This window comes from Gossypium hirsutum, chromosome A07, assembly GCF_007990345.1.
Source record: "Gossypium hirsutum isolate 1008001.06 chromosome A07, Gossypium_hirsutum_v2.1, whole genome shotgun sequence".
Lineage (NCBI taxonomy): Eukaryota > Viridiplantae > Streptophyta > Magnoliopsida > Malvales > Malvaceae > Gossypium > Gossypium hirsutum.
In genome coordinates, this window is record NC_053430.1 from 98,090,749 (window position 1) to 98,162,837 (window position 72,089).

Consider the following 72,089-nt stretch of genomic DNA (forward strand, 5'->3'; position numbering starts at 1 on the left):
CGATTAAGCTTGTTAATACTACCTTAGGCACATATTGGCTCATTAGGTTATCTAATGTTAAATTATGCGTAAAAACGCTTATTTTGATAATAATTGAATCTAAACTAATAAAACTAAAAACTAAAAAAAACATTAAATGACTTAAAAACAAGCCCACTTAGTACTTGGCAATACCTAACCTCCAAACCCAAAACCATTAACCTATAACCCCAAACATTAAGTGACGAAATCACAAAAACTTAAACTCAACCCCAAACTCCAAAATCAAAACCCAAACCCCAAAATACAACATCCAACCCTCAAACTCATAACCATAAACCTAAAACCCTAAAATCAAAACATGAAATCTAAAACAAAAAACCATCATCTAACACTTAACCTTGACCCTATGGACTTAAACCCTAACTCCAAGCCATAAATCCCAATCATATATCCCCTAAAACGTAAAACCATAATATCTAACCATTTAGCTGATGGATCTAAATTTTTAACCCTAGAAGTTAAACCCTAAAACACAAACGCCAAACTATTAACCATTAAACCCTTAAACTCAAATCATAAATCACTAACCACTATACATATAAACACCAAACCATAAACTACAAACCCTAAACCACCAAATACACAAACCTCAAAACTCAGGCCCATAAACTATAAATTATAAACCATAAAACTAAAATTGGAGACTCAAAATCCTAAACCATAATCCTTAACCACAAAAATCATACCTCTAAGCATTAAACTCAAAAAACAATTCAATAAGCTCTAAACTAAAAACCTCAAACTACAAACCATAACACTCAACCCTCAACCCCCAATCCGTATACCTCAACCTATAAAGCCCAAACCCTTAACCTTAAACCTTATACTTTTAAGGGTTTATATGGTTCAAGGTTTATGATTTATAAAGGTTATGGTTTAAGTTTTTAGAATTGAGGTTATATTGTTTGGGGATTAGTAGTTATGGATTTAAGGCTATTACTTATGTATATGGGTTAATGGTTAGGGTTTAAGGGTTGAGGTTAGGTTTTTAAGGGTTTTAATGTTTAAAGGTTTATAGTTTGGGTTTCAAGTTTAGGGTTTGATATACATAATGCCTATGTTTTGGGTTTTAAGGCATCAAGTTTCGAGGTTCAAAGTTTCAATATGGTAGTATATATAATGATAAATTAATTTATTCGTCAACATATGTGTTATATATACCGAAGATATTATTAGTGTTATCTATATAGGATGTATTTTAAGAAGGTTAAAATATTTCATAGATCTCTCCAATTTTTGTAAATATGAAATTTAAGCCATATACTTTTTTTTTTCTAGGAATGTAGTCCATTTACTTTGCAAAATTTCAAGTTAAATTGTTAACATTATTAAAATTATTTTGTTAAATCTAGGTTAATATAAAGTCTTTTCTTTAGTTAAGTTACATGGCTACCAATTAAAAGTATAAGGACTAAATTTCAAATATGTTAAAGGAAAAAGTAGAAAATAGTTTACGGAAAAAATTACAAGGACTGAAGAGAAATTTCCCCTTTTTTTTGCTTTTTTTCACGTGACGGTCGCATATGGGTTTTCGCTCCTTTTTTATTTTGTATTTTTCTCTCTTTACTCCTCTTCTTCCTTCTCCATCTCCCTCGGCCCAACTGATACCACCGGAGTGCAGCTCTCTTCCTCCTCAATATATTTTCCCGCTTAAAAACCTAAAACAAATTCGGATGTAGGGGAATTTGAAAAGGAGACGTCACAAAAAAAAAAAGACTGTGTGATATTTATCTTCCTTTTTTCATTATTTTGATTTTTTTTTTCACCCAGAAGTCTCTCTCACTCTCACCGCTGCCGCCGACATCGTAACGATTGTTTGTGGCGGTCTTCTCAGTAATTAAATGTATCTACTCTACCGCTTCCGTGGTTTGGATTTGACTCTCATATCCGATTTTTAGTAGAGCTCTCTCTGCTTTTTGTTAGCTTCGTCTTATTGAAAATCATCTCTAAAAAGGTACTAATCGGTCAATCTTTTTCCACTTTCCTTTTCTTTTAGTGATTGATTCAACAACCACTGCAATCAAGATTTCATCTGGCATTTACATTGTTGATAACGACATTTTCTTGGAATGATTTGTTCTTTATCCGTTTTTGTTCTCATTTTCTAGGTTTCATCTGTTTGATTTCTTCAATTTTGTTATTTACTGAAGCTGATAATGTTCGCGTTTCTCTTTTGACAATTTATTCGTTTTTCACTGTTTCTCTTTTGACAATTTTAAATTACGATTGTCTAAGAAGGGGAAACATCTGTTGTCATTCTGTGTCAAGTTTTAATGTTCTAGGTTGTTATTCAGTACTAGGGTTTAGTTGTTCTTCAATCCAATTTTTTTTTGCATTTCGTATTGTGCTGTTTTGGGTTTCATGGTCATAGTGGAGATTGTCTTGATTCGTGTATGCATGGACCTTTTTTTTTTCATACTGCTAGGTGTTTGCATTCATCAGTAAGGATTGGGTAGATATTTTTTAAAATAGTTTTGAATGGAGCTCATCGATGAACTTAGTTAGGATTGTTTGTGTGCTGGTGGGTATGATTTGCAAATGGATTTTGATTGAAAATTTCAGGTAGACCCATCTCTATATATCAGCTGAATGGTAAGTTTTGTGTGATTACTGATATATCCATGAGGTGAAAATACTCAGATTTTGGTTAAAGTTAGAATAATATTCATCTGGCTTACCTAGGTTTATAGCATGTTTACATGAAGGGAAATTGAGTTGTAATCTTTTAAATGAATAGGTTCTAGTCGCAACCCTTAGATTAACATAATTTTGATTTGGTTATTGGTTGTTGTTTCTTATATGAGACTGAAAAAATGACTTGTTGGATATATTCTTTAACAATTGCATTAGTAATTTCTTCTTCATTTGTTGTCTTACTTGATTTCTCAATGCATTCTGGTTTTGAATTAACTTTTTTTTTTTCTTTTGATTGTTTGTTTTGGGTTAGCTTAAAAGAGAATTTAAAAACTTTCTTTGACCAATGGTTTGATAATTATTACCTTATACAAGTGCTGTTTGATTTTCCTTTTTCAAGGAAAAATGCAGTTTGTATGGCATTGTTGTGTGCTTTCTAATAGAATTGAAAGCAAGAGATTTTTGCATCAATTAACCTCAATTTAACTAGAAGAACGTTGTCATATTTGGAATGGAAGATTTGTGAATTTTTTTCAGTCTCGGAATTTACCTGTTGCTAAGGTGGTGAATATTAGTCATTTCATGGACCAATGCATATTTGGGTTTCTTTTCATACCGCTAGGTGCTTGCACTCACCAGTAAGGATTGGGGTGGATTTTCTTTAAAATGGTTGACTGGAGCTTATCGATGAACTTAGTTGGGATTGTTTGTGTGCTGGTGTGTATATGATTCGGAAATGGATTTCGATTGAACTATTTAGGTAATATCTAAATGCATGGCATTGGTTGGAATTAGGGATGTAATTGAACCGAAGAGATTGTTTTATATTACAAAGTAGTTAAGAAGGGTTATTGTGTTGCATTAGAAGATGTTAACTATGTGTTGTTGTTTTCTTCCTTATAAAGAACACAATGTATTTGCCTTTTTGATCTTACTGTGATTGTTTTCTTTCAAAGTTTCATATTTGAATCATATTATTGGTTTATTTAAAAAAAAATCCAACTAAAGCTTGACTAATGTACTTATCTTTCGCTTGGTATTGTTAATTATGTAGCAAAAGGAAGTTTCTCTTTTGAGGACTTCGGCAGTGTTTGAAGGGGGGCTTCAATTGGTCCTTCGATTGGCTTGGCCATTCATATGCACCCAAGGTATCTCTCTACAATCTCATAATTTTGTTTGGAATAACATTGATGTGTGCTGTTTTATTTGATTGTTGTTTCCTGTCTGCAAGTCTGTCAATGTTTATTTGGCACTTTCTATATAAATTTTGCTGCATGCATCTGCAAATGAAATGAGCATGTATATATATTCTTTTGATATATTTCCATATAAATTTGCATGTAAGGATTTTTAGGTTCTGTTTATTTGGTCACCTTTATTCCTTATATTCCTTGCGCACACAACGCCTTTTGAGAACGCATTACTACACATTCCATGTCTTAAAAACCCTAACTCATTTTGTTCCTCCGATCTTTCAGGCTGCAGCCCCCTTTTTCATTATTCCATTTTTTCATTATTTTGTCTTTGTTCTTTTTCTTTTATTATTCTCCCTTTCCTTTTCATTGCTTAGTTCCTGAAAAGTTACTTTTTTTTTTTCTAAAGAATTACCCTGGTTACTTAGTACTTTTATCCGTATGTAATCCTGGGTGCTTTGCATTCCAGCTTAGAGCCAAGGCATTCTTTTTTTCTTTTCAAAATTCGATAATTTTGCTATTTGGTTTGTGTTTAGATTTGTTTTTTTTCCTGCAAAATTGTACGGGCAAAAGGTTAAGATTGTGTGTGTTTAATTTTGAGAAGTTTGATTTTAGTGTAGTTTGTAGATTTCATTTTGGGGGTTAGGTTATCTGAGTTATCGTGGTATTTTGGTTGACTTGGTGTAAGAAATTGAACTGGCACAGATCGGAATTTGTTTGTAAATGGAATAAAAAAGTGGTCTTGTATGATGATTAATGGTTTGTGATTATTGATGAGAGAAGATATGTGATTTTCGGTGTGAAAAAATGAGAAGAAGTTTGTACCAGCTTTTCCAATCCTGGGTATCTCTTTTTACTTTATTTATTTATTTATTATTCTATAGTGTTTATGAGGTTTCTATTAACTGCTTTGTAATAGTTATTGATGTTTAACTTCTCTTATATGTGTTTTGTGTTGGCTACCTCTTAATCTCTTTGGTTATTAATAGAAGTTAGAATTGGTTCATCATAGGCCTATAACTAAGTAGTTGGAATTGAAAATTTGATGGCTGTGTATAATTCATGGCTGTAAATGTATTCAGTCCAGGAGTTCATTAGCGTGATGTTGTCATCTTTGTTTCTAATTTGACTTATGCGTTTCTGGGGAAAGAATAGTATTATATTGACTTAGTTTCATATTTGAATCATATTACTGGTTTATTTTAAAAAAAATCCAACTAAAGCTTGACTAATGTATGTATCTTTTGCTTTGGTATTGCTAATTATGTAGAAAAAGAAGGTTTCTCTTTTGAGGACATCAGCTGTGTTTGAAGGGGGGCTTCAATTGGTCCCATTTCGCTGCTAACCCTTTTCTCTACCCACTTCGCTGCTAACCTCCGTTTAACTAAAGGCCAAAACACACTGTTTAATTCACCTTGTTTTATTTATTTTTTCCAGTTTTAATTTTGTCCCATAACACTCTCACTGATATTTATCCCTCACTTTCTTGGCAACCAACCACTCAAATCCAAACCCAGAAAATGTCGTCTTTCGATTACCCTATACTCTCACGTAGTGACATAATTTCAATCCTGGCGGAGTCACAGATCGCTGCCGTCACTGACAACGATTTCAAGAATATCAAACCCGATTTCGTCTCTAATCTTTACACATGCCTCCTTATCTACCTTGATGCTCTCAACGAGTCCGCTCCTTTCCCTCCTCCTAAAACCAATTTCCTTTCTTCTTCTTTGTTTGATATTTCTTAATAATATTATTTGCTTTTTGCAGGGAAGACCAAGGGCAAGTTGAGTTTTCAGCATTGGAGCAAATTGAGAACCCAGATCTTCTAATTGGGTCATTCCAGGTTATGAATTTGTATAGCAGACTAAGAGATGTGATGGCTTCTCTTAATTGTCCGATGCAATTTAACCTTAGGGATTTGATCAAACCTGATCCACGTCGGACCGAGCATTTCCTCAGCGGAATCCTCAATTTTTGTCTTTATAAGTACGCATTGCCTGACTTGAAAAGTTTTGGTTTTGATTTACTTCAATTTTAGTTGCCTCATTTAGTGGTTTAGGCTTAGAAACAAGAAATTGTTATATAGCCCTCTTTAATCAGTTCAGTTGTAGGTTCAAGTAGTTTGGATGTGAAATGTTTATTTAAATTTACTATGTCAGCATAGAGCATAAATGGTTTCATAATTTTCAATAATTTGAAATGTTTTAGTAAGTTCTTAATCCTTGTAATTGGCATGGAAAAGCCTATATGATGTGTCACGTTGTGGTTTTCTGGGATGATATTGATATACCCTTCTGCTGTAAGTGGAAGTCAGTCTAATGACCATTATAGCAGTTTTTCATGGTATACAGATATTTTTAATCCCAATTTTCTCAGATTAGTCTTCTTTTCTGATGGCCTTTTATTAGAAATTCTGGTTCCCAACCAACAGTGTATCACAGTAAATTTCCTTTAATCAGTTTTCCAATTGTTTCCAGCCTTGCATGCATTGAAGTATTTTGTTTGTTGATTTCCATCTCAGAGAAACAAAATTGAATCTTCTAAGACCGATTGTAGAGGAACTGGCCCTTCTAGATGATCAGCGGAAGGAGTGGGAGGCTAAGATTTCTCAGGTATTTGCAGAATGACATGTGATACTTTAGCATAAAGATCAATTTTCACCATATTTCTTCCATGCAGTTGAATGCAGAGATTGCAGGTTACAGTGAAGCAAGAGAAAGGGAGTTGCCACTAATTCAAGAGGTAGAATCAAAAGTTAAAGAATTGCGAGAGATGATTGCTGGCCTCAACAGTAACCAGATGTCACTGAGAACTTCTTTTCGGAATTTGAAGGAGAAGACTGGGCAAATGGATGAGAAGGTTAGAATGTTAGCACTCCTTACAAAAGCTTTATTTCACTGATGTAGACATGGCGACAAGTGTTCAACTTTGAGAGGAGAGTTAACCTATATATGTAGACACGGTGACAATACGTGAGATGATCTTTCTTTCCTTTTTTTTTTTAATGATTAGACCACCATTTGATCCTAATGTAGATTCCCTTTTTTCAGCAACTGTTTTATAATTTTAGGTTCAATGTGATTTTGGCTTTATACGTGCGTTATAGTTTCCCCTCTTTAAGCATTAGTGCTATTTATTATTGCCTTTTATGACAAGCCTCTTCTTTACAGATTTCGAAGGCTGAGTTTGACCTGGTTCAAAGTGTTCAAGAAAATGCAAATCTGCGTTCAAAAATAGTTCAGTCACCAGATAAACTACAGGTGCATATTCCTTCTTATTAAGTTAAACTTAGGTGATTATGACTCAGATAAGTAAAGCATTGCTGTTACCGATTCTCATAAACCAAGTATATATGCTAATGATGCTACTCCTAATGGGATTCTCGTATGAGTTTATTTTTTTGTGGTTTGTGTTTTTATATATGGTTATTTATTTTTCTACCAGTGGTATTGTGTAATTACACTTTTAGTCTCAGGATTTGGGAAATTCTAGCTTACACCAAGACACATTATACATAGCTGTCCTAATTTTTGTGACCAAAAATTGTCTCTGGCATGCATGACTAGGGCATCTAACTTGGATAGAAAGCATAAAATAGAATATGTTCCACTGAGGACCTAATTATCCTGCTAGCATATGTACCCTGATTTATGTGTTTGCTATCAAGCCTGAAACCACCTTTATATTATTATAGCATTGTTGTCATCAAACCTTACATGCACATCTAAAACTTTATATGATTTTCTTTTCCTTTTGTGGTTGTAGGAGGCTTTTTCTCATGCCCTGTTATTGCTTATTACTTTCATCCCCCACTTTTTAATTTAATCATTATTTTCATCCTTGTTAGAACCATGGAGTAGTTGCATATCCGATTTGGGACCTTTCAATTCTTATCACATCCTTTCAAGTAGAGGTGTTTATACTTGTACATTTTTCTAGTATCTAAAGTTTCAGCTTTGATTCAACTTTGTTTTTAGATCTTACAGGCATATGGCAAGTGCCGTGATCATCTTGCAGTATTTAAAGTTGTTTTCCCTTAGCATTTATATGAAAAGTAAATATAGTGCTAATTACTTTTCTTTGGTAAATTAACATGTTGATTGAAGTTTTTGATGTAGGTTGGTTAGTTTGATATTCACTCCTTTGTGGATGGTATGGCTGCCCTTTTGCACTAAAACATTATTCTCTGTGTTTCTTTCTTTACTTTTATTTTGCCAAAAAGAGAGCTTTAGAGGAGAAGAAATTAGCTCGAGATGAGGCAAAGAATGCTGAAAGGTCAGCTATTCAGTCATTTCAGGAGAAAACTGCCACGGTTGAGGTCTACAGCAAGGTATGCTCATTGTCATAAACCATGGTATCAGGTGTCATTGTCAGACTTATCATCATTAATCATATGAGAGAATGCACCACGAGAATGTTCATAATTTATTAATCTTAATATTAGAAGAAAGCACATTTATCTGTTTCATATAAGAGTTAAAAAATTGCTTACCTCACCTTTTGTTCAAGATCCTGTTGTCTTTCTCTCACCTTTTGTTCAAGATCCTGTTGTCTTTCTCTTTGTATCCCATCCTCAATGTGTTCAATCATATGTTATCGATGAACTTCTTGCTTCACTCTCTCTTTTGTATCCTGTTCTGTTTGTAAAATCCAGAATCATGTATTGCTCCTATAAGATTGGATTCTGTTGGGAGCTTTAGACAAATAACATGAGCAGAGCGAAAGCATGTTCACATGCATGCATTTGAGTTATGAACAGATTGATCTATCATTGGGCTATCAAACTTTAGATTTTCCCTTAGGAAGCTTGCTTCTATATTTTTTCATACTGTTAAATCTGAACTTTTGTGTATCTATTAGCAATCAAAGTAAGCACTTTTTTCCTTCTCACTTTTCAACAATAATTTTATCAAACAAAGGTGACAAAATATCTCAAATAGGAGAAAGATATGAAACATTACTAGTTAATTATACATCAGAAGAGCCAACTAGAAAGATTATTCAGAAAGCTAAATATCTGGAAAAGCATTAAAGTGCATGGGCATCTAGTCGACATGAACGCCTTACAAACTTCATATGGTAGAAAGCGACGGATAACTTATTCTTAATATTGGGTGTTGCTACAGGCTCTAAAGAAAATGTCGAAGCACTTTGCCATGATGCAAGCTATACATGAACAGGTACACAGACTGTGGGCCAGTCCCTTTTTGTGCCTTTTCTCTAAAACTGAGTAGCAAATTCTTTGGCTTCCACTATTAAGTTTTCTATGGCTTGTCTTTTGGAACAAAATCCTCTCCCACCCCCTTCTCATTAAAAGAAAAAAGGAGGGGGGGGGGAACAAAAATAAACCTACTTGGGATTTTCAAATAAATATCAGTTTTAGCTTTTAATAAAGTTGCAACTCTTATTGCTCCTTTACCTTAAATTAGTGAATAACTTGTTTCCTAAAAGGAAAAGTTTTGATTTTTGAATGCTAGCCTTTTTACTTTGGTTGAGAACCACTTAATAAGCTAAATACCTTGTTTATAGCATTGTTCATTTTAATAGGTGAACTCTGCAAAATCAGTTGAAAAAGAATGCAAGGGTTTGAAAGCTAAGTTAAGTGATGATGTTGTGTTAGACAAGTCACTTGAAGCTAAACTAATTGAACGGGAAGGAAAAGGCAGGTTCTTATTCCAGCTATGTTGTATTATTGTCTATTTTTAAATTTAAACCACTATGTAGGTGCTTAAACCTTTTATCTTTATTATTTTACCAGTTGGACAATTGGAAGAACACAAAAGGCAGTTACAAAAAGAAAGAGATCTCAAGTTTGAGGAATCTACCAAACATTTGAACAGTGTGAAGTCGGAGGTGTTGTCTAAGCGGTGTGAGCTGGAAGCAAGGCAGAAGAAGGTTGAAGATGTGGTAGCAGAGGTAATCGACATGTCTTTTTATTCCATGGTACCAAGTTGTCTCTACTTTCTACCAGAAGTTGCTCAACAACTTCCCATTTGTATTTCTTTAACTTATTAGGTGGACTCCATAACGATAAAGACCAGTATGGTAAGAGAATCTGGAGCTGCTAAAGTTCAGCAATTGATTAGTAAGTGTGAAGAGATTGTAAAACAGGTACTGTTTCGCTTATGTTAACCTTGAATCTGTCTTTACATGTGTGCTTATCAAAAAAATTGAATATTTGTTCTTTGATTCATTCAACCGGTAAAAATCTTGTTGAACTAGGACTATTGGAAGAGCTCAGTTTAGTTAGAATAGAATTATTATTTGATAATTATCAGAAAAAATAAAGAACTATTAGTAAATATTCTTTCAAGCTATGGAGGATGCGAGATTGCAATATCTGGCCGTCAAGAATAATAATACGTTGTTGTTGTTACTACTACTTCTGCTGCTATTGTTGAGCTGTGTTTGTCTGTGTTGTCTTATGCTGAGTTCATTGTATATTTGAAACTTCATTTGTTTTAGTTGATATAAGAAGGCTTGAATCTAATCTCATGAGCTGAAAATGTTAATTTGAGTGCAGTTTCAACAATCTTCATCCTCTATTGGGCTCCTCTTGCCAGTGGATGGGAATGGAACAAAGACAACATTTGATTGAGTTGCTATAACCAGGCTTCAACTTTAATTTCAGGAAGCCACTCGATTGTAAGTTGTTATTAGTGCGTAGCAGTAATATATATTGATTTGATCGCCTATTGCTACTAATTTCATATGGACTTCCTATTACTGTATGATGAGGCCTGTAAGCAAGTTGAATTTATAGTGTGTACCCAAAAAACAATTCTAATATCAACTTGTTATGGTGTTCCGTAGAAGATATGTAAGGTAGTGTTACCCTTTAGCTTGTATGTTGCTTGCTTGATTTACAGTTCGAAGTTGTAACAATTAACCTTCTATGTTGTGTAGGCATAAAGGTGATGAATGGAACCATAATATAATGTTAATATTTCTAGTGAGATCAGCAAATCCAGATTAGTAGAATTGCTTTTATAGTTAACTCTTGAGATAGTTCTTGTCTTCACCTAATGAGAATACCTAAACAGTCGGTCTTTTGGACACATGGGTAAGGTGAATTTGCCATCATATTTTTCTGGGTATTGAAAGTTATATATATATATATTATTTTAATTTATATTTTTCATTGCATTTTAAACTTAGGGGTCAATGTGTTATTTTATTGTTATTTAGTTGACATTTGCAAATAAAATTGTGTCAATTCTTGTTTTATTATTATTATTATTATTATTATTATTATTTTGAAGATAAAATTTAATAAAAAATTCCTTATACTATTTCATTTTGCTACTATAAATGAAATTATAAAGAATTAAATGACTTGAAAACTTTATTCTATGAAAGGAAGATTGAAAGAATAAAAGATGACAAAATAAGATAAAGTTTTATATATACGTTAGGATTTAATTTACTGAACAAATTTACCTTTAACATTAGAAAGAATATTACCCATACATCTGGTTAGTGGTTTGTAGAGCAGCAGAGCTGACACAAAGCCAATTATGCAATGAATCTATTTTGTGGGTCTGAATGATTTTGATAGTTTAAGAGCGGTCAAAGGGTTTTCAATATCATCTTCTTCATATTTAAACATAATAATATTATTTTTACCTGTTTCCACCATGTGAAGCTATCTTCAGCCTCTCAAATTTGTTTCTTTTTCTTAAACCAATCTTGGGTTTTGATTTTTCATATATAAAGTTAATGTCTAAATTAAACATGGGTAATTTATATAAGTAGTTATTCAATTATTAGGCTCAGTTTTAAAATTTTTTATTTTAGTTACTAATGTCATTAAAATTATTAACAAAATGTTGACGTGGTATTTTTATCAACGGACTAACAAATTTAGCCCTCTTATGTTTACATATTCTAACAAATTTAACTCATAATTTTACACATCTTGTCAATTTAATCTTTGACTCTTAAAAGTTTAAAAATACAAATATATTTAAAAGTTTAGTTTTCTATGAAAATACATAAGATTATATAAAAAATACAAAATTATACTTTTTTTTCTCTAACATGAATTTTATTAATTAAAATAATAATTTTATAAATAAAATATTTATAATAAAAAATACCTTTGCAAACAAAACGAAAACTTGATCCGTTATCTTGTCCTCACTAATATATTCCAATCATGCACACCCTCAAATACAACATTAAATGCAACAAACTTTTCAATCCTATCTTATAGTTTTTGACCAAACCTAACCATAATGATCGTTAATGTTGAAAAAAGAAAAGAAAAGAAAAGGGAAGGACTGAATTTGTTTAAGTCTTCTTTATGATTCCCCCCTTTAAATGGCTTCATTTATGAATTTATTATTTTGATAAATATATGTCATGTTAGAAAATGAAAAAAAAGTAGATATTTATAAATATATTTTTGTAGATATATCATTTCCTATTTCTCCTTCCACACTTTTACTTAACCTGATTTTTAAATTTTTAATTACTATTTTAACATCATATTATCAAATAAAATTTAAGAATTTATTTGCGTAGCTCAAGTTTAAAAGTCAAGTTTATTTACGAAACTGTTTAGGCTAAAAGATTATCTAGCCTAATTAACAACAGCTTTCGTAGACAGCGTGTGATGTATATTTACTTTCAAAATTCATCACACAAAAATAGATGAGTCAAAATAAGTAATCAATTGATTCAATTTCCCTAAATCAAATCCTCCATTCTTCTTCATCAATTCATCGGACTTTCTGAGGTTAGGCAAATCCCTCAATCTATGAAGTTAGCAATGATATCCTGAGCTCTATTCTTCACATCATTTCGGAGATGGCATAGGTCAATACTGCTCTGGAAGTGCCCTATGTTGTTGGCGCTATCAACTAGGTGAGTAGCTTTTCCGAAAAAGGTGTGCACGTTGGTGGCAATAACAACAACCTCAATCTCACATTGCTTCTCAGTAGAACCAAAGAATACCTTATCCCCTGCAGTCATTAATGAACTAAAATTGCACTATTATTATTCCAAAACATCATAGGATAATGTCCCTTCCATATACTTCTTAAGGGAATACCCATTAGTGTAATAAATAAAACACATTCAGAAACATTATTAAAAAAAAATCACAAATCTTAAAGGATTTTCATAAACCCAAAACTTTAAATTTAATATAACCTCATTTCATATAATCTAATTGGTCTTTTTGCAATCAAGCCTTATCTCTCCATTGGTACCAATCAAAGGGTTTATGTTCCCCATCTTTATCATGGCCTTTGCAAATCTACTAAAGAACTGACTTTGGCTTCTTGCAAACCTGTTGACAATGGCCACAGTTTCTGCCCCATTAGTGGAGAACAATTCTTGGTCAGTTTGAAGTAGTCCCCTACGGTTTTGAAGATTCAAAAAGTAATTGTTGTCGAAGGTTAGGGAAGTTTGTTCGTCGAGATCGATCAAACTCGTGACATTATCCGCCTTTGGGACATAGTTGTTTAAGTGGGTTCGCGTAAGTCGCGTTGAGGGTCGGGTCAGTTTTGCCTGATACATTATTGAAATTGTAGAGTCGGTCCATGAATGCAGCACATCGTGCCCTTCCAAATGTGTGAACGCCTGATAACCAACCGACATTTCATGAGAAAAAAAAAACTCATTAAATGTTTGTTTATCTGAGTATATTCCATGTGCTTGGGTTTGGTTTAATATTTGTTTATTGAGTGTGTTGAATTCTTTGTAGTCATTACAACAAATTTATGGGTTAAATCACTTTTTAGCATTTGAATTTGGTAATTATTTTCATATTAGGGTTTAAATTTTATTTTTTTGTTAAAGTATAAGGCTCTGAACTTGACAAATGTTCTCATTTTGAGACCTAAACTTTTTAAGGTTGAAGTTTTTTTTAGAATAATTACTAAGTTCAAGTCCCAATGCTGAAATAATTTTCAAATTTAGGGCCTAATTTAGATCTAGAAAAAATTCAGACCCTAATATAAGAATAGTTATCAAGTTCAATCCTTGAGTAATGATTTAAGCGGTGAATTTATTAATAAGTGCTTGTGCATACCAGACAATGCGACTAGATCAGTGGAATCAAATCCCATGCTCCTGAACAGGGTGGCAATATTGGCAAGACTCTCATGGCCGGTCGGGATGGTTCCGGTTCCTTCTCGGTGCGTGGTCCTACTATCCCTTCTTCCTAATGGAACTTTCCATCTTGGACCTCCACCCTGCAAACCAAACTTACTCTTTAAATATAATAAAACTGTTAATTGGATCAAATTAACAATAAAAAAACATACCAAGGAAACAGAAATTTGAGCAGCAAGGGCCAAAATATCAGCACACGAGACGACGCAAGGGCAAGCTTTCTCCAACGCTGTTTTGATATCATCGATAACGGCATATCCGTCTGTGGAAAGGTTCGGTGTCGCAGTTTTCTCACTGTCCGTTCCGTTCAACAGTAACGAGGCATCGCAACCCTGCACGTATACCGTTAGTGCATGCATGCTTGCATATATAGTATATATGTATATAATGGAGCAAAAACTGTGTAGTTACATGGACGAAACAATCATGAAAATGAAGGCGAATTAGCTTGGGAAATATCCAAATGTCATTTTGTTGAGCTTGTTGCAGCACATTACGAACAATGGTGGAGACATTGGGGCAGGTTTTGGCGTAGAACGTGGCACTGAGTTGAGCATTAGATGCACCCACCGTCATTGCTACCACAAAAAGGGTAGTAATCATTTGAAACCAAGACATTTTTTTTTTTGAAAGGAAATAGAGATTGGAGATACTTTGAGAGACGCCATAGAAGCAGGTTTGTATAGAGGTATGTCCATGGCTGGGGGTTGCAAGTTGCACATTTTGAGCATTATCTGCCATAGGGATTGACTTGCAGTGTGAATGATTATTATTAATACTTTGATTCTTTGATCAGTTTTATCAATAATGCAAACGCGTGATTGTGATCTCTTTTTCTATTCTTGGCTTTGAAATCCAGGATCCAAAGTTCATGCATTTTTTCAAAATAATATTTTTACACGTTTTTTAGATTCAAGAGATAAATGAGGTTATGAATAAATAAGTTAATTAAGGTCAAAATATGTTACTAGTCCCTTATATATTTAAAAAATAAAAAAATTAAATTATTTTATTTTTTTTCAAATTAAAGTTTTCAATCTAATCATAATGCTTACTTCCTCATTTGACGTGTTATATAAGTAACGGAAGATAAACATGTTGATAAAAATTATTAACAGTGTCATAGTTGAGTGATTAAATTCTTAAAAATAAAAGTATTTTAACATCACCAGATATTCCAAATGCCACACCAGATAATTTTAAATTATTTTTTTATGGATTTGGAAATTTTATGAATAATATTTAATTTGGATTTGGATTTGTAGTAAAACTTAAATAATTTGCAAATAATAAGCAGATTCAAATTCTTATGCAAATTCACAGATTCATATAATTAAAAAAATAAAAATATTCTACCCGTTATCATTACTAGATATGTGTAGCAGGCTTTGGTGAGATCCAAGTGATGATACCTAATTACAAGAACGTAGTTAAAGGAGGGCAAGCCCTTAGGTAAGCGGTATAATATCTTTTTTAGTCCCTTTTAATTATGAGGTATTCAATATTTTTTGAACAAAATTTTTTGACTTTGGGCCCTAAACTTTTAAAATTTTATTTTGGTCCCTAATGAATTGTTGGCTTCACCCTTACCTAATTATGTATAGCATGGCTTATAGGGTATGGAAGATTTGATACATGGAACTTATATATTAGGGCAAATGCCCCATCTATCACATCCTCCATACCTTAGAAAATACCATGTACATGGTACGACATCATTGTGTACCGAATGATCAAAGAGAGAGGACTTTGACCTACTTTTTACTAGAGAACCCTCATTTTCAAGACCTCATGAACACCATGGAAAACTCATCTTCTTGAAGAAGTTACAAGCTTCTCCCCTTATTTCACCATAGTTCCGACTTAAATGTTTAAGACTTAAATTTTAGTTTAAGACTTAAATGTTTAATATTATTGTCAAAAAGTATTTTTGACAAATAAAATGTTCATTTTAGACATTGTGTTATAAAATAATAAATATGTATTTAAATAATGTTCAAATTAGTTAATATTATGATATCTTAGTAAGAATATAAAAAATAATTTATTATAATTTGTTGTTAATATTTAAATATATGAAATATAAATTTTAAATGTTTTTAAGTAATTAATATTAATTATTCATAAAATTTAATTCGAATATATAAACTATATTTTAAATAATAAAATATGATCAATAAAAAATTAAATATATAATATTATATATATAAAATAAATTTTAATAAGAAAATAATTACATACACCATATAAATATTATATAAAATACATTAAAGGATTAAAATTGTCATTTATTCTTTTCATTAGATCATATTTACTTATCGAAATTTAAATTTATAATTTTGAAATTTAAGACAATGCATGTTCAATAAAATCTCAATATTGAGTGTCCCATCCCAATAATACTAAAACTTTCCTCAACGAGTAATGATCCGAAACCCAAATTTTTCATTGGATTATAACAATTACCAATAAGACCTTGACTTGATATATTTAAATTCTAAGTCCAGATTTATTATAAATCTCAGTTCACGTGTACACTATAATAATTTGTTTGTGTTGTAATTTTTCATATGCATTGATTGTAATTTCCAAAAAATGAGTATTTAGAATATATTGGGGATCGACCCGTATAAACAACGAAATAGAAAAGTAGAGAAGATCGAACAAAAAAATTTTTTTCGTGGAAAACCCATAGTTAAGAGGATAAAAAATTACGGGCAAATGGAGGCTTCGAATTTTCTCTAAACAAGCAAACAGACAAGAGTACAAGATGGAGAAATAACCTTAAAAGAGCAAAACCTAAAACTCGAATACAAAGCTCTCTAAAAAACTCTTCCCAAAACTCTTCATCAAATCTCACATAAGAGATATTCTATAAACTCTTTAAAATAGGGTTACAAAGACCCTTTAAATAGGCTAATATTAAAGTCCTAATATGATTAAAATATTCCTAGAGTAATCGGAGTTTAACTGGGAAAAAGAAGTCCGATTGAACTATCAAAACACGGCTACATAAGTTGGGAAAACGTTGTGACGTTCATGCTCTCCTCGTCACGTCACGACATCGATGCCACGTTCATCTTGGGGTTTCATCGTGTCGTCTCGACGCTCCTCGTCGTGACGTTGGGCCTGTTTTGGCCTTCTTCGATTGCTCATTGATTGTCTTTCTAAGTGCCTACAAAGAGTTTGATAAATGCGAGGTACACCCCACAGAATATGTTGAAGTAACTTAAGAGTGTCATACTTATTTGTTTAAATTAAGATTAATACACTATTTGGGACTTGAACTGTACAATTGTTTTCACATTTAGAATTGCTTTTTTTTTTGAGTCTTTGATATTTAAATATATTTTTTCAAGTTCAAGCTTGGTATTAGAAATTTTTTGAAACCAACTCTACTCATGGATAATTCTTAGGTATCGATAACTTTAAAATTATCATTGACTAATTATTGTTGAGAGGAGGATGGTCTCACTCCGAGAAACATTTTTTTGGAGTGTTATTTGGAGAGTCAATAAACCTCTCAACGATAGGTATTATCTTTATGTTATTTATCTCCTATACTCCAAAAAAAATTCAAAAAAATTCACGGAATTTAATGAGAATATTACACTACGCCTAAAGAGGTTTGAACTACCAACCGAGGCATATAAGCTTTTACATTTGCTGGTACTACTTAATGGCTTATATGCCTACCGTTAAAAGGTTTGCCGATTCCCGAGACAACACAACAAGAAAATGTGTCTCAAACTCCCGTCGAGAATTATATAATAATAATCGTGAAAAATATAGTCCAATATTTTTCTCTACGATTATTGATCAATATTCAGAAGAGATTATACATATTGTGAATTTGAGAGGCTTAAACGCATCCAGACAAAGACATTGGAGATAGTAGGTTTCAGCCTTGTCTTGGGAAAGAAATATCTATAGACAAGTGAAATATTCACACAACTTATCATTTTTTTTTCCTTGGCATCATCAACCAAAGGCATAGGCAACTTTGATGGTTCCCCTTATTCCACATTTGCTTCTTTTGGAATTTGGAATTTTCTTGCTAATTGGACCCCTCCACCATCCCATATCTTCTTTCCACTTTTACTAGTTTTATTATTATATGCCCAATCAAACCCAGAAAATGGATTGGTTAAAAAAAATCTAAAAAAATATTATTTGTAAGTTATTTTCTGTGAAATAAATACATCTTAAGTTAATTATTTGAAAATTATGCTAACGGTTGTGTTAATAATTATATTTTAAATTTAGTTAAAATTCGATATAAGTCTTTATCCTTTTTGAATATTAGAAATTTAGTCCTTGTATTTTATTTTATGGAATTTAGTCTCTATACTTTTCAAATTTCAAAATTTAGGTCCAATTATTAATACAAGTAATTTTTTTTATTAAATTTGTTGCTATGACATTTTTGAAATAAAAAAATATTTACTTGGTAACCATGTAATTAAAACAAATGACTTTGTAATTAACTTGAATTTAATAGAAAAATTTAATAATATTAATAGTTAGACATAAATTTTGAAATCTAAAAAGTAAAGAGACTAAATTTTGGTACATTTCAACCTTTAAATTTCTTATACATAGTAATATTTTTACTCATTAATGAATGAAATTATTGTTTGATGTATAATGTTATTTAAGTGTGTTCTACATCGGTGATCACCAACCCAAATCCTAGGTACTCATGACCCAAATAAGTCCTATTAGACAATTGAGTGCGAGGTGGGTTTGCGGACATAGCTCTCAAGGCAAGCTTGCAGATCCAGCTCGCAAGAGCCAACAGAAGGCCATGGTCCCAGTTCGCATACACCCAAGGAGCTCACAGAAAGGACCACATGCTCCGCAGACAATCTAGACACGTGTCCAGTAGGCTCAGGGCCTGCTTGGAATGTTAATTCCAGGAACAGAAAGGACCGCTTACTCCACGAGCCACCCAGGCACGTGTCCAGCAGACCTAAAGCCCACTCAAAATGTCAATACCAGGAATAGTGGAGTTGAGACAAAATAATAGAGGTCATATTATGAGCTGTAATAACATGTATAAATACCTAAATACTCTCAGTAATAACACAAGATATAAGGATTACTCAATTTGAAATAAAATTTTAAAAGTTTGGAGTGATGAAAGTAAAAATTTTGTTTAAAAACAGATGTAGATTGAATATTTGATAATTGAGAAGGACTAAAATTGAAATTATTTTACTTTATAAAGGGCGCAAGGTCTCTACCTGCCTTCTGTTTAATATTATTACAAAAGAAAATTCAAAAGCAATTAAAAGACAAAATTTGTATATACTTTAATAAAATAATAATTTTGTTAAAGTGAAGTGATATGAAATAATTAATTAATTGGAACTCTTGTGAACTAATTACACAAAAAGTTCTGGGAAAAGGTTTAATGATGATAAATAGATCATGCAATCTTTACTTTTCACTGGTGGGGCTTTGTCCACTTTGATATAGATTTTTAAAAAGAAAAAATCAAAATCCATTTTACGGGACGTATTTTTTGTCACGTCAACTAAAAACGCGTTATACATAATACACTTTTATTAAAAATTAAAAATTTAATATTTTTTGTTAAATAGTTAAATGTCAGTGTTTTTGTTTTTGAGTCTCGAGTTTAATTTCTTTCCTACTCACATTTTTTTTTCATTTGTAATTCACTTATAATTTACTATCTTTTTCTATTTAATTTTTTTTTCATTTCCAATTTCTCACATATAGTGTTTTATAAGCATTTTATTTTTTAAAATAATTTTTTATATTTATTAATTAAGTGGTTGATTAGATTAATTCAATCATTTATTTAACTCAATCGATATTTATTATATTAATTTTAAATCTATTAAATAAGTCATGTTTATCTTATCTATTCAACCCAAGATGAAAACATCAAAGGGACAAATAATCCAAAAGTCATAATTAGTAGGTAAATTGAAAAAAAAAGAGTAGGTAACAACAAGGGCAAATTTAAGAAGGTGGTTTTTACTTTTCAGAATGGTAAAATTTTCTTTTAAATCCCTTAAAAATAATAAAATTATAAACCAATACAAACTTGGCTGCCGGTAAGAACCACATTGTGGCTAAAAAGATCATATTTATAGGTTCTAAGTTAAGATAAAATAAGTCATATATCATATTCTATATTTAAGGTTACACATTGTTTATACCCACAAAGCTTTTTCTCATGCAAACGTACATGAAAAGAAAAAAGCAATAAAGAGGAACACATGTACACCTTCCTTTTACTTTAAAGCCATTTTGCTAATATTTTTGTTAGAAATTTTAATACTAAATTATCATACGTAGTTCTTTTCGCACTTAGTCGGCATTTATAATTATAAAAATATTTTTTATTTAGTAAGCTCTAAGCAATAATTTGATAATTATTATGATAAATTAATACTCATTAATGAGAAGAAAAATATCTTAAATCCAAGTTGATCTGATGGTGAGTGTTAGAGATTAGAGAAGAAAGCTGTTTGAATTTTAATACGCAGATATATGAGGTACATAGTTGTTTGATGAAAAAAATTGAACTATAAAAGAAAAGTGGAATGAGAGCTTTCGATTGGTGCTGGTAGTGCGAATAGAGAAGGTAATATTTATCAATAAATATTAAGTGTTTAACCAAATTGTTTAACCAAAACGTAAATTTAAGTGTTTGATTGAGTTAGTGTTATTTATCAATAATGTCCTAATTTAATTTAAAAATTTTTAAAAAAATTATTCTTTTTACAAAATAAAAAAAATATTACCATAAGGGTATTTATGTCTTTTATATTATGTATAAAATCTAAAAAAATAAACCTATAATGAGATTTGGATCTAAGACAACATTAACATCTCAATTTTATAATATTAATCATGCGATGTTTTTGTTTTCATCAATTTTTATAAATATATTTGTTATATAAATTTTTTTCACTTTCATTGTGAGTGTTCCATTGTCATAGTTTTTATTTTTTACAATCAAGCCTTAAATTACAATTTAAGGAACGAGATGTCAACACCAGAGCTCAAACCTTAGACCTCAAATGACAATATTGAGCTTTAACCTTTTACCTTTTTGGGTTGTCAACTGTCATAATCTAGTTAATTATGACATCTTTAATTGAATTTAATGTCACGAGTTAAATGACACCAACTTGGTTTATGGAATTATAAATGAGGACAAATATAATTAGATTATTAAAAATAAAATAGGGATACTTATATCTTTTAAAATTTTACTTAATTTTAAGGTAAATCTCAAAATTACACATGAATTTTGCTCTAATGCACAATATGGTATATGAACTTTGATTTTATACAACTATATACATGAAACTTTGATTTGATTCAAATTATATAAATTACTAACACCATTGTTGATGTAATATTATTTTACATTTGCATATTTCATATGCAAACATTTATATTTATCAAATATGAAAATAAGTTGATGAATTTATTTTTATAAATGTACACAATAAACCTAAAATCAAAGTTTTATGTGTAAAATTAAATCAAAATTAAAGTTTCATATGTATAATTCATCAAACCAAAATACATGTATTACATTCCACATTTTTCGTGTATCACATTGCACTTTTGATTTTATTTTGATTCACCAAACCAAAAATTAAAATTAATTTTTTTGTTTTTTTTTGAAAAATCTCTTAAATTTATAAGTATTTTTGTTAAAATTTGTCAACTTGAAATTTTGATGAAGTTGTCCTCATATGACATAATATATGATTAACACAAAATAAATATGATAGGTTGATAAATTTTGATAGAAACTATGTACCAACAATAATAATAATAATGAGACTAAAATTTTTAAATTGAAAAAAATATTAAAATTAAATCTCGAGTTTTATACAAGTACAAGAACTAATAATATATTTTAACTGCAATATATATATATACCAAACTCAAACCTAATTCCAACAAATAACATGGAAGCAAATGTGTTGTTACTAGGAAATGAAATACAAAATTTAAATTGCATATAGGTTTTTTTTAGATTCTTCTTTCTACATGCACAAGAGACAACATGAATTAGCATCTTAGGATGTAGACAAAAAGGTGAGAGATGCTTATGCTCTCTATATTGATATGAAATCAGTAGGAAACTTGTTTAACACGTAACTTGCATACAATAAAAAGCATTTTGATATGCTTACAACTTGGTTAGAAATGAGATTATGTGAGGTAACCAAATACTACTTGCTTGCACATCAGTCAATCATCATGCAGATTAAGAAAGCTTTAAGAAACAAAACATGGCCTGGAAATAGAATATATGTATGACTCAGCTTCAAAGCCATGACCAACAGAATATGACAAGGGAACATATATATACTCCCACTTATTAGGGAGAGGGCAAAATCTTCCACTTAGCTCTTAGCACAACCCTAAAACAAAATATTAATAAATATTAATCAGTATCTTTCATGTATTTTAGTTTCCATTTATGGCTGAAGTTATAGCTGCTCGGGAGGCATTCTCATGGCTTTCTTCTTAGCATGTGGAGGGCATCATTTTGAAGACTGAAAATCCACGACTTTGGGCTGCACTTTCCCATGGCATCTCTGCTTTTTTAGAAATCAGGATTGTTGATTTAAGACGGTAAGCATCTTACTTCTTTGTTTAATTTCTTATCCTTTCGTCGGATCTTACCAATGCTAATAAAATTGTTCATCTTTTGGCAAGGGTGGCTTTAATTCAAGTGGATTAGTCTGAATTTGTTTTTTTTTTTCTCCTTTTATTGCGAAAATTTTAATGTCGAATTGCAGTCATGATATAAGCAAAAATGAGGGAAGATAGGATCGGGTGTATTGGATAAGCCTATTGACTTAGGTTTAGGTTCTCTATTTTCTCCTTTTTATCCCAATTTTAGATTATTGAAATGATTTTTCTTTCAAAAAAAGATTTTATCAATTAAAATTCCATTTCTCAATTAATTTCAAGTAAAAATTTTAAAATTTTGAAGATTTCAAGTCATGGTTCAAATTTTTTTATAAGTTTTAAAGTTCTTTATTATTTCTATTAATGCTACTTACTGTTGTTGTTTACTGAATAAGAAAATAGTTAATGGAAATGTTTGATTGTAGTGGCCATTATAGCTTGACACTATAAAAATTAAGCAAACAATATCAACAATAACACCAAGGTTTGTCTATGCAGTTCGGTTTTCCGACGTCTTAACCACAAATAAATAAGTGGTTTGCATTCTATCACTCTCTAAGTATAGAGTTTTCACTTTTGTACCTAGAGACTAGAACACTTTTCTCCAAATCCTCTCTTAAGAACTTGAGCAGTAAACATTCAATGTTTACAAATCAGTTTGCACTTACTCACAAAAGAGTTCCCCAATGAACAGGTTCAAATGCTCTTGATATACTCTCATAGACAACCTAAACAAGTCTCTTAGCATCTATCAAATTCGGGTTAGAAACATAGAATCTAAGTGAATATAAAATAACTCCTTACAAATGATAATTATAACATAAACATTCAAAGCATAATCAATCAAAGATATCTTGATCAAATTTCCACATTCCCAAGGTTGAATTGATTTACTCAAATCCAATCCAATCTTCAATAATCACAAAGTGGCTCTCATAGATCGATCATAGTATCTTCAAAATATCAGCATACTCTTTAGTCCTTCATACAGTAAAGAAATCAGTCCCAAATGGTCTAAAGTGGCGGGTTAAAATCGACAAAAAAATTGAACATTCACCAAATTAGAGAGGACGACGATAAAACCATTCTTAAAATCACTTGCAAAGTAAGACCAAAAAATTTACTATAAGAGTAGATAAAAACTTCTAAAAGTAAAGATTTAAGACAACACAGGTCCAAATCGACTCATGAAATTATTTATTATTTTAAAATACACTTAAAATAGATTCAGATTAAGAAGTCCACGAATAGCTACTTACTTTTCAAGATTGAAACTGTTAATGGTTAGTGGAGTTTTTGAAGACAATAAATATGATGTATAAACTTTTTAATTTGTAATTAAATAAAAAATTACTTAAATAAAAAAAAGTAAAAAGATTTTATTCACGACAAACTCTCACCATATGGCTAATTAAGAAACGAACAAAAGTTTATTTTAAAAAAGGATTATTGGATTTTTTAAGATTTAAAAAAAAACGATATTGTTAACAGCTTCATAAAAAAACAAATTGTTAAAATATATTTTTAAAATTCTTAAGTGGTTAAATAACTTAAATTGACATAATGAATTTATTTTTTTATATTTTAGTCCAACAAGGTCTAATTAAGCTATTAGTAGTTGGTTTTTTTATGAAAGTTCCCTATACTTTAATTTAAACAAACTTAATCTTTATATTTTTCGAAGTATTTAATTTTAGTCCTTATACTTTTCAAAATTTTAAATATTAGTTCTGACCCAAATAGTAATGGTTAAATTTAATTACTAGTTTTGTACGACGTATATAATTATAGATTTAGCCCATATGCTCCAATTTAATCATTTTAAATCCTTATACTTTTTGAGTTTTCAAATTTCAGTTTTGACGTAAATGACAGACATTAATCCATAACTTGATGTTTAGTGAATAATATATGGAAATAACAAGTTGATATTAACATTACACATATGATAATATGTTTGTTGTATTATATTTTGGAAATAGAAAAATTTAATTTAATGAATTTAACTATTATCTTTGCTGATGATTGAAATTTGAAAAGTAAAAAACTAAAAAATGGTCAAATAAAAGTATAGAGACTAAATTCATAATTTTAGTAAAGTATAGGGACTAATTGTAGAATATAACCACAAAAGAAAAAGAATTTAATAAAGAAAAAGCAACTCTTTTCATGCATTGCAATGGTTTATTGCTATGCTCCATTCCCATTGTCTACTCCGTTGGCATAACGCCAATAAAGGGTTATATTCTCTTTCTCTCTCTCATTTATACCTTTTGGGGTTGTTGCAGTCTCATAGCCAAGAAGAAGAAGAAAAGTTTCATCTTTTATGTTGGGATTCTAAAGGGTTGGAGATACCCAAAATTTAAAGGGGAAAGAGAGAGATGGGTTCATGTGCATCAGTACATAAAAGCTCTCAAGAGTCAGCCATGAAAGTTGGACTTTCTTTAGGGTCTAAAACAGACAATATCATCATCCCACCTTCACCTGTTAAAGAGAAATCTGATGCTGTCAATGGTGATTTTACTCACAATTCTCATTCTTTCTCTACTTTTAAAGATTTAGATAACTGGGTTTTTCTTTTTTGGTTTTTATTTCAAACCATTTTTGAAGTTAGTCTTCTTGGTTATGAGGCAAAGGGAACCTTTTTAGTCTTTTTTTGTCCCTTCAATTGAGTTCCCTTCATTTGTGTCTATTGATGATGCTTTGCTTTGATGATATGATTGATTTTTATTAATGTTTTGCCATGAACTTATACCTAATGAAATTGGTTTTTGACTCTGTTGATTATGATATAAATATGATTTTTATTTATCAAATTTCTGGGTTTTTTTTCCCTCATTTTTTTAGCTTTTTGGCTTAATCAAGTATCGCTATTTTTAGTGCAAGCTCTTATATCACTCTTAGCTTAAATTTTAGGAAACCCTTCTCTTTCATAGATGATTTAGACCCTTTCTTAGCTTAAATTTTAGCAGTAGCTTTAATTTGTTCATTAATTAATCACTCAGGATTAAACTTCAGTAATTGACAAATTGTCTGGTTTTTGGAAATATGCATGTTGATGAGGGCCCATTTTCTCTTTATTTTTCCACATTTTGAGCAATACATCATGTGGTAGATTTAGCAGCCCTTGGTGTAAGGAAAGCTAGTCAATGGATGGACCACTCTTTAAGGCTATTCTTCTGGATATTTTACTGTTAATAAATTGACATTAAGATGGATATAAAAAAAAAAAAAAACTCACAAGATAAACATATTTTGGGTTATGTTGTTGTGGTCCTTTCAATATGTAGAAAATCTATATTCAGTCCAATACAGTTGGCTATGTATCAAAGGACTACTTGTATTTGATTGTTATGTTTGTACAATATTAAAGAGATTACATCCTTTCAACCGCAAATCATTTTTCCGTGATTGTCTGGTTGTTTCATATATCATATACGGTCGCTGTCGAGCTTTAGAATTGAACCATTTTTATGTGGTATGTTTTTAAACATCAAATTGAGGACTTGACTGCTTTCCCCTGCTTTAGTGTTGTATCTTTTCTTTTTCGAGATTGAAATCTAATATGTTGAATCTATGATTGTATATAGTGATGCTCTAAATCATGTTGATGTAGTAGTTCATCTTATTCCTAGATGTGTTGTATGATTAGTATGTTTTCGTTTTGCAGGTAGTAAAGATGAAACTTTTTTTGATTCCAGAGCATATTTGGATTCGGATTGTGATGACGATTTCTTAAGTGTCAGTGGTGGTAAGGATATTAGTACCATTTGAGTTATTTCGTCTAGAAAGCTTATATAATTTCCATATCTGTTCATTTCTTTTATCCTATTTCTTAATGGACTTAAGTTTTATGCCTATATAGTTCTTCTTTTGGTAATAGAAGTGTCATGGGCTGAGACTCAAGCTCTGAACTGCAGACTATGGACGTTTATAAAGAATAATGATTTTAGATTAGGTTGTTAAGTTAGAGTTAATTGGATGTTTTACAAGTTAATTTCGACATATCTGTTTAGTCCTGCTGTAATAAGACTATTCTGTTTTTCAGCTGTCATTTTCTGTGGTTATGTTTATTGTTGTCGATCCAAATGTTGTACATCTGTGTGCAGATTTCACTCCATCTCGAGGTAATACCCCTGTTCACCATAATAGCATCTCTATTGGGGTACCTAAAATTCACAAGGCCATTGATGAAGGATCTCCTGGCTCATGTTCGGAAGCGTCCCCAGGAAAGAAAAAGAAGCTAGTCGAACTATTCCGTGACAGTGTTAAAGAAGACCAAGATGTTAATGAGCTAAATACCTCGATCAACCAGCACACTGCCAACGGAAAGCTTGAATGCAAACCAACAATCCAAGACATACTACCTCCAAAATCTGCCAACGGTACCCCTTATGTCACTCAAGCTAATTCTCAGTGCAGTAGTGAAAGGACGGCAAATGGAGATAACCTTATGTTCAAGGAGAAGTCTGTTAGGTCTGCACAACGTTGCCTTCCTAGCTTGGTTTTATGCAGTAGTTCTAGTGAGAGGAGGAAGAAGATGAGCCCTGCAACAGATGTAAAATATAAGCCTTAATTTCCATCAATCTACCAGTAAGTAGGTTGAAGAAGCCCGGAACTTGAGTCCCGGAGATCTTGCTCACAAAGATAATCGGATCTAATGAAGTCCTGGGAGGAGATCATACAGTTATATACAGGATTTTCGGATTCTAGTCAATGTAAAAAGCATTACAGTATATTACACTATATCTATGTTAGTCAAATGCTGTTTAAATCTTAATTGTTCTTTACATTTTCAGCTGAAATAATAAGAATAATCGTAAGAGCTGATTTGTTAATATTTTGTGTATTCGTATTACGGTCGTTTTAAGCCGAAAAACAAGGAGAATAGCAAGCTATGCCTCCATAAAGCTGATGAGAAGTTGAAATAGGTGTATAACCAAGCTGAGATATTCCTCATGACCTTATTTTCATCAGCTATGGCGGTGCCAGACATGATGCTTTCTCTGGTCTAGTTTGGGGTGTTCAGGCTATTGCTTGATAGTCTCAAGTCCATTCTATAGACCAGCTCGCGAAAACCTGCACCCATGCTGCAAGGTACTGCCCATTTTGAACTGAATGTTTTACGGTTCTGTTCCATAAAATTCACCTCGGCTTAAATCTCTACAAATAAATTCCTAATGTCAAACTGTATCCACTACTTTATCCTATATCACCCGAACTCAGAACTAATTGTCAGATATGAATGTGTCTAACACGATTATATATTTCGAAACTTTTAAAATTTTGACAAGTTTTAAGACTAATTAGAAGGGATTTATTTGCTTTAAAGAAAAAGTTGTTTGTTATCAACCAAATTAATGAATGTTATCCAAATATACCAACCTAAAGTGGTAATGATAAGAAACCTTTTGCTTAAAAATAAATATCTGCCATTCTTAATATGAAATAATCTATGTTTAGAATAATTTTGCTTCCAGGAAAAGATCCCATTGTTGAAAATGATCACCATCATAGCTTTGTTTAAACTCCAAGTCTCTATGACTTTTAACCAACTTGATTTTGCTTTGCAGGCAATCCAGGAAAAATAAATAAAGTTTACGCTTATTTGCCTTTTATAACTACAGGCATCCCTAATCAGCATTGTTGTTGGAACTGGAAGGGATCGGTCAATCGAACAAGGAATTAGCCAATACATGATCTGAATAAAGGATTGCTTTGAATCGAGATAGAAAATCAATTGAGCTATTAAACTGGGTTTTATATTTTATTTAATTGAAATAATACTGGTGGTTGAATCGATAATCAATAGCCTAATCTATTGAACCATTAGTAACTAGCATTCTATAATTATGTATGCTTCCAAGGGTAATACGGTATATTTACATATCTTATGAAACTATGTTATTTCAACTCTTCATTTTTCTTGAAGTACTCACATCCAGTTTCATCATTTATTATATAATTTTAAGAATATGATTCTCGAAAAACCTTTAAATATATGAAAAAAAATACATACTAGTATATGATACAAATAGTTAATATGGATAGAGTGTGATAGAGACAACCAACAACATTTAAAGGTTTCTTTTTCTTTATATAAGTATATATATAGCAATCATTGGAAGATGTAAACAAGGCAAAGAGGGTAAGTGCTTAAGAAAATGAGATTAATGGAGGGTGTGTGTAAAATTTTCTTTGTATTAATTATTGTGCTGCCATTGATAGCAAAACAAGTCTCTGCAACTCAACATGTAGTTGGAGGTAGCCAAGGTTGGGAAGAATCAGTGGACCTTAATTCATGGGCTTCGGCTCAAACATTCAAAGTCGGAGACCAACTTGGTACGTCAATTTCTTTCTCTGTTTTAACATCATCCGCATTTACCGTTATATGTGATGATCCGAGAATGAGCAAAGCATAACTGTATGTTTGTGCAACAGTTTTCAAGTACTCATCAGGGTTACACAGTGTAGTTGAGCTTGGAAGCGAGACAGCTTACAAAAACTGCGACCTGGGAACATCATTGGATTCTAAAAATACAGGCAACGATGTGGTGAAACTCAACAAAGTGGGCACTCGTTATTTCGCTTGTGGAACATTAGGCCATTGCGATCAGGGCATGAAGATGAAGATCACTACGGTCGCCGGCAATGCTCCTTCCACGCCGGCTTCCGATTCTGATACTTCGGCGGCGGCTTTTTTTCCACGATCTTTTCCTACATTTCTTCTCTTTTCTCCATTGTTAATCCTTTATTTTCTGCTTTAAAACTGTATTGCAAGCTTTGGCCATATTTTATTTTATTATTTTGTTTTGGGGATTTGGCAGTGTATGTTATAGCTATTGTTGAATAAATAATATATACTATTATTTTTGTTTTTTTTAATGTTTATTTTTAATGAAATTATTACTGTAAAAAATTAAATTAAATTGAAATATAGTTTTAAGTCTTTATATTTTTCATATGTTCGAAATTTAGTCTCTTTATTTTTATTTTTAGTCTATTTACTTTTAAGATTTACATCATTAAAATTTTCTTTTAAATTAAGGTTTATTGTGTCATTTTTTGTTTTATGCAGGCCCGTTTTTGATATTTTTAGGTTTTAGGCGAAACAATAAATTAGTACTCTTTTTAAAAAAAATTATAAAATGTAATATAATAAAATAAAAACATATATCAGTAATAAAATAAAAAAATTGGGGTTTTTTTTTTCTATGAAGTATTGATCAGAATTTTCACATTCACAACTGAAAATGTTTTTAGATCATTTCTGGGCCTTGAGCGGCCACAATCTCAAACTACCTTTAGAGTTTGGGCCAGGTTTTATGACTATCAAATGAATTTTTAAATTTTAAAATGTTATACTGGTGAATTTAATAAAAGAATTATAATAATGTCGAACTTTGAAATATAAAAAGTAAAAAAATTAAATTCTTGAAAATAAAAGTAGAGTGACTAAATTAAAGGTAAAAACTTAAATTTTGTTAATATCAATACTAGAGTTTTGTCTCCAATTGCTTGAGATAATTTAGAATTTAAAAGGTACGGATTGAATTTTAATTTAATTGGTATTATCGTGATTATAATAATAAAAAGAACGAGGGTTTAGGTGTAATTTAAATACATATTTTCTTCTTATTTATAAGTTTAAAGTTTTAGGCCTTGAAGTAGGTATCGTATAAAAAAATATTAATTATTTTAGAATTAGGACCAAATTGATAAAATATATAAATATTGGAGTATTAAATTTATTATTATGCCAGTAAAAAAATTACATAAAAATAACTAAAATATAAAAAGAAATAAGGTTGACTTGGTTGACCAAAACAAAGCAAGCTAATGGTAAATAATGAAGGAAAGAAAAAGATAAAACATATAAGTTAAAAAAATTTTAAAAACTTTTCTTACTACTCATCGAAGCCATAGGTAATTGATTTGTCAGTTTAAACAGTTTAACCAATTTAATTAAATAATTTATTGTATTTAATATTAATAGATAAGAAAAATAATAACACTTCTGAAAAGTAAAAAATTTCAATAAAAAACAACTGGTTTAGTAGAATCTTTGTTTCAAAAGTCTTTTTGGAGCTAGAAATTATTTTTTTTAAGTGCTGCACAACCCTAAAACTCAATATTTGCACTCCATCGTAATCTGCTTTACCCATATGGCATAGAAAGGTAATCAACCATGATTTTGCAGTATTAATTTACCATATCTGGCCTATACTATCACATAAAAGGCTAATCTACAAATGGTGTACAAGTGTGGGCTCATGTGAGGTAAAATGTAATACTTTGCACAATTTCCAGAATAATTCCTTGCATTGTCTCGGCACGATGCTGCCGTTCTCCTGCAACACTAATCTAAGCACTCTCTCCTCCTTTCCTCGATTAAAATTTTCATTTCTTGGTTTACATGATCTGAATTGGTACCATGAATTATGTTCAAAGATACCCGTGTTTTTGGTCCGAAGAGAAGCATACCTTAAAGCATATGGTTGCAGCTGCAGAAAAGTGACAGTATGCTAGTTTCTGCCTGGAAAACTTCAGTTTGTCCAATCGTTTTCCTCGACCCCACCTGTTTCACACAAGGGAATGTTACTCCTACGAGTCAGGAACTCCATAAGAATTCTTGTCACTGCATCATGGTTTCTATCTTTGTAAACAAATTTACCTCTCCAGTTGTTTGAGTTCTTCACGATACATAGATTGACAGGCATTGTAGTCTTCCACTGCTAGTCTGAGGAAATCTTTGTTGCCAATACTCGAAGAACTAGCATGCAAAGAATGCAAATCAGGTATACACTATTATTTATTTAAAGGCATCCGTATATCATCAACAGCATAGTTCACTATGTTTCTCCTGTATACGAACCTCTGCAAACTTGGTAATGGGGAAACTCAAGGGCATCATTCACCTGAAAATTATAGAAGGCAACCATTCTCCAGTACGTACATGAATCAAATACGGGAAAGAAAGAAAGAACTTGACAATTTCCTTCGAAACTAACTGATTATCAATTAAAAAAAGAAAATCTTCTGCATAATATTTTGTTTATGTTTATATGCAAATTTAGTAGCGTTGGATAATTCCCCTTTTCAAGAAATGACTTGTCCATGAGATATGTTTCTCCAGAGATTTTTCATTTTGATGTATGATAAATTGTGAAGCCCTAAATAGCTCAACGACAGCATCCAAATCCTTCAAATATCCTCCAAGCGAATTGAAGAAATGCCCTTCAGCAAATCCACCTAAAGGTTCTACACCACAAGATAGCGCAGAAAAAAGGCTCTAACAATAAGGATCCTATCCCTTACCATGTGAACACCAAAAATCATCAACATACCTGAGGAAACATTATAACCATTTACATGTAGTATTCGGAAAGCCAGTGCACGTGAGTGGATCCAAGAATATCTCTTCCTACCCCTGCAGCCAGCATCTGTTTAAGGCGTGATCGATGAAGTTAAAGAGAAGTTTTCTTAATACATTTGTTTTTTTATTGATTGAACATAAGGTCCTGTCAACCTATTACAATAAAACAGCCTTCCAAATACATTTTATGTCTATATTCCTGGACTTAGGATGAATGTTGGATAAAAGTACTTGTCTGACATGGCTATATTCATTTTTCTTTCAAATGTCTAAAAATGATAAAGGTAAGAGTCCGGGTAACATAGACTATATAAGTTAACTTTGTTTGTAAAAGAAGATTACCGATATGTTTTATCCAATACACTTGTAATTTCTTCCCTGAAATGCTGAATAATTCCCAAACTTTCAATTGTCTCCGGGGATAAATATGAAAAGGATGAAGTGTGGGAACTGAAGTGAACATGATCATTAGTAATGTAGAAATAGATAATGTTACAAAATACATTGGAAATTGTGAAGTAGCATTTACATACTAACCTGCATTCTCAAACTTGTCTAAGAGTGCAGTGAGATAATGAAAACCTGCATTTGGAAGGTGAGAAAGAGCGGCTGCTGTTGCAGATGGTGAATTGAACAATGACCTATTCTTCCGCTGATACTTCATGACCATTTCCCAGTCTTGGCGTTTGCTGATTCCTTCTGAAATGTATGCTAAGTAGGCTTCCCTTCCTTTAGAATTTCTCTATGGCAATTAAATCAAGACATTCTAGGCATTCAACATTTACTAATGAAGCAATAGTTAGACAAAGACAAAGGCTGGTCAAAATGATGAGCCCAACAATCTGGTTTGTCTAATGCTATGCTTATTATAAGCTTAATTGTTGGCATCACATTTACACTAAAAATAACAGGAAAAAAACTTTACAAAAACATGGAAAAAAAAAAGAGACCAAAAAGTATACCTTCTGAGCTCTAAATCTCTTTTATGAAATAAAGCATCTATATCTGTTGATCTCAATTTTTTCCCATTTATGAGTTTTGAAGGTTTTTGTCTTGAACTAGGCATTGTATAAAAAGTTTTTGTTAATTTTTAAAATTATGATGAAATTGATAAAATATATAAATATTGGAGGACTAAATTTATTATTATATTAATAAAAAAACTACATAAAAATAACTAAAATGTCAAATGATGATATTGTTAAGGACTAAACTAAAATTTTTTGGAGTTAGCTTACTTGACCATCTCAGGAACATGCTGACACAAAATAACGAATGAAAGAAAAGAGGAAAACAAATAGGCTAAAACTTTTTAAAGAGCTTCTTTTTCTTTACTTACGGTTGGCCGAAGATATTAGACCATTGGATTAGATTAAATAAATCATTAAGAATTCGTAAAAAAATAAAAATAAAAAAACTATTCAACTGCTGATACTAGTTTTCGGGTCGACTGGTCAATGTCCTTCACTAGATTAGTACTCCGATTGATTCATGATCCAACTTGTCAATCTAAATTAATTCAAACTACGGTTTACCCCAATTGACCAAATTTTGTGGTGCAAACAACCTTGTTATTTACTCAAGTATAATACTTTTCTTCATTATTTTATTTGGTTAAAATATACTATAAGTCCTTATACTTTTCACAAATATAAAGTTTAGTCCCTAAACTTTTATTTTTAAGAATTTAAGCTTATTTAACGGTAGTAACAATTGAAAAGTAGAGGAACTAAATTCATAAAAATAAAAGTTTAAGGACTAAAATCCAAATTTATGAAGAATACAGGGGCTTATAACATATTTTAACCAAATAAAATAATGAAGGAAAGAATTATATACTCCGCTAAATAATGAAGAACAGAAGGAGAACATGCTTAAAAAGTTTTAGCTTATATATTGCGAGCGAGAGAATGGAATAAGCTGAGAGCGCAGCCACTTTACTGTATTTCTGTTCTAAGTTTCAACTGTTGAGTTGAAATCTTAAATTTCTTTTTAATAAACAAATTATTTTTAAAGATGTCGGAGGGGTCGATCTCTATAGAGTACGCTATGGAGAAGGCATCGGGACCTCACTTCTCCGGCTTCCGTACTCCGACCGCCACCTCTGTCTCCTCCACCACCTTTTCCGACGCCAATGTTCCTCGTCAGCCCTTCGTCATTGGTATTCCTCACTTCACTTCACTTCACTTTAAAAAAGAGTGTTTTTTTGGAGAAACTGAGTAAATCTGCTATAATTTTGCTTCATATCTTAAAATTAAATGAAAAATTTCTATTGATATTCATAAAAATATGCAAAATTTGACATTTCTTGTGTAAATAAGCAGGGGTTTCAGGAGGTACGGCTTCTGGTAAAACGACAGTCTGTGACATGATTATCCAACGGCTTCACGATCACCGCGTTGTTCTTGTAAATCAGGTTTAAACTCAAGTTTTTTTTTCCCCAAGTTACCTGAAATTTATTGAACTATTGGCTCACATTTGTTTCTTTTCTATAAATGTAGGATTCCTTTTACCGTGGTTTAAACTCAGAAGAGTTAAAACGAGTTCACGAGTATAATTTTGATCATCCTGGTACATTAATTTGATGTTGTTTGCTGATTTTGTTGTCTTTTTATTATTTTGAATGGCATTGTTTTTGATTGTGCATGTCTTTTTCTTTTTTGTATAGATGCTTTTGATACTGAACAGCTTTTGGAGTGTATTAAGAAGCTTAAAATTGGGCACTCGGTTCAAGTCCCAGTTTATGATTTTAAGCTTCATCGTCGGTCTTCTGATAGTTTTCGGCAGGTAATTAGTTCGGTTTTTGTTTAACTTTCTTTAATAATTCTGGAAGGAGCTCCGTTGGTTCAGTTAAGAACTAATAACCATTGTTTTGGGCACGTGGATTATATTTTTTCTTTTTCCTTTTACAAAATATCTATATGAATTCATTGATGGTAATCCAATAGTTGTCATTTGGCAAGGTTTTTATAATTTGTCTGTATTCAATACATTGTTAGGTGAATGCTTCTGATGTCATAATTTTGGAAGGAATTCTTGTTTTCCATGACCAGCGTGTGAGGAACCTAATGAATATGAAGATTTTTGTCGATGCAGGTTTGTCTTCTTTTATCTAGTTGCTTACCATCATGGCATCTTTGATGATTGATTTAGACATTGGTACTTTTGCACACCTTTTCTTTACTTAAAATGTATTATCATGCACAGCTGTCAAGGTTAAACAACCCGTAGCCATTACCAACCACCAAAAACAAAATTCATGGCTGAGTTTCAATAACATGAAATGTAAGATTGATAGAAACTAAATTATGATTAAATGCATATCTAGAAAAAGGTACTGATCTGGAAAGCCATTTATAACAGGCTTAAAGTCAACCTGTGTAATGACTACTCACTACAGACTGCTTTAAGTTTTAAATAGCCTATGGTCAGCCAGCCAGCAGAAGAGGAATTATTAACAATGGTTGTTTTCTGAAAACCAGCTGAATCAATTTTACAAATTTTACTTTTGGGTTCTCCGATCCCCAGGGATTGTCACCACAAATTACTCTTAAGAACATTATGGCCGGCTGCACTTAGTTGAATGAGTTTGAATGCGTTTGTGTGTCGGTTGAGCTTGTATTTTCGATGATGCATATGTTTTTGTTTTCCTTTTACCCCCCCCTCTAAGCTGGTATTCTTCATTCTTGCTTTCTTGGGTTGTAATGGTCACTATTTTATTTGGCAATGTATTGTAGATGCTGATGTGAGGCTTGCTCGTAGAATAAGACGAGATACAGTTGAGAGGGGTAGGGATGTAAATTCTGTTCTTGAACAAGTAAGCCTATCTATAGCATAATTTGCTTTGTAAGTTAATACTTTGAAAAGTATTCCTGAACGAGAATAGATCCGTGGGGTTAGATTCATACTTGCCAAGACATGCAACATAGTTTAATTTTACTTGTCTTGTAATTGGTGTCATGCTATAACCAGACAACCTTACATTTAGTTCTTTCAAACTTCAATAATTATGTCGCAACATTGTGTTGTTTCTGCAGTATGCAAAGTTTGTCAAGCCTGCATTTGATGATTTTGTGTTGCCATCGAAGAAGTATGCTGATGTCATTATCCCTCGAGGAGGCGAAAATCATGTTGCCATTGATTTGATTGTGCAACATATCCGCACTAAGCTCGGTCAGCATGATCTCTGCAAAATATATCCCAATGTATATGTAATTCAGTCAACATTTCAGGTATGTATCAGGGAGTCGTGGTTTATCTCTATCTTATTTCTTTTATAAATTGTTTCATCATGTAGGGTAACTCATATCTGTCATTAACTACCATTGCTCATTACTAGCAAGCATGGAACTCTTCATCTGTGTTTTATTCATGTCCAGCTCTTTCATATTACCCTTAAATATTTATGTCAATTGTGAGTTCGCCTTGATGATGGAAAGTTGCCACATTATTTTGTAGCTAGGTATTGAAGATTGGCATAACTGGGTGGTTTTTATTTTCTTAGACAAACTAAAAGATTAAAATAAGAAATTTCTGTGTAGAACATATTAAATGCATCTCCCTCAAGTATAGTTTCTTTCCTCATTAGACATACGATATCACTTGTACTCTTAGATTTATTCCTAGTTTAATACGTAATTTATTTCTAGCTTTTATGTCTATTTTTTTTCTTTGTTATTTCATATGTAATATTTATGGTGCAGATTAGAGGAATGCATACTCTGATTAGAGACCGGGACATTTCTAAACATGATTTTGTCTTCTATTCTGATCGGCTTATTCGTCTGGTACTTTTATATCCCATGTGTAAACTTTTTTTTTTTCCCTGTGTGTTTAATATGAAAATTTTAATTGTTTGTTGAATTTGATTTAGGTGGTAGAGCATGGTCTTGGACATCTGCCGTTCACTGAGAAGCAAGTAGTAACACCGACAGGTATTTTTAATCATATATCAACGTCGGTTTTTCTCATTTATGGAAACTTCTAGTTCTTTCTGAGCATGTACAATTGGGAGATTTCCAACAAGAATGATGGAATTCTGTTCATCTTAAGATGTCTGATCATGGAAACAATTAATACTTTACTTACCTTTGAAACTTGTTGCTATTTCTTTTCAGCAACGGTATATACTGGGGTTGATTTTTGCAAAAAGTTGTGCGGCGTTTCCATTGTCCGAAGGTGAGCTTTCAATCAGGTATTGGGTTGGTCCGTTTGTTATTTTACATTGGTGAAAGCATGTTGAATATTCTTAAACAGTGGTGAAAGCATGGAAAACGCATTACGTGCATGTTGCAAAGGAATAAAAATTGGAAAAATTTTGATTCATCGTGAGGGAGATGATGGGAAACAGGTTAGTAGTGTTTTTGGGATCTTCAAGCCATTAGGTTTTACATATAATTAACTCTTAGCCATAATCTGCTTTCTTGAATATTCTTAGCTTATATATGAGAAGCTTCCGACGGATATTTCAGAACGCCATGTTCTTCTTCTCGATCCAGTTCTTGCTACAGGTAAGCTTGTTACTCGATCCATTCCTCACATCTGTTGCCACTGTACTGTTGCAAGACTAGGCTAAAGAAAATAAAAGCTGTTTTATAAGCTTTTCCACATCTTTTTTCTCCTTTGGTTAATGAATCGGTTTGAGTGGAAAGAATTAGTCGAGAGAAATTATAAATTAGCAAATTCTTCTGGCTGTCAAATTTTGGAATATTGTCATCGGTTTCGATATATTTAAAATATTTCCTAGAACACATTTGATGTCAGTTCAGGTTCCGGTCCTCAGAAATGCATAGATTTATTCTACTTATTCATTTAATTGACTGATTAATGCTTTCCAATGGGAAACCATTTCAATGACTCTTCTTGCAGGGAACTCGGCTAACCAAGCCATCGAACTACTCATACAAAAAGGAGTTCCACAATCTCACATTATATTCCTAAACCTCATCTCCGTGAGTTTATGTTGTTGGCTGCAGATTCATCAGCCACCAGATTGCAACCTTTCCTTTCGTATTTCTTTTACCTCTTTTCCTACATACTGATCCCAATCCTAAAACCGCAGGCACCTGAAGGAATCCATTGTGTTTGCAAACGTTACCCCTCACTGAAAATCGTTACTTCAGAAATTGATGTTGCACTAAATGAGGAATTTCGTGTCATACCAGGCATGGGTGAGTTTGGTGATCGTTACTTCGGCACCGATGACTGATTCACCATGGTAAATTGCAACCGGTTACCAGACAACAGGTTGCTTGAACAAGTAATATTCTAAAACATATACATGTGAGATTAGCTTACCCTTTATATACAAGCTACCGACTAGGATCATCAGACTTCATCAAAAGGCGATTCTGAGATCTTTTATTTTGTTTTCATGTTACCCTAATTGCTCCATTTTTGAGCTTACGGATGGAAGAATACTTGAACAAAGTCGAGTCACTAGGAGTTTGTTTAAAAACTGTAAAACCACATAAGTACATATCATATGCAGCAACTTTAAGACAATTAATTCCTGCTAATTGTTGTTATTTTGAGTGATAAATTTGATGGGGGCATTAGTTTCAGATCTCCTTCATATTTCTACCATAAAAAAATGGTCTCGACCCGAAATATTTTAAATTAGGCCGAGTTTTTTTTTTTTTTGTTATAAGCAAGCAATTATATTAAAACGAGAGATGCTTACGAATGCAAGTTTAATATGAAAGAATGCATGATTTTCTTGCATCGGTGTAAAAAGATTATACTACAAAACTGAGAAGAAAAGTGAACAAAAATAAATGGAGATGTGTGGCTCAAATTCCATAAAATCTGCTATTACTAATTTTTTTCTGTTTCATAATAATATCATTTATTAATTATTTATGTTTTTGCTGCACTTTGTGGGTTGCCAAATGAGGAAACACAGTCAAAATGTTGTATGCCCTTAAGTCTTGCCTTGTCAAGATCCCAACTACAGCAGGCACCTGTATATGAACCATATAGCAAATTTGTTACAAAAATGGCGCAATAAGCTGATTTTTATAAGGTTGGTAAACGTAAACTCACCCCTGCTCCTTGATATTTCGGCACGATAAGCATATGCCGGAGTCCGACTTGCCTGAATAAAACCATGGCTTTAGCCACTGACATGCTTTCCACTACTGTGTAAGGTGTCGTGTTGGTGAGGGGATGCAAATCCATATACATTTCCATTTCGTCATGTGCCACGGCGACCTGTTCGATTTTTAGTTCCCTTTCGGATAATTCGACCCAGTTGAATTTCTTTTGAACTTCCCAATCATCGGTTCGTCGTTTCTCGGCTAGGAACCATTTTTTCTTCAAGGCTTGAACCAAGTGAGCTCTAAGGATCAGTCCATGCAATTCTGTTGCACCAGTGATCACAGTGCCTGGCACCGGCACATCTTGATCAACAATGGGGAATGCGTTATGCGTAGTGTTTTTCAGTACATCAACGATCCGAGAGACTTTCTCGACCCCGGAAAGAGTGACCGCAGGTGACTTGGCATTTGCGAGTTCACCAACGGTGAGATTTCTCATCCACGGTTCAGGATTTGCATCCAAGAAAGGAAGACCTTTAAGTTCAAGTATAATCTCGTAGATGCTAGGATTAAAACTGTCACCGACGGTTTTCGCAATGAGAAGGACTATCATTGTTATCGGTAACAAAAGAAGGTTATTTGTAAGCTCAAGGAAGATCACACAAACCGATACGGTCATTCTCATCGAGCCAGCCATCAAAGAGGCTGCACCGAGGACAGCATAAAGCCCTTGATCTAAGTTCGTATATGATCCTAAAAGCATACTAAGAAGTCGACCGTAACCCGAGCCCATTAGGATGATAGGGAGGAAGAGACCCGAAGGAACTGCAATGCCGAAAGTAATGAGTCCCAAGATACAATAAAGTGCGAAAAAGATCAAGATTGAGGTATATTGGAATTCAGAAGGAGTGTTGCTCGAGAAAATGTTTCGAACGGCATCGTCATTCGTTGTTAAGAGAAGGGTAGCTAGATCATTGTAGTAGCCATCCGGACAGTTGAACTGCTTGAAGTTCCCAGACCGATCATTCGTAGGACAAACCTCCGGAAAAGAGGGATCACAAGCTTTGCATTGGGCTAAAAACGGGAGACAATATTGGCAAACCGAAGTAAAGAGAGACACACTGAGGGCTAGAAGTAGTTTATGCAACTTCCCTTTCCTACAACAAACAAAAAGAAAATGTCATTACGAACCGAGAAGCAAGTTAGGATTATCGATTTCGGATTTACGTGCGAACTTACTGGTTAATGAGATTGTAAATCCGAAGGATCTTATGCAAAAGATGATTATACAAGCTTCCTAAAAGCCCACCAATGATTCCAATGATTATCACAGGGATTATATCCATAGCTTGGTAGCTGACTTTAACATCACTAACATCGAATATGATTAACCCTCCGGTCCCGAAGAGGCCGCAGTTCCCGGAGTTGCAGATTTCAATGAATGTTCTAAGCACCACCACTACAACTGCTGTACTAAAGAAAGTTCTCCACAAAAGGGCACTCCTCCACCATGTCGCAACCTCTTCGAGAGCAAATAAAACACCTCCCACTGGAGAACGGAAAGCTGCACAAACACCCGAGGAACAACCGGCGGTGATAATATCTCTACGGTCACGATCGTTGTTGAAGTAACGAAGCCAACGCCACTTAAGACGGTAATTATCAGGCCCTCCTTGTCCCAATAATGAAGCAATGCAACTCCCAATGTGTACCAAAGGCCCTTCTTTCCCAAGATCTAGACCAGCAGAAACTGCTCCAATGCTACCAACAATCTACAAGTTTGGAAAAAAGAAAATCACCATGCAAATCTTTTTATCATTCATTCAGGGACTCTTTAGGATTTATGTTCGGGGTTGTGGATGCATCTCCTAATAATGTTCTGTTGAAAGTTCAAAAATTTAATAATAAGCTAAACAAAATGAAAATTAATAACCCTGTCAATCTTGAAAGTGTGCATCAATTGTATATAATTTTGATTGGTATAATAACAAATTTAGCCATTGATATTTACATTTTTTGTTAATTTGATCTTGGTTCTAAAAAAATAACAAATTTTGCCTCAACATTTACATATTTATAGACTAAATTTGTTAAATCATGACCAAATTAATAGAATGTGTAAATTATGCAATCGAAATTAATTATTATACCAATCAAAATAAAAAAAATTAACTTTTAAAATTGATAGAGATTAAATTATTTTAATTTTTTTAGAAGAACCAATTTACTCAGATATTAAAATTGAGAACAACAAAGAGTTATTTTTAACTATGATTAAACCTATTACTTTTCAAAGCAAATTCTTGGTGGAGTACAAAAAAATGAAGAGCCCAAAAATCAGACCTTGACAAGCAATGTTGTAGCACCAAACATGTCAGGAGTGTCAACTCCATTAAGATAAGCCTTGATTTCAGGGATACCAGGACCAGCTGCAGTTGGGGCAAAACACACACACAAAACTGCAGCAACCAAGGTCAACACAAAATTCACACCAGTGAAAAACACCAACCCTGATAAATACCTGCAAATCATCTATCCGTTTCAGGTTCTCTTCAAATACAATCCAATTGATGTGGGTTAATTACGGTGGAAGTCCTTACCTTTCCTCTTTGATGAAACCAACAATGGCAAGAAACTTGTAACCAGCAATGTTTTCAATAGCAAGATTGATAAGAGTGGCAATTAATCCTGTTAACAATCCAACAAGGAAAGCTAGAGTCCATTTCAAGAATATGTATTGAAGGACTTGAACTTTGGATCTGCTTCTCCAATCATGCTTGAAAAGATCATTCTCGTTTATCCTGCATGCATCAATAACACATGGATAAACTATATCATATGCAAACAAAGATCAAATGGAGATGATTACTTACTCATAATCCAAGCTTTCAATATGGGAGACAGTGGCTCCAACCAAGGCTAATGGATTGCTAGAAAGGGTTCTGTTTCTCTTCAAAAGTGGTTCACTTAGAGAAGAATTACTTTCAGGGTCTCTTTCTTCTACTTCAGCTTCAGCTTTCATGGTGTTGGGAGTTTCTGGTTTTGAGAAATGATTTGAATCATCCTCCATTGTTAACAACTTGGAAAAGCAATGAAATTAATGGAGAATTTGTATTTTTTCTTTTGGTATGGACAATTGGAAATGGATGGAGTAAGGCTTCTTAATCTTCAAGTACACTTGTTGGGATTTTAAAATAATGGAAGAAATGGCTATTACTTCATCATGCACCTCTACATCTGTCTTTCTTTTAACTATTATCTAACAGTATTTGGGATAAAAAATTAGATAAATTACATCAAAGAATAAATTGGTCTTTTCTGTTAAGGTATGTTAGTATTTTTTTCGGTGGGATCAAATTATATAATTTGTTTGAATAATCTTGATCATATTTGCTCTGTTTGACACAATGCCTAAAATTATATATAGTCCCTCCCAACCCATAAATAGGAGAATAATGTGCTTCAGCGCATTCGAATCTATGTCCTCTTACATTGACAATAATATCCATGACAATCGAGTTAAGTCTTTTAAATCTCAAATCTTATAACAAATCTAGGAAAACCATTAAACTATGAATTCATAATATTTTTATATTTGTAGTAAATATCAAAGGTAAAAAAAAAAAAGGAAAAGGAAAAAGAAAGGGTTGTTTTTGTATTAGCATGTGGTCCAAATGAAATAAATGTGTGGAAAATAATTAGAATACTTGGACTTTAGGCCATAAATGATTGAACCACTCTCCAAGGGACCAGTAGGGGATAATTACAAATAATATAAAATAAAAAGGGATATGGATCAAGTTTTAATCCTCTCATTTTCATTGCTTTCACATCTTTCTCAATGGTTGCTTTTATAAATTGAATCCACATACTTTTTATTTTTATTATTATTTATTTAGTGATTTTTATTTTCTGAAATATATATTTTTATTAATAATTCAATCAATTTATTTTTTTAAAAATATATTACGTGATATATACACCTTTAATTTTTTTAAATAGAAAAAAATAAAAAATAGAAAAATGTATAAATAATCATAATTTTTGAAAAATAAATCATGATAAAAAAATTGCCAGGAATCTTTGTCCAAAATAGAAATCAAAAGTAGACAATTGGGGTATTAGAATCAAACTTGCAATCATTTTTTAGTGTTGCCACTTGGTTTTTCTTAAGATTTGAGGACTAATTATTATGTTAATATTTATTCTCATTTAAATTTTGGTATTTGGGGTATCCAATTAAATTATCTCAAAATAGATTCCGATTATATCTATTTTTTGACATAATGTCTAAAATTACTTATAATTCCTTCTCATTCTATAAATAAGAGGATAATGCACTTCAACGTACTCAAACCTGTATTCTTCTACGTTGGCTCAATCTACTAGAATCAAATTATTATTCAACATGTAGAAAAATTGAAATATTATTGAAAAGAAACTCGAACTTTGTCGTATTTCTCGTAATTCATCGATTTATATTAAATTAAAATTTGAGATGGTGCATGTGAGGTCTTCCTAATGAAACTTTATGAGTTATGCAAAAGGCAAATGACATAGTTAAATGGTGTTTTTAAACGCCTTTCATTTTCAACAAATATTATGTAAATTTCATTCTTATCTCAAATTTATGATTGGATTAAATAAAATGAAATTATAGGTAAAATGGTTGCATATTACATAAAATTTGGCCCTACATTTCATCAACTTGGACCCATATTTGGATCCACCATACACAAAAAGGTACACTTTTATGTATTAGAAAATTGTTAAAAGGGTAATTAGTGATGTTGATTAACCTTATTTAATTCAACAAGAATAATATTTTATTAAAATAATCATCAATTTAAGAACTACTTGCAGATATTTCTATCAACTCGGATATTTGTTGTAATCTATTTTATAAAAAAAAATGTTTTACTTAATTAATATATTTAAATTTATTTTAATGTCTTTTATCCAATTGGGCTTTATGGGCTTTCTAAATTAATCGTGGGCAATAATTTAACTGAGTTTATAAATTAAAAAAAAAAAATCCCCATTTGGATTCTTTCACCCATTTGTGTTTTTATTTAAAAAAAAAAATTAGGTTCTTCGATGGCAGATAAGCACCAACCTCAAAGACCAGTTGCTATTCGAAACGTGTAATGATCTAAATGGAAAGATTATAAAAATCAACGATGGATGAACATCCGACCCTTAAGGCAATGGGAAGGCCCTTCTTTTTTCTTATCCAAATCATTAGAATTTTCAAGTTCAAATTTCGAATTTATTTTATTTTTCTATAAAATATTTTTAATAAAATTATATATATTTGCGTTCTATAATTGCTTTGTGTATTTTTATAAAATTTATATTATATATTCATAATTAAAAATAATAAAAAAAATATATTCATTAAAACAAAATACGAGGCTTTACAGGGTTAGAGATGGGTTATTTATGGTTATTTCAATCATGGGATCTAAATAATTAAAAGAGAGAGGAGGAATTATTGAGGTTTGATGAATCATAAAACATAGGAACTTTTTGTCATGTTGGACCACTTCATGATCTGTCCAACACAAAAATACAAGATTCAAATCATTTATTTTTAATTCTATTCAATTACTGTAATTAATCTAGTTTATTTTTTGTGTCTTAATAATTTTATTTTAGTTTTATGATTACATTAAAAATATAATTTAATTATTAAATTAAGATATTTAATAATTTCAAATTTTACCTGTGTTTATATTTATATTTATATTTTACATGTATATCAATAAATGTTTACTAAAAAATATCAAGTTCAAGTATTAAATTGGGCTTAAAAAAAATTTAAGTATCAAATTAGGAAAAAAGTATCATGTTCAAGTACCAAATGTTATATTAAACCTAAATTTTTTAACGAAAAGACCGATTTGTTCTTTAATCTAATATAAATAGATTAATTTATATTTTTTTATTACTAAATACGATAAAATATAATTTAACTCTTACGTGATACTTTTACTTATATTGGTATTAAATTGGTATTAAAAGAAAAAAGAAAGAAGAAAATTGAGTGGGGAATAATGAAAGGGGTTGTAGGGTGATCCACAGACAGGGGAAACCCACATCGGGCTAAGTGGAGCATGTTTTGTCTTTTTGAACGTATCTATTGTATTAACCAAATAAATTTATATTTTATTGTTAATTTCATACTTAATATCATGTAAAAAAAAGTATGAGATATTTATTGAATTGAATTAAACTTAAATTAAATATTTTTCATGTCTTAATCTGCCAACACTACCCAAGTCGGCTACTATCAACCGTCAGATTTGAGGACTTAAAAAAAAAAACTGATTCATATTATTATTATTGACTGAGTCAACAAGTTATTTTCTTATAAATGGAAATACATATTCGAGACGCCACTTTTTTAATTGTGGGAAAGTAATAAATGAACCAATCAACCAAACAACACAATTATTGTGAAGTGATAAATGAGAATATTATATAAAAAATAAATCAGCACATATATTTATAATATTTATAATATATATATATATAAACACCAATCTAAAAAAAATGGTTAATATAACCATATTAAATATATTTTATTAAAATATTTGATTAAATAAATTTACTTTATAAAAATTCTAAGTACATTAAAAGAATTTTATTAAATGAATTTATATACAAATAATCTTTTTAGTATGTCTTTTTTTATACACTTGTAATAGCATGCGAGGCACTATAACAATATTTGAGATTCAGATCATATTTGAATTTTTTAAAATTTTTAAATTAAGTAACTATAATATATTAATCGTATATTAACTAATGAGATTTAGGTCATATCTTTGATAAAATTTATAAATGTAATTTCATTTATTAAATATTATTTTTATTTAATAAAATATAATTAATATACTTTTAGTTAAAATTGAGAGAAGAGGTTATTATAAAAAACTAATTTAGTAAAAAAATTTATTTAATTGTTTTTATATATTCAAAGTTGATATAAAGGGTAAAAATAAAATATAAAAAATTGGTTATACAATAAACTTGACTATTGCATTCAACCCTTACTATAACAGTCTTATTTGTTTGCTGAAATTTTGGATGCTATAGAAAGATGACTGTTACACACCTATAACGACATACAAGACACTTATGACACCATTTGAAATTCAAATCATATTTGATTTTTTAAAAAAAATTAAATTAAAAGCTATAATATATTAATCAAATTATTCCAAATATACGCATAATAGAAGTTATGAACAAAGCAGAGACTGAACAAAGCAGATACTAAATCAAGCATACAACAAAGTTTAATAGATTCAAGCTTGAAAAAAGGACCATTTTGAAAAATTTTAAAACTTTGGAACTAAGTTTCGATACTAAAGGAACAAGTACTGATACTTTTATGGTAGATATACCATTTTGACATTCTGCCATTATCAAAACACTGCTCATTTCGTAATATACCGATACATTGGTCCCTAGTATCAATACTTTTACCAAGATAGTCAAAATCATAAGTTTTATGTACCATTCATGCTCAAATCTACAACCCAATACAATAGTGCTTATAGGCATACAACCAAACTGTATAAATATTAGTCAAAACTTTCCAAAATACCATAGTTCTACTAAGATCAACTAACCTTCTAAAGTACCATAATTGATTCTCAAATTGCAATCATATCTATACATTTCATACTAAGGTAACAATGCATAATCTTAATACAAATTCATTATATCAAACTAATTTTCAAGGCATTCAAAGCATCAACATCCTTATTTGCACATTTACCTTTCAAAATCAAGACATGTATCATTTAATTTATTTAACTATATCCAAGCATCAAAACATGACATTTCATATATACATTCCATCATCATATACAATACCTTTACTTGCAAAGCACATACCATTCAACTTTTAAATTTGACCATTTATACAAACACATTTAATCATTCAAATACTTTAACCATAACTTGCTATATTACCTTCATACTCATTCATAATATACCAATTGAGCATTCAATTCGAATTTCTTCAAAGGACCAAAGTCATCATCATTCCAAGTAAACTTTCATTCACATCAAAACTATATACATATCATATGCACATTCAAGACAAACATTGTATATCTGGATCATTTCACTATCATATTATAATAATCACTTATTCACGTTAAAACCTAGATACATGCCTCATAACCGAGTCAAGGACAATTCAAAAGTTTACTGAGACTAAAGTTGGATAGTGTGAGTTCTAAAGTGATCCAACAGACAGGTTTTGCAAAATGTCAACTATAGAAACAGGAAATGAAATAGAGTAAGCATTAAAAATGCTTAGTAAGTTTATAGGAATTAAAATATTAAGTTCACCTCAAATACAATTATTATAATAATTTAGCTACTATATGATTTTTCTGTTTCCACATTTAACAACAATAAGATGAGATCATCAGATGCAGTTTTAAAGCAATTCCATTTAGATAGTACCATTCAACTTAATTCAATGTCGTTTAATCAGTTTCATCAAATATTTATATACTTCAATACATCATTCAATCATCATATAACACATCAATTTTGGAACACATATAATTATTTTAGTCATATAACATTTCTAATTTATACAATTCAATTCAAATCAATACTATTCCATCGAACTTAATAAGAAACATTTACATAATTCCAATTTCATTTAACCATTTTTATTCACAATATACAATATCAATTAGTCAATTTCTTTTAACCTTAATTGTTTAGCCTAATGAACAATAGTAAATAGGTTCAGATACTTAGGTATCTACACCACACTTGTAACATCCCAAAAATTAGGGGTTAGTAGAATCAGGTTTGTGAATCGAGAGAGAGTGGTCACGCTCTGATTTTTGAGATTATCTATGCATTTCTAGAAAATAAATGAGTTATTGATTTTTTGGTTAAGTGTTAGTGAAATGGCGGCCATTTTTATGAATTTTGTCTCAATATCTAGTTTGGCATGTCAAGTTTTTCTTTAATTGTTATACATTTGTTAGTAAGAATGAGACTGTTGGTTCAATAGTTAAGCATTCTCCTTTTCCTTTAGTCCTAAATTTGAATCATGTTATGTGCAACAGTAGTAAATATTTTTTTGTTAGGATATTGTTTAATATTTTTTTTAAAAAAAATTGAGAATTATTCCCCAAAACTCTTTCTCATTTTCCATCCCACTTCCCATTCTTTCTCCACTTTGTTTTGCGTATTGTTTCCTTTTGTTGTTGTAGTTCTCTTTTGCTGAAATTTTTGGTGTTTCTTCTTCTGGTTATCTCTTCTTTTCCTTTCTTTCTGTTTGTTTCCATTAAATCAAAAATAGCACTATGTTGTTCACTTCATTGTCGCCCTATCTTTTGTATCGACAATCATCGCATTTTGTCACACACAATCGACAACTATTGCATTCTGTTGCACACAATCAACAACCATCGCAATCTGTCACTTCCTATGTGCCACTAGTCAATAGCATTAGTAGCCTTTTGGTAGTCGTTGTTGATTCCCTCAACGTTTGGCAACCTTTATTTTCCACCTTTAGCCATTCTCTACATAGATAGGTGTGGGTCCTAACCTTTTGTAATGTGTGTTTGTGTGTGTTATTCATAAGTGAATCATGTGATTTGATGATAATCATATGCAATTGTGCCTTATTTGAAATCATTCAATTGTGAACAGTATTTTTTACTGGTGGTGGCTAAAAGTAAGTATTCCCCTAACTATTAAGTTGGTGTTAGTCGATGGACTGTGAGTGTATTTCAATTATGGCCTAATACGAGTAAATGAGTAGGGTGACATGATCGAAGGTGAGTATGCCCTAATTTGAGTCAGCTAAATACATATACATCCCTACTGTGTTGCTGAAAATGTTACTTGCCTATTTTTGTGATGGTTGAATATGCCAATAACATGTTTTTAATATATTAAATTTTATGTACAACTAGTATGTTTTGATATGTTTTATCTCCATATGGGCACGTCTAATTCGAGTGAGCTCATTTATGTTATGCCATTCGCATGTGCATTAGGGTTGGGTTATGTATGATTTGGAGGAAGTTCTAGTAGATTACGATATGTAATTCTGGCGGTTTACCCGCAAATTCTAATTTGGCAGTTAAACTGTATTATCTGTTTCTAGCGGTATTTTCGCAATAAATCTGACAGCTTGTCTGCATAATTTTTGGTGGCTAAAGATGCTCAAACAAAGAGAAGCAAAAGAATAAGGAAAACAAGGAGGGGTTGATTGATTAGGGCGGCACAATGTGGAGGAGAGGGAGGAGAAAAAGAGAAAAATGAAAGAAAAATTCAAAGTAAAAAATGAATATGGCTAGGTAGGGACAACATTCATACTACAACCAAAAAATAAGGCATTTATAAAGGGACAAAGGAGTTAGAAAGAATTAACAAGAAAATAATAAGGGAGTTACAAATAAATTTTGATTAAGGAGTTACATAAGCTATATGCATGGACGATTTCACTAAAGATGTTGACCAAATTTATTCAAAAATTAACAAAATTTTAAGAAAGTGAATACTTAAACTTGGTTCATAATGGAGTTACATAACTGACTTAACCACTATGTCGTAATACTTTTTTGTTAAAAAACTAACATCAACAGCCTAAGATTTGGGGTGTGACACATTTCATGAATTTTTTGGGCATAAGTCTCAAGACATACTAGGCAAGTCTCGCGACATAAAACATTGAAGCTAAATTAGAGGTCCTTCAGTCTAATGTCTCGAGACATAAGGGTTAGTGTCTTGAGACATGATCCTATTGTCTCGAGACATCAAATTTTAAAGCAAAAATATAGATTTAGAGGAGGCATATCTCGCGACATTGCCTTGCATTTTGTTAGTTTGACCTAGGATTCGTAACTTGGCCCCATTTTTTATTTCCTTTGACCCTAGTTTGTTTTATAAGGGCTCGTTTAAGTTTATTTTATATGCATAACATGTTTCAATTGCGACACTTACTATGTTTTAGCTTTAATTGATATTTGATGTGTTTGTTTGAGTTACTTCGGCAACGAATGTGGCATTTTGCATACAGATCTTCTGATTGGGTCTGGTGTAGGGTGTTACATAAATAATGGAAGAAACTTTTTGTAGATGTTATGAGAATTTAATCAACTTTATTATTTAAACCTGACGGTAATTCTATGTTGGGTAATTTGAAAAGCTCGTACATAGCCATGAGATCTTTGTGGATAGAAAATCTAAACCTTTTAATATTCGTTTATTTGCATAGCTCACCCATAAGGAATATTCAAGGATTGGGGAGGCTTTAGCACCAAAAGAGCTCATTCTAAGCCCATTGAGGCTTGGCAACACTCGGTTAGGGAGAGCATCAAAGGTAACAAAGGGTGTAACAATAATTAGAAAATTGCTAGAATTACAATAGTGGTTAAAGATCACATAAGCAATTTGATTGATAAGTTAATGATCGTATCAACACTTCTTTTGCTCTCTCAGATGAAGCCGACACAATGAGACTAGGGGTGGAACTAGAAATGAGAAATGGATAGATCAAAGTTATCTTTTAATTGGATTACTTTGAGCTCATAAATAATGTTTGAATATTGACTCGGGTTTAATGAGAATTGGATGCTATTGTCCAAGACATTCCTGATCTATTTGCCTTCTATATGTTTCTTACGTTTCAAAATTGTTATATGACAACTAATATGATCACTAATTAGGTGGAAAAATCCACTAAGAATTGGTGATGTTTGGTGGATTGGGTGACTTGCGTTCTACTTATATTATCCTTTTTTGCCGTAACCAATCCATTGATGGAATAAAATGTTTTATTGGCTATATATATTTACATTGATGGTATATAATTTTATGCACCATCAATGACTCAGATGATATATTGGAAAAATCAATTTGAAAACAATGTTTTAGGGCACATCAAAAGTTAAAAAATTTTCTTTCAATTCGACTAATTGTGATGTTTATAGCAACAAGCCCTTTATCGATATTATACATGTGTTTTCAGATAAGGTGTATTCTTCTCTATACTCGATCTAAGTTTGCTAGAGTGCGGGATCTATTTGTAAATTGATGAAAAACAACGTGAAGCTTTCAAGAGCTAGAAAACAAAAGACGATTTTTTTCAAAAGGTAGAATTTACTTTGAAAATTACTTGGTAATATTTCGACAGAATATCGATGTAGATAAGTCTATATTTTAAGTTAACCTTTAGTCTCTATTTATAGAGAAAATAACAAGAGTTTTGGTAGAATAACATTAACTGAATAATGATATTTTAATAGGAAAAGTCGAATCCTACTAGGAGAGCATGTAGGGGGTGACGGAAAACCCTCTTAAGAATTAGGGTTTGTCGCCTCTCTATTAAACCAGACCTAGTTGGGCCTCGTCATTTATCAGGTCAATTATATAAGTTATTTGGCCTTTAAACCAATTCATAATTTTTTCTAGCCCAGTAACTATTTTTCTTATACCTAAAAAATATTATTTATTCATTTAATTAATTAAAATAATTAAACTAATTAAATTATTTTCTCAATTCAATTTTAATTTTGTTAAAGTCTAGATGATTTTACTATACTAGATTCCATGAGAAAATTAATGTAATTAACTTGTTCTTATGATGACTTAATTAATTTAATTTCACTTCGAACTTCAATCATTTAATTACCAATTAGTTAAATAATAATATGAAGAAATTAATTAATTTCCAAATAATATCTTATTCATAGCGAAAAAATGAGTTCACTGTGGATAGTGATACATGTGATATATTTCTCTAGTTTGTAATTTCACATTTTTTTCATATCATCGATTAATGCAAACAATCAAGCTTATACTGAGCTAGCGGAGGAACCGATTAGACATATAATTAGGCTTCAAATAGTTTTCAATTAAGTTCTGACTCTTCGTCTATTAATTACAACATTATTTAGTTATGGAGTCATTCCACTAAAATATCATGACTGAGCTCTCCCTATTATATACCATTATGAAAACTACTTACCAAAGTATTTATCCAATGATCTTTTCATATGTGTGTTACCTTTATAAGACATCCTAATCTCTTCGGGATAAATCCGTTTTCTCTATATGATCCTATTTTATCTCATGGTAATCATTACATCTTCCTTCATGAAAAGTCAATTACTAATAAATAATAATTAAATCATTCGCCTTAGGACAAATGATTTGTGACCACGTTACTTTTCATCTATCATGTAATGCTAATGAGCGGATTTAATTTACCATTTTCTTAGGCAATGAATTACACTATTGTAAATGAAGCTATGTCATGCAGAAGTCGTATACCCAACATACTAGCTTTTGGCTCTATTACCAATTGAATTTAAGATTTCAATACAACAAAGCATATGAGTCATGCACATTTAGTCTATCACTTACTCAAGATTGGGGTAAGTCAAACTATGAATGTTAAAAGTGAATAATCCCATAAACGAATCTAAGACTTATTCTACTTATGTCATGTTCGATGTGCTGCTAGTCCAAGCAGTTACACCTATTTTTCTATCTTCTAAGAGTCATTCATTTCAATACCCGAGATAAGGTATCTCTTCATTTGAACTTGATAGACGACATATTAGTCTTTTAATTGATTTTCTCACTTTTGATTAGACTAAGGACTTATTTAGATTATCTACTAATAAAAATTGTATTTTCACATTATGATCCAATCACATAATACAACTTAATATTAGTTAAACGTTAGATAATTAATGAACTAATTTTTTTTTTTGTTTGACATGCACAAACTGTTGAGGACAATATATATAAAAGATATCAACGATAATGATAGAGTTTTATTAAACTAATTTATTCGAAAAATTACAAATATATAAATCTAAATATAATCGTTGCACTAAATACACTAAATCTCAACATATAAGACATTAAAAAAAAACTATTGATGCATAAAATTATAATTATATTCATGTTTCACATGATTATCTAAAGTCCAAACATATGAAATATTGGGCAGAATTGATATGAAATTATTAATTTATCAACATTTATAGTTTATAATTAGATTTAAAGAGATTTTGTTTTAATTAATAAATGAAAATTCCAAGTGCAATGGTAGTTGAGAGAATGTATAGTCCTGCAAGCTGGGAGGGGGATTGAACTTTGAATAATTAAACTACAATTAATGATTAAAATAAGTGATATGTTTTTCTTCTTCATTATTTTTAAAATGGAAAAAAAATATATTATTTATGTTAAATGTGAATCACTTGCTCAATAGATTACTATTAGTTTGGTTCATACTTCAAACTTAAAAAAAAAAAAAAGACAAAAAGAGGTGTTCAAAATTCTCTATGATTTCAAGTTATTATTAAAAGAAATAGTCATAGATTTGGTCGGAACATATCAATAATATTATTTTATATTATTTTCAAAATTTCAATCTATTATTATATGTATTTGATGATTTCTATTTTACTTTTTTTATTACAAGAGACATCTAGTTGCTTATATTGTAAGAGATGTCGTGTCATTTGTCTCAAATCTTAAACGTGTAGTAAGAGTAAGTTGTTGGCCTAACACCTTGATTTTCTAAACCTTCAAACAGCTTGTACTGTATTAATAATTTAAAAAAAAAAACATAAAATAAATGAGTTGAAATGGAGGGTAAAATATTTTATATTTTTATAAATTTTAATGACTTAGAATTTTTTTATATTTTTTTGAATTTTCATTTATAATTTTTTGAATTTTTAGAATTAATATTAAATTGATAAAATATATAAATATTGAGGGTTAAATTTATTAATTTTTTTTAAAAAAATTAAAATTAAATTAATAAAATATGTAAATATTAATGACTAAATTTATTATTATAATCATAATTTTGTTTATTGGCCAATAATATTTTAACATAGAGTGACTAAAAATTTTACTACATCTCCCATTGAACTCTTCATAATTCTTGAAAATATTTGTATCCTAAGTCTACTTAGACATGACATGAATTTGTAACCTGATCCTTTCAAATATAAGAATATCTTAGAAAAAAATATAATCATATCAAATACATATTTGTTTTGAACAATCACATTTGAATCCGAATAACCTTGCTTGAAAATTAAATTAACTTTGGTTTAATTGCATAAAACATATATGAAATAGCATGTAAGCCTTTGGAATCGAAGGAGATGGAGGATTGTTTGCATGTCCAAGTAGGTGTAGAAACCTGCTGAGTTTATCAAAGACTGTAATATCTAGATTTTGAACATCATTTTCTCTCCAAAAATTTTGGAATTATATTTTCTTTTTGGTATAATTACACAAGTCATTATTCATTTTACGGTCTGAACTTAATCTTATTTGAATCAAGATGATATTTAAGTAAAATCCTTCAATAATGTTGATTCTAAAATTCAATTTTAATCCAAATACTTAAGAATAAGTCTACTTACACTTTTTCACTTCCGACCACTTATTGTCAATTGTCCAAAAATGTTTTTCCCATTTCACTTGACATAAAAAGAGAAAGGAAAAAAATGTGAAACCAATGGCAATGGAAATCTTTCCTTGATATACGTAAAAAGTTAAGACGGCAATTGAAGTGTTGGAGGTTCATTGTAATGCAACAAAAAGACAATGGCCTCCCCTCCCCCAAATGAATCAAAGATGGAGATTAGTAAATAAAAAGGGCATGGCAAAATGTGACCAATAGGGAATGTCTTCATCTGGCATGTCCCAAGTATCTTGTTCATCCTCATCCCAGTTTCTTTCTGTGTGAGTATCATGCTTCATAAAAGCTACATAAGCTTCAAGTTTTTGAGGCTAAAGACACTAATATACAACAGCATCAATGTCTAACCAGGACCAGCAGCTCAAAAACCAAACAAATTTAGCTAAACATAATACATAGTACGCAAAGAAGGAAATGGGTAACAGCTTCGCTTGACTTAGGTTTCTTCTCATCTTGTTTATTCTCAAAGAACCTTTTCTTCTTACACTCTTGAATAGCACCAGCTTCCATTACCTCTCTTTTTTCCTTCATTAATTTTGGGTATCTCGGCTTTGCTTTTTTGCACTTTCAATTTTGGGTTTCATTAAACATTGGGTCATAAAGCTTTGATTGGGTTAATTTGAGGTTAAGTATGGTTCAAAAGGTTCTGGTACAATATAGCCTTTTAGGGTTCTCAAATATTAATTAAGGAAAAGAGGTTTGCTCCAAGAAGATTATGGCCCTAAATTAAATTTTTTCTTCCTTTTTTTTTGCTAAATAATTTTAGTTTATATTATTATTTCATATATGTTTTTTGAAGGTTTTATTTTTTTTTCAAATCTATTCTTTTTGAGAATTTTAAAATTATTGTTTATATATATATAAAATAAAAAGCCTTAAAAAAATAACACATAAAAATGACGAATGGTATATTACGAAGCTGCCTTGGCTTACGAAACCAACAACTAATCAGCAAATACTTTCGAAATAAAATGAATGCACGCTGACAATTATAGATGTATATATTTTCCAAACATATTTGGATTATTCTTACAAGTTACAACTAGTTGTCTGAAATAGTTGACAGTCGTTGAAAGTGCAAATATTTTACACTTTGATGTTGACATTGGCGACTGTTATTTACCTTGATTTTGCCGCATGCATCGCCATTTATATGCAATTGGTTGCTCAATGCCTCAATCCCTCGAGCCCCCCTTTAATATATATATATATTATTCTTTCTTTCTTTCTAAGTAGCCTTTGCCAAACTTCTAACCCTTTTGCCTATTCATTTCTTTCTTTCTTTCTTTCTAAGTAGCCTTTGCCAAACTTCTAACCCTTTTGCCTATTCATTTCTTCTCTTTCGTTCTCTTTTGAGATGAAGACGTTTCTATTACAAAGGTTTCCTCATTAAGGAAAGGGAAGAAAAACAATGGAGATGAAAAAAAAATCTTGACATTAGACCCAGTTAATTTAATATTTTAAAAATATTGTATTAGTTCCAAAATCAATATGTGCATGCAGAAATTGAGTAGTGCCAAAAGCAACGCTATGAGAAGTGCCAACTGTTTCGGGCACATGTGAAGAACAAAGTAGAAAAATAATAAATATTTGATATGTTTACGCAATTCGGTTTTCCTACATCTACACAACAAGCGATAACAAGCACTAACACTCACCAAATTAACAACCTCACTTTTATGCCTAAGATCTAGATCACTCTCCACTTAAGTTTTTCCCCTGAAAACTTAGGCCAAAAACCAAGTGACTCATTTGATTACTTACAAGATGCACTCTAAAAACAAGTTCTAAACAATAGAATAAGTGTTAAAATTCTCCACACCTTTTACCTACACAAGCTTTTCAATAGGTAAGAGTTTAAGGCTTTTTAAGATAAAGATAAATTACAATCATTCTTCCCATCAAAGTAGCAAGGTAATCAACATGAATAGTATCTTCAATATGACAAGGATAAGTCTTCAAATTTTTAAGAGATATTACAAAGTTATTGATCCAATTCAATCTATTCAAAATAGGGAAGTTGATTTCCTTAATCGAATCCAAACCAATCTTCAAGATATGTTCCTATAACAAGTTTGGACATCATTGATGAGCTTGCACATGTCCAAAGAATCAACTAGAGTCAAAGTGCAAGGATTTATATTGCTAAAATTTGCCAACCTAAACATGACAAGTTCTTTTAGCAGGCAGAGCCACAACTAGTTGTCATTGGTTCTGGCACTGCTCAAAAGCCACATTAACAATCGCTCCTTTTGGAAAAGTTTTGAACAAAAACATAAAAAAGAACTATATACAACAACAAAACAAATGCTACCTCTAAGTAACTCCCCATTAATCAATTAAACTTAACAATCAAAGAAACGAGTGCATTAACAATCAAAGTATAACATTTACATAAATTTTCTTTGTCTTATTCCCTCTTTTTGTTCAAACAAATATGCAAACATACTCCCTCTCAATGAGATGTTTTAATAGGTGGTGCAATGGATGCTCACTTGTAAACAACTTTGTATATGGGAGATGTAACTTGTGGAACAAAAATTATTTCTACAACGAAAACTAGCAAGAGTAAAAATATCTTCATATTAATTTTCAAAAATTGTTACATCAGTTCCCACTTCACATTTCACTTATGCATCAATCAACTGTTGATCTTTTCTCACTCATATCTATTTCTGGTTGTATCTTGACTAAGTTGCAACTTGTCTTCTAACATTTTCCAATCTTAGGTTATTCAACATTTTATAGTTTTGATATGACCAACCATACTACAACAATGAAAAAAAATCCTTCTCTTTTTTATGCTCCTCTTGTCCCTGAGATGGTCTTTGTTTCTTCCTCCATACAAATTTTTGCTTCTGACTTCGAGTAGTGCTAGGAGTAATGGGCACTGGTCCTGCTGCTTACTTCCACCTTTGATCTCTTAATATTTTAAAACACCTAGGTCTGATATGACCAATAGATCCATAATAATGACAAATAACTTGATGATTATAGATTACATTTTTTCATCATGGACCATAATAGGCTTCTTGGAGTATTCACTTTGATTATCATTATTGGTAACTTTGACAAACACTGTTAGACTTTACTTCACACATTTTCCTTTCTTCTCAACATAGCCAATGCCACCTTTTGTTGAACTCATATTTTCAACAAAAAGGATTTCTTCAAGTTTACCACTACTGTTATTAAAATTTTTTAGCATGGACTGTGTAGTCACAAAATCCTTTTGAGTAATCTCCAAACTAGCAAGCTTTTCAGCAAGTACAATATCCTTCAACTCCACCTTTTTAACCAACTTCTAGTTTTCTTCCTCGAGTTTGGATTTCCCATCTACTATTTTTGCCTTCACATTACACTTTCTTCAATTTTTCTAGCATCGCTTTATAAGTTTATAGGAAGTAATCATTTGACTCTTCATGTAAATTAATGTAAGAGTCAAAGTCTTTTTTAATAATGGATGCAACACTTCCATTATTAACAATAAGGGCAACTGTCCCTTATCCTCTTCATTGATCATTGGTAGTATCACACTTTTTATTTCTTTTGAACATCTCATTGACAGCCTTGTTGAAGTTTTAAATAAGCAAATCCATATGCTCTTCAAGTTCTACAACAACAATGTAGCCAACAGTTGTCATTGGTGTTGTAACTAATAGTATTATATATTGGATCTGGTACCCTGAGTGTAATATGTTTGTTTGTAAACTTGTAATTTTTTGAATTGATTAATTAATAAAATAAATTCATGGATTACATTAATATACTTTGTATAATTTTCCTCATGTGGTTTTTTCATGCAAAGCAAAATAGAAACAAATATTGGCTCATTAGTTGTCTAATGTTTAAACTAATACTAAGTGGTATTACGTGGTTGGATCGTAATATGGAAAACAACCTATATTAGTTGATGAACCTAAACATATCCTTAGTCTAATAAAAAATGAGCAAGCCGATTGAAAGACAAATATATCGTCTATCAAGTCCAATTAGGGAGATGTTTTGTCTTGTGCATCGAAGCAGACGACTCCCTGAAGATAGAGACATAGATGTGAGTGACTCAACTGTCAATACATTATACTGGACCCAAGAAGAATAGATCCCGAATCCGTTTATGGGTTTATTCAATTATGACGTTCATAGTGTGGCATACCTAAATCTTGAGTGGATGAAGGACTATGTATACATTCCATCCACTAAGCTGTTGTTGAATTTTCTCAATTACAAATGATAAATACTTGCGATCACTCTTTTTTGGAACAGAGGAAGCCCCAAGTATTCACTTAGATCATCCACTTGTCAAAACCTTAATTTTGCAATAATTGCTTCTACTAACTCAGGCAATGTATTGCCCAAATGATTACTAAATTAATTAATAATTTGTCCCACTACTTCCTCTTACTTTAGTTATCATGGAAAAGTAGAACCAATTCATCTGTAAAAAAATAAGTGTGAGAGTGAAGGTCCATTCCTTAATAGGCGAATAGGACCCCATCTTTTATCCTCAACTATTTTAGCAATACTATGGCTCAACTATTTCATACCTAAGACAAATAAGTAGGGCGGTAAAGGGTCCCCCTGATGAACACCACACGATAGCTTAGACTTATCAATTAACCTTCAATTCCATAATACATGCACCTAAGAAGTCATAACACATTTCATTTAGGTCACTTTAAACTTCTTGAAAACCTTTCTTTTAAAAAAATCCTCAAGAAAATCATATCTCAGTTGATCATATGCCTTTTCAAGGTTTACTTTTGTGAAAAATAAAATAAAATAAATAAATAAAAATAAAGAACACACAGATTTTTACGTGGAAACCCTTTCGAGAAAAAACTACGGGCAGAGGAGAAGAAAATTCACTATGTCGAATTCGAATTATTTACAAGAGGAATAGACTATGTCTATTTATAGGCTTGTAAAGCCATATTCTAGTAAGACTGAAACACTTTATTCTAATCAATATCAAATAGATGGTATTTAATAAGGTTTAAAAAACCTTATTCTAAAAATAAAATAAAAGAAGTGTAATTCTATATGGATCCTTCTTTTATTTTATTTTACCACTGTATTTTATTTAAATAAGGATTTGGGTCACTTAATTCTAACAATCTCCACCTTAACACGAATTCTCAATGAACAAGTTTTTTATCGCGAACTCTCAACGAACAAATTCTCCACCTCTTCCATAAAACCCCTTGAGGGTTTAACTTCAATAATGAACACCAACCAAGTCTAAGCAATGCTTAAACTTGGTTATAGGAAGTGACTTAGTCATCATATCTGCAGGATTTTTATGAGTACTAATTTTGCTCACAACAATATCACCACTAGCAATAATATCATGAACAAAATGATACCGAACATCAATGTGTTTTGTTCTCTCATGAAACATTTGATCTTTTGTAAGAAAGATGGCACTCTGACTGTCACAAAATACTTTGCTGATTTGAAGGTCTTCATTGAGTTCACTAAAGAGTCCCTTCAACCAAATAGCTTCTTTACAAGCCTCAGTAATCGCCATGTACCCAGCTTCAGTGGTAGACAAGGCGACTGTAGATTGTAAAGTGGCTTTCCAACTGATTGCACAACCTCCGATCGTAAAGACATAACCTGTGAGACATCTTCTTCTATCAAGGTCTCCAGCAAAATCAGTATCAACATACCCAATGACTCTATCTTTAGTTCTTCCAAACTGTAACCAAACATCAGTAGTACCTCGTAAGTATCTTAAAATCCACTGAACTACTTTCCAGTGTTCTTTATCGAGATTCGCCATGTATCTTCTAACTGCACTGACTGCATATGATAAATCTGGATGTGAACAAACCATAGCATACATAAGAGATCCCACTGCACTAGAGTATGGAACATGTGACATGTACTCAATCTCATCATCTGATTGTGGAGACAAAACCGATGAAAGTCTGAAATGGGCTGCTAAAGGAGTACTAACAGGCTTAGCACTCTGCATATTGAACCTGCAAAGAACTTTCTCAATGTATCCCTTCTGACTTAGGTACAATTTACTTGCTTTTCTATCTCTAAGAATCTTCATTCCAAGTATCTTCTTTGCTGGTTCTAAATCTTTCATCTCAAATTTTTTACTTAGTTGGGCTTTGACCTTTCTTATCTCTCCTTTATCTTTTGCTGCTATCAACATGTCATCAACATAAAGAAGTAGATACACAAAAGAACCATTACTGTTTTTCTTAAAGTAAACACAACTGTCAAAACTACTTCTTTTGAAATCATGAGAAGTCAAAAAGGAATCAAACCTCTTGTACCACTGTCTTGGTGACTGTTTCAAACCGTAAAGGGACTTTTTCAGCAAGCAAACATAGTCCATTTTTTATGAGACTGTAAAACCCTCTGGTTGTTGCATGTAAATATCCTCCTCAAGTTCTCCATGCAAAAATGTAGTTTTGACATCTAACTGCTCAAGCTCCAAGTCATGCATGGCCATAATACCAAGCAAAGCTCGTATCGAACTATTTTTAACAACTGGGGAGAACACATTTGTGAAGTCCACTCCTGGAATTTGACTGTAACCCTTTGCAACAAGCCTTGCTTTATATCTAGGTTCTTCAACTCCTGGAGTCCATTATTTCTTTTTAAACACCCATTTACAACGAATAGCCTTTTTACCTTTAGGAAGTTTTACAAGATCCCATGTTCTATTTTTATGGAGTGATTCCATCTCCTCTTGCATAGCAAACATCCATTTTTCTGAGTCTTCACAGCTAACCGCCTCAGAATAATTAGATGACTCTTGGTTTGCATCTATATCTTCAGCCACATTTAAAGCATAAGCAATTAAATCAGCTTCGGCATACTTCTTTAGAGGTTTAATTTCTCTTCTAGTTCTATTTTTAGCGATAGAGTATTGTGGTGAAGAAGTAACTTTATTCTCAATTTTTGTACTGGCTTAAGGAGTTGACTCTGTATTAATCTGATGCTCCATCTGCTTTTGATTTTCTTTATTGGAAGAGTCTTTAAGAGATAAGTTAGGTAGCATAGCAGTTTCATCAAAAACAACATATCTGCTAATCACAACTTTTCTATTTTCAGGACACCATAACCTATACCCTTTTACACTAGCTTTATAACCAAGAAAAACGTATTTAATAGATCTCGGTTCCAATTTTCCATTATAAACATGAACATATGCAGGACACCCAAAATTTTTTAAATCAGAATAATTAGCAGGATTACCAGACCATACCTCTTGTGGAGTCTTTTTCTCAATGGCAACGGATGGGGATCGGTTGATCAAAAAACATGCAGTAGAGGCTGCTTCGACCCAAAACGACTTTGATAAGTTTGCATTTGACAACATACATCGAACCTTCTCCATGATCGTTCTGTTCATTCGTTCTGCAACGCCATTTTTTTTGTGGAGTATGGCGAACTGTCAAGTGTCTCACTATCCCTTCTGACTTGCACAATCTATTAAACTCATCAGAACAGAACTCTAAGCCATTGTCTGTGCAGAGGTATTTTATTTGTTTTCCCATCTGTTTTTCAATCATAATTTTCCAAGATTTAAATACGGAAAATACATCGCTTTTCTGTTTCAGGAAGAACGCCCAAACTTTTCTGGAAAAATCATCAATAAAGGTTAGCATATAATTAGCTCTACCTCTCGAAGGCATTCTGGATAGCCCCTACAGATCAGAATGAATATACTCCAATGTTCTCTTCGTGTTATGGATTCCTCTGTTGAATCGAACTCTCTTTTGCTTCCCAAAAACACAGTGCTCACAAAAATTCAGTTTACAAATTCCTTACCCGTCAATAAGTCCTATTTTGCTCAATTCTGCCATGCCATTCTCACTCATATGCCCTAGGCGCATATGCCAAAGTTTAGTAATATCATCATCTGACAAGGAAGAGGAAGCGACAGCTGTATCACCAGTAACAGTAGAACCCTGCAAAATATATAACTTGGTAATCTTTCTCTGACCTTTTATCACAACAAGAGAACCTTTGAAAATCTTTAAAACCCCACTTTCGGTTGTGTATCTAGACCCTTTTGAATCAAGAGTACTCAATAAGATTAAATTTCTTTTCAATTCTGGAACATGTCATACGTCACTAAGTGTTCTGACAACTCTATCAAACATCTTAACTTTAATTGTTCCAACACTTGCGATTTTACACGAAGCATTATTTCCCATCAAAACAACACATTCAGACATTGTTTCGTAAGTTGTAAACTAATCCCGATTGGGACTCATGTGGAAGATGCAGCTTGAATCAAGTATCCACTCCTCGCTTACTTTAGAATCATTGACAGAAGCGACTAGAAGTTCACCATCGCTGTAGTCTTCTACAACATCAGCTTCATCGGAATTTTCTGGTTGTTTTCCCTTTTGATTCGCAGCCTCCCTTTTAATTTTATTCTGTAGCTTATAACACTCAGATTTAATGCACCCTTTCTTCTTACAGAAGTTGCAAGTTTTACCTTTGTTTAAAGAATTTGATTTACCCTTAGATTTACCGCGAGGATTCCGTTCCTGTATCCTTCCACGATCATCATCAGCATTCTGATCTTGTCTCCCAAGAACAATGAGACCCTCTCCCTGAGAGTCGATTTTAACCACAAGATGCTTCATCTTATCATATGAGGTCAAAGAATCATAAGCCTCATCAACTGTAAGAGACTCACGGCTATATAAAATCGTGTCTCTAAAGGTTGAATAAGACAGGGGCAACGAACAAAGTAGAATCAACCCTAGATATTCCTTATCATACTGAACCTCCATGGCCTCCAAGTTTGAGAGAATTTATTTAAACACTGTTAAGTGTTCGTGTACAGACGCACCTTCCTTCAAACGATGAGCATAAAGACGCTGCTTCATATGCAACTTGCTTGTTAGAGTTTTCAACATACATATTTGTTCTAGCCTCTTCCATAATGCAGCGGCGGTCTTCTCTTTCATCACATCCTGCAAAATTTCGTTGGACAAATGCAGATGTAATTGTGTTAATGCTTTTCGATCCTTACGCTTCTCTCTTCATCTGTTAATGTCGAAGGTATCTTATCTATCCCTAGCAGGGCATCCTCCAAATCCATCTGCGCAAGAACTGCTTGCATTTTAATTTGCCACAACGTAAATCTGGTGTTGCGATCCAACAGCGAAATTTTATATTTCAAAGACGCCATTACCGTGATCGAGATGAACAACCAAGAAGCTCGGATACCAATTTGTGAAAAATAAAATAAAATAAATAAATAAAAATAAAGAACACACAGATTTTTACGTGGAAACCCTTTCGAGAAAAAACCACGGGCAGAGGAGAAAAAAATTTACTATGTCGAATTCTAATTATTTACAAGAGGAATAGACTATGCCTATTTATAGGCTTGTAAAGCCATATTCTAGTAAGACTGAAACAACTTATTCTAATTAATATCAAATAGATGGTATTTAATAAGGTTTAAAAAACCTTATTCTAAAAATAAAATAAAATAAGTGTAATTCTATATGGATTCTTTTTTTATTTTATTTTATCACTGTATTTTATTTAAATAAAGATTCGAGTCACTTAATTCTAACAACTTTAATTGCTATCTTAATCTTCTTGCATCTATGCAATCTCATTGAATGTACCACTTCTTGCGCAATGACTATATTATTTGTAACATTTCTTCTGAATACAAAATTAGCTTGATTAGGTGAAACAATTTGTGGCATAATACTCATTAATCTATTTGTAATCATTTTAATGATCACTTTATAGAGCACCAAGCACAGGCCTACGGGCTTTAATCTTTAAACCAATTTTGAACTAAACACTTTTGGTATAAGGACAAAAAGTGTACGATTAGGCTGAAGATTAAATTAAACCTATTGAAGCACCTCATTCACTAAAGTGCATATCAAATTCCCTACAACTTGCCATTGTCTATGAAAACCTTCGTCTGAAGTCCATCAATACCTGAAGCCTTTAACGAGCCATAACAAATAACATATTTTATATGACATCATTAGAAACCTCTCAATTTAAAAAAATCCAAGTATTTTTTTTTGAAATTCTTGCAAACCAACCTGTAGTGGAAACCCACCCGGAGCAATATCATCGTCCTCATATGGTTTTATAAAATAATTAATTACCTCTTCCTTGAGTACCTCCTAATAACACCACTTGCAATTTGATAGCCTCAATGCCTCAATCTTGCTATGTTTTCTTCAAATCTTTGTCCTATCATGAAAATATTGGTTTTTATGTTTTCCAACATGAACCAATCTAAACGAGATTTTTATTCGGAAAAAATTATTCATAATTAATAACTTCTTGGAGCTTGAAGTTTAATTTAAAACTCAATAAATCTATTAGAACCATGCTGCTTGAATACTTGTTAATCTCGCCATTATTTTTTGCTTAAGAACTCTCATAATCCCCAAAACTTGTTTGTTCCACACCCATTTTGCCTTGGTGAAAGCTTCAATGCTTTCAAATAAAATACCCCAATTTATTCCATGATTTGTAAACCAAATCAATAAAGGAATTATGCTCAAACCATCCAAAACAATCTAAAAGCTTGAGTTGTTGTTCGATGACTCTCTTCTCAATCAATTTTAACTAGCAACATGAGTTTTGACACATTCTTCACTCTAAGGTAAACGAATTGGAAGTGGTTATACATAATTTCTGAAGACACAGAGGCATTCCAACACACCTAATACACCCCAATTCAGAAAGCCTTAGTCTTCAATACATTGCAAAAATTCGAAACCCAACATAGAAATCATGTTTTCAACTTGCAGGCTACCCAATCTAGTTTCTAAAAAAGAAACAATTCGGCTCATGATCTATGTAATATTCTTTCACAACTCAATCATATCATAGGCATGCACATTACAGGTCATAATTGACCTCATACCTTACAATGCGTGGACGTCCCCATAATTGACCTCATCACCAAGTTTTTCAGCTTTTTCCACTCATATAATTGCATCATTGGATTCAATGTCTACGTTTACTGCACCCACTATAATTTCCATAGCTTATTGACTTGGAGCTAGGTTAAGCCTTTGTACCCAAAATTGAACATTTTCCTCACCTTGCCATCATTTTACCATTGGTTTATTAGGTGGTTTTAGTAGTGTTGATTTTTCAATTTTTTTCGAAATCACTTGAATTAATTTAGAATTTAAAATTTTGGATCATCATTTTCATTCACAATCACTATAGAGTGTTTTCTTCCATCCAACGATGAAGCAACCGACTAGGCTTTAAATTGGATTTCATTTAGACCTCTTACGTGCTCGACCTCATTCACTTCCCTTATTGGAGCCCTTCTTAATTGACCCATTTATCCTATTGATAAATTATGTTTGGGCTTTAGATCAAGATTAATAGCTCTCTTATTATTCAATTTAATTCCCCTTCATTATCTTTTTCAATCAAAGTTACATCTAGACCCTTATTCGTTACTCCTTGTTTCTTGATCCCAATGTTCATCTTTTTCTCCGTCTGTCGTCGATTTCTCCTTTCCATCACCATCTTTGGATTGAAGTTATTACTTTCCAAACATAGTTTCAACCTCTTCAATTTATCAACATCTCTACCTTGCTTTTGAATCACTAGAAAAAAATTGTCCATATTTACCACAATTAAAACAAAAAAAGCTTCATATTCAAATCCTTGAAAAGACCTTTTGATTTATAATTTTGAAACCAAAGGTTATCACAAATTCAAGCTTAATGTCATATAAGAAATTTGACCCCAGTTACCATTGTTCATTTGGAAATCAATTTTAATTACTTTCTCAATTGCATCTCCAATCACTCAAAGTATATTTTTATTGTATAAAGAACCCAACAACCTTGATATCTTCATCCAAGCCACAACCTCTTACGAATTAGGCTAGGAGGTTAAGAAATCAAGGTTTGAAGTTGCCCATTGATTGTCATTGTCCGTTCTAGTAAAACATTGATATAATCATTGATGGATCTAAATCTAGCCATAAAATAATCATTTTCTAGGAACCTGTTGTAATGGATTCCATATTGTCATTGTTTTATTCTAAAGGGCATTGAGTCCTATCTACCTCTCCAAAATTTTAAGAATTAGCATTTCGGGCATGCTCTTTTCAACTAACTCATTGGCTCTATTGAAAAAATCTAGTGGAAGGGATCCTATTCACATACTTAATTATCACATCTCCCCCATTCAAATTAAAACCATCTTCATTAGATTCTACCCTTTCACATGCACCCCTCTTCATGAATTCATTAACTTGTCTTTAAATGAGATTCATTTTTCTTAGGAGGCCTCGACACTTGTCACATTCATCAAGAGGGTCATCTTCTTGCTACATCACTTTTTTTGCAGCCTTACCTGGATTATTAGTTTCTAGACATTGCTTTAACTCATCTATCCCTCATGCCTTCACTTTAATTACTACTTTTATTTGTAGATTGACAATAAGGCACAATTGAAGAAGTTTGAGATTGCTAGATTGTACAACCTAAGCTTGTCATTCTCAAGATCAAGAGAGAGGCCATTCAAAAAGCATTCTTTGCTTTGGAACATATTCAAAATATTTAATATATTTCAATATTTATAAGTGAAAGTTATAAATAATTCAATATAAGTTAACTGATGAACTCTCGTAGTTACTAAAAGTTATATCACTTGATTATCGATAGAGTTGTGACTATTCGAATAAATATATATTGAATAGTTATTGTTATTGTAAAGACAACTATTGGAGAGTTATGCATGTCTAAAGATACATGAAAGTGCTGGAAAAAATTTGGTTTGAAAACGGTTTTCTTGCATAACGAAAAATAAAAATTTTGAAGACCAACCCGGTTTGCGATATTTATAGTAATAAACCATAAACTAAAATCGTACATGTATTTTCGAATAGATAGATTCTTGTCGTTCCCGACTTCCAACCAAACGATTTTCTATGCTATTATCGTACAACGAATTCTTTGACTGTGGACTTGAACAATTCGAATCAAATACAGAATTAGAAATAGTTTTCTTTTCTTTTGGGGTGAAAAAGAAAATTCTCTTCTCAAATAGAACGTAACAAAGTTGTTATTCCAAAAATTATATTTAATTATTAGAGAATAAAAGTCTCTTTATTTTCGGGTAGAATAACAATATCTAAAAGTTGTGTCAATAGCTCTATTAGTGTTATCTATTTATAGGGAGAGAAGGTAGAACTCTTGTTGAATTGTAGAAGTTTATTTCAACTTAAAAAGAGAAATCTTAATTCAACTAGGATGTAGGGGGTGGTAACCCTAGTTAATGATACTAGGGTTTGTCGTCCCCCCTTGTTACATAAGGGGCTGTTGGGCCTCTTCCATATCGGGTCCAATTACAATACTTTTCGAGATTTTAACCAAATACTTTATAATTTGATCCAACCCAATATTTGTTTTTTATTTCCCAAAAATAAACTTCTATATATTTTCAATTAAATAATTTTCTCAACCCAATTCTAATTCCGTTAAAATCACGACGACTTCACTGTAAAAGAATCTATAAGAAAATATATTTAATATTTTTACATTCAACGGTTCACTATGATCAAATTATTTATTTCCATTTTCATACTTTATTTAATTCAGAAAAATATAAATTCATTTTTCAGGTCATATTCATTTTTTATTTTCATTTTTATTTTGGAGAAAACCTTAATCATTTCCAAATGTTTCCTATTTCTCCATTTCACCATTTTTGTTAATTTCTATTCTTTTGATTCAATATGCAATTCATTTTTGTTTTCAACAAGCTAGCAGAGGGATCAATTGGACATTTTCAATTGAGGCTCAAATTATTTATAATTAAGTTCTTGTTTTTCATCTATTAATTATAAACTCATTTAGTCACGAAGTCATTCCACTATAATATCATGACTAGGCTGTCCCTAGCGGTATACCATTACGAAAGCAGCTCAATTAGTTCGTCTAATGACCTTGTCATAAGTGTGTTACCTCATAGGATATCCTTAATCTCTTTGAGATAATATCCGTTCTCCCAATATGATCCTATTTTATCTCGTGGTAATCATTACATCTTCTTTCATGAAAAGTCAATTACTATCAAATAATAATAAAGTCATTCATCACAAAGACAAACGATCCATGACCATGTTTACTTTTCATCAACGATGTAATGTCAATGAGAGGATATCATTTACTCATGTCTCGGGCTATGAATTTCACTATTGTGAATGACGCTACACACTGCAGAAGTCGTACACTCAACGCACTAGCTTTCGGTTCCTTATATATTCAAACTCAAGTTTTTACTTACATAAAAGTGTACGAGTCAGATATGCATAGTCTGTCATCCACTCAAGATTTAGGTATGCCACACTATGAATGTCACAAGTGAATAAAACCATAAACGGATTTAGAATCTATTCTTTTTGGGTCCAATCTGATGTACTGTCAATCCAATTAGTCACATCTATGTCTCTATCTTTTGAAAGCCATTTGCTTTGATGCCTCAGACAAAGCATCTCCCCAATTGGATTTGATAGACGACATATTAGATTTTCAATTGGTTTGCTCATTTTTTATTAGACTAAGGATATGTTTAGATTGGTCTACTAGTATAAGCTATTTTTCTGTATTATAATCCGACCACATAATATTTCTTAGTATTAGTTTAAATATTAGACAACCAATAAGTAACATTTGCTTCCATTTTACTTTGCGTGCAAAAACCATATAAGGATATTATACAAAGTATATTGATGTAATCGATGAAGTAGTTTTATTAACCAATCTGTTCGAAAAAATTACAAGTGTACATTGACAAAAATACTATACTTAAAACACTAGATCCAACAGAAAACTCTTATAAATAGGAGTTAGATTTCATTTAGATCAAATACTAAAGTCACACTAAAAACTTCTATTTTATTCTCCATATTTTAGTATTCTTATATTGTTCTATAAATAACTACTGCAAAAGTCTTTTATTTGATATTCTTTTTATACATTGTTGAGTGCTTAAATAAAGTGGCATGTTACATACTTTAAGTCTTCAATAAAGTTATCATAATATTATTTTTAACTCCACATACAAACACTATCAAGTCCTAACAAAGATAAATGCATAGTTTTAATAGGATTCACATGTTTTTATTGACGACTTTACGATAAATGAGTAATTTAACATGGTATAACCAAACATTATTTCACACTTTCCTTCTTTTGATTTTATAATTACAATACATGTTTCATTCTAAAGAAACAAATATTGATTTTCTTTATTTCAATTTTATCAATGCAGTTTAGCGTTTCCTCTTGGTTATGATAAATCATCTCTTTTTCACCAAAAACAAAGACACACCAAACAAAACCACAGATGATGCTTACCTAGGGTGGCATGCCAGTTTCAAAGGAATAGGTGGATCTGAGAAATCTCTAGTCGAAACAAGATCAAAAGCAAACTTGTTTGCAGCCTCAGTGAAATGAACTCCATCCCAACTCACTCGAACTGATGGATCTTTACATGATCCCACCGTAATGCTTTTGCCATTAACACTAATATTTCCTCCACATATTGCCTCTTCGCTGTAGTTGTACTTACCTCCATAACCGCAACAAAGAACAAGAGGATGTTCAAATCCGACAAGCATTCCAAAAAAAAAAAAGAAGACATATGTTGGTCATATCAATTGGCACATAAGAAGTTTAAGCTAAAATAAAACAGTAATAATATTGTATCTTTCGGTATTTTGTTACCATTTTTAGTCGGGTGAGTGTATAAAGAGTATAGAGTGGAGTAGAGGTCCACATAAACAATTGTAGCCAAAGGAAACTCAATCCTAAGTCGAGCCAACGCATTCTTCAACTCGGCATTGAAATGTTGAGCTAATAGATTATATGGCTTGGCACAAATGATAAAGTCCTTTTCAGCTAATGGAAAACTAGTTAGAATTTTTGGAAAGTAGCCGAGTGGCCTCGTATTGTAAACCCAAAATGATCTTGCTCCGAAATTGTATAGATTCTGCAGTGTATGAATAAAATTCATTGAACCTTTTTTAGTATAATATGGCAAACCAAAGAATTACTGGTGACATTCTTTTTTAATTTGAGGAAACCTTGATAATGTTTGAGAAGTGGTTGACTATATTAGGGATGGCGGGGAGAATTTGCACTATGGTCATGTTAAAGAAGAGACTTTGCGTGAGATCATTTTGGCCGATGTCGAAAGTGTATAATGCCTTGGAAAAGGTGTCCTCCCTTGACAATAGACTTGCATATATTCCTCCTAAAAAAAAAAAGCATACCAATGGCCTTAAAGAAAAATTAAAGTCAAAAAGAAATTAAAGATGAAAATGAGTAAAATATTATGCTAAATTCAACTTCATTTATTATACTAAATTACAATAACATCTGTGAGAGGATTGTATGAAATAGATATATCATCTATTTCCAATAGTTTTATGTCATACCAGCAATTTCATCTTAAATTTCAGAATTTTAATTTGGATTTTATTTTTTTAAGATAAAAATATTGAAATTCAAGATAAAAATACTGATGTGATATAAAATTATTAAAAAAGATATACAGTTAACATTATATTATTATTTCATACCATTCTTTACTTGAGGTATATAATATGTAGGGGCAAAATTACTTACCATGTCTTTTAATAATTTGGGATCTATTTTTGAATTGGGCAAATTGTAAATATTGTAAAGGTAGGTAGAATGGACTGGCGTGGCCATAGGGGACAACATTAGCCGTCAGTAATCTTATGGTGGAAGACGCCGTTGCAAAATTCGAGCCATGTGAGAAATTGATTGCTAGTGAATTCTGGTAAGAGCTTAGGAATGGCAAATCCAAACTCTCAGCTGTTCACAATAATAGCCATGAACATAAATTAAATTAAATTAAATTAAACTTGCTCATAATTAATGAGGAAAAATAAACTTTGAAGGAAACTTGGAAATATATAAGATAAATTATATTTATATTTATCTAATTATTAGTATTTTTTATTTTAATCACAAATATTATTGACATTTAATATCTGTATTTTAATTATAAAAAACTCAATAAATTTAATCTTTCACTTTATACATTTTATCAATTTAATTTTAATTTTTTTAAAAATTTAAAAAAAACTTTTTCAAAAACCCTTCTTAAACTAAAAACATGAAAACTTAAAAACACATTAATAATTGAGTAATTATTGGTGTAGTTTACTTAGATATATAAATATTAAAATTTAAATTCATGAGGTTGTTTATAAATTATTTATAATTTTATAATTAATTAATAATAAATTAATTAAATTTAAATTTTATTAAATAATAAAAGGTAACATTATGGTAACTTTTTTTAATCAATGATAGTTTTTTACATCTTATGTAATGAAAATGTATAATATTTATTTTCATTCAAAAAAACATTTTAAATCATGGATTGAATCTTAGTTCAATTGGTATAATTGTTGTTGCAAAAATAAAAAA

At 31.4% G+C, this 72,089-nt stretch overlaps 6 protein-coding genes and 2 pseudogenes across 7 annotated transcripts in view; 4 read left to right on the forward strand and 4 right to left on the reverse strand.

The window, feature by feature from the left end:
- The first annotated feature begins 1,598 nt into the window (after window positions 1–1,598).
- Window positions 1,599–10,828, forward strand: LOC107926545 (kinetochore protein NUF2 homolog). Its single transcript, XM_016857429.2, has 13 exons — window positions 1,599–1,996; window positions 3,731–3,824; window positions 5,140–5,553; window positions 5,640–5,858; window positions 6,394–6,484; window positions 6,552–6,731; window positions 7,043–7,132; window positions 8,095–8,202; window positions 8,999–9,052; window positions 9,420–9,534; window positions 9,631–9,788; window positions 9,888–9,983; window positions 10,396–10,828. Exons 3-13 carry the CDS (start codon window positions 5,390–5,392, stop codon window positions 10,468–10,470), a joined length of 1,350 nt encoding a protein of 449 aa, XP_016712918.1. The 5' UTR covers window positions 1,599–1,996; window positions 3,731–3,824; window positions 5,140–5,389; the 3' UTR covers window positions 10,471–10,828.
- A 1,582-nt stretch (window positions 10,829–12,410) lies between these two features.
- LOC107926453 (peroxidase A2-like) lies at window positions 12,411–14,688 on the reverse strand (annotated as a pseudogene).
- A 7,733-nt stretch (window positions 14,689–22,421) lies between these two features.
- On the forward strand, window positions 22,422–27,529 carry LOC107926573 (uncharacterized protein At3g27210). 2 transcript variants are annotated; one of them, XM_016857462.2, is made up of 4 exons: window positions 22,422–22,631; window positions 24,980–25,253; window positions 26,362–26,442; window positions 26,801–27,529. In XM_016857462.2, exons 2-4 carry the CDS (start codon window positions 25,073–25,075, stop codon window positions 27,265–27,267), a joined length of 729 nt encoding a protein of 242 aa, XP_016712951.1. In that variant the 5' UTR covers window positions 22,422–22,631; window positions 24,980–25,072; the 3' UTR covers window positions 27,268–27,529. The 2 variants fall into 2 exon arrangements, with proteins under 2 accessions (XP_016712951.1, XP_016712952.1); XM_016857463.2 differs by lacking the exon at window positions 22,422–22,631 and having other exon boundaries at window positions 24,863–25,205.
- A 1,095-nt stretch (window positions 27,530–28,624) lies between these two features.
- LOC107926442 (mavicyanin) lies at window positions 28,625–29,576 on the forward strand. Its single transcript, XM_016857294.2, has 2 exons — window positions 28,625–29,033; window positions 29,133–29,576. The coding sequence occupies exons 1-2, from the start codon at window positions 28,856–28,858 to the stop codon at window positions 29,456–29,458; spliced, it is 504 nt and encodes a 167-aa protein (XP_016712783.1). The 5' UTR covers window positions 28,625–28,855; the 3' UTR covers window positions 29,459–29,576.
- A 1,243-nt stretch (window positions 29,577–30,819) lies between these two features.
- On the reverse strand, window positions 30,820–33,133 carry LOC107926428 (ent-kaur-16-ene synthase, chloroplastic-like; annotated as a pseudogene).
- A 794-nt stretch (window positions 33,134–33,927) lies between these two features.
- On the forward strand, window positions 33,928–38,630 carry LOC107926513 (uridine kinase-like protein 1, chloroplastic). Its single transcript, XM_016857383.2, has 14 exons — window positions 33,928–34,228; window positions 34,392–34,483; window positions 34,569–34,638; window positions 34,736–34,854; window positions 35,067–35,163; window positions 35,805–35,884; window positions 36,105–36,299; window positions 36,771–36,854; window positions 36,941–37,001; window positions 37,185–37,245; window positions 37,324–37,417; window positions 37,505–37,577; window positions 37,936–38,018; window positions 38,129–38,630. Exons 1-14 carry the CDS (start codon window positions 34,084–34,086, stop codon window positions 38,273–38,275), a joined length of 1,401 nt encoding a protein of 466 aa, XP_016712872.1. The 5' UTR covers window positions 33,928–34,083; the 3' UTR covers window positions 38,276–38,630.
- Window positions 38,631–38,854: 224 nt separating this feature from the next.
- LOC107926512 (chloride channel protein CLC-b) lies at window positions 38,855–42,332 on the reverse strand. The gene is made up of 6 exons (XM_016857382.2): window positions 41,978–42,332; window positions 41,705–41,905; window positions 41,448–41,625; window positions 40,344–40,876; window positions 39,112–40,261; window positions 38,855–39,029 (listed from the first exon to the last, which is right to left on the reverse strand). Exons 1-6 carry the CDS (start codon window positions 42,172–42,174, stop codon window positions 38,922–38,924), a joined length of 2,367 nt encoding a protein of 788 aa, XP_016712871.2. The 5' UTR covers window positions 42,175–42,332; the 3' UTR covers window positions 38,855–38,921.
- A 27,073-nt stretch (window positions 42,333–69,405) lies between these two features.
- LOC107926429 (esterase) overlaps window positions 69,406–72,089 on the reverse strand; it is a 3,163-nt gene continuing 479 nt past the window's right edge. The window contains exons 2-5 of the mRNA XM_041116865.1: window positions 71,256–71,468; window positions 70,712–70,881; window positions 70,353–70,617; window positions 69,406–70,197 (exon numbers count right to left, since the gene is read on the reverse strand). Coding sequence (XP_040972799.1) covers window positions 69,980–70,197; window positions 70,353–70,617; window positions 70,712–70,881; window positions 71,256–71,468 — 866 coding nt within the window. The 3' untranslated portion in view covers window positions 69,406–69,979. The remainder of the gene's footprint in view (window positions 70,198–70,352; window positions 70,618–70,711; window positions 70,882–71,255; window positions 71,469–72,089) is intronic.

Excerpts from the sequence above, each read along its gene's own strand:
- LOC107926545 (XM_016857429.2), top strand. The coding sequence starts at position 5,390 with ATGTCGTCTTTCGATTACCCTATACTCTCACGTAGTGACATAATTTCA. Across the intron at positions 9,535-9,630 it reads AATTGAACGGGAAGGAAAAG|TTGGACAATTGGAAGAACAC; the intron begins GCAGGTTCTTAT and ends TTATTTTACCAG. Across the intron at positions 9,789-9,887 it reads TTGAAGATGTGGTAGCAGAG|GTGGACTCCATAACGATAAA; the intron begins GTAATCGACATG and ends TTAACTTATTAG.
- LOC107926573 (XM_016857462.2), top strand. The coding sequence starts at position 25,073 with ATGGGTTCATGTGCATCAGTACATAAAAGCTCTCAAGAGTCAGCCATG. Across the intron at positions 25,254-26,361 it reads CTCTACTTTTAAAGATTTAG|GTAGTAAAGATGAAACTTTT; the intron begins ATAACTGGGTTT and ends TTCGTTTTGCAG. Across the intron at positions 26,443-26,800 it reads TTTCTTAAGTGTCAGTGGTG|ATTTCACTCCATCTCGAGGT; the intron begins GTAAGGATATTA and ends ATCTGTGTGCAG.
- LOC107926442 (XM_016857294.2), top strand. The coding sequence starts at position 28,856 with ATGAGATTAATGGAGGGTGTGTGTAAAATTTTCTTTGTATTAATTATT. Across the intron at positions 29,034-29,132 it reads CAAAGTCGGAGACCAACTTG|TTTTCAAGTACTCATCAGGG; the intron begins GTACGTCAATTT and ends TTTGTGCAACAG.
- LOC107926513 (XM_016857383.2), top strand. The coding sequence starts at position 34,084 with ATGTCGGAGGGGTCGATCTCTATAGAGTACGCTATGGAGAAGGCATCG. Across the intron at positions 34,229-34,391 it reads TCGTCAGCCCTTCGTCATTG|GGGTTTCAGGAGGTACGGCT; the intron begins GTATTCCTCACT and ends GTAAATAAGCAG. Across the intron at positions 34,639-34,735 it reads GTATAATTTTGATCATCCTG|ATGCTTTTGATACTGAACAG; the intron begins GTACATTAATTT and ends TTTTTTGTATAG.
- LOC107926512 (XM_016857382.2), bottom strand. The coding sequence starts at position 42,174 with ATGGAGGATGATTCAAATCATTTCTCAAAACCAGAAACTCCCAACACC. Across the intron at positions 41,906-41,977 it reads ATTGAAAGCTTGGATTATGA|GATAAACGAGAATGATCTTT; the intron begins GTAAGTAATCAT and ends TGATGCATGCAG. Across the intron at positions 39,030-39,111 it reads CGAAATATCAAGGAGCAGGG|GTGCCTGCTGTAGTTGGGAT; the intron begins GTGAGTTTACGT and ends GTTCATATACAG.